Raw genomic sequence first — 72089 nt, forward strand, 5'->3', positions numbered from 1 at the left:
ACTAGCCGTAGCTTAGTACAGAAGGAGTGTTGGTTAAGGATCAACAAAATCATTCATCTTCTCCTGTCTTTCCTGGTATGGCTCTGCAGCTGGCACAATAGTTTGACAGGTTCTGCTAAGCTTTCTGCATGTAGGGAGATTAAAAGTATTCATCTTCAATGCACTCCAAAGTGATACAATTTAGCATACATACAAAGCACTTTACATATATTTCACTTATTTAGTACTAGCTACTGTCTTATAGTAGTTACACAAACACCATATTCAATTATGTTTGTAGTTACAGAAATAAAGCAAAGTACACTTTTTATGCATCTGCTAGTGAGAACTGATTTTGCAGTCTTTTAGCATAATTTAATTCCTTATATGGAAATTGTCATTGTAACATTGCTTTTTCAGACAGTATTTTCCCCCTAGGAAAGGCCAAAGCATTCTGGGACTCTGGTTCCATTATCATCAACACTGGTGTAACTCTCAGCGTGGCCAGGCCACTCTGATTCTGGACTAAGTGCCTTTGCAGCCCAGTGTGTAGCTGAGGTCCCTTCCCCTTGTTATTTGTTTTCTGCAATCAATCAGTCAATCAATAACGACAATAACAGGGGGTTTTGTTTTATTTGCAAATTTATGAATTTTCACCAAACCGACCCCTAGTGTTTGCTGGGCTTATTCCAATGGGGGAGGAGGGAAAGAGGGAGGGGAAAGAAAGAGAAATGCCCCCACCCCAATATTTTTATTTCACATTTTTGTTTTCAGTGATCAGCTGGCCCAGTTGCATCAGCGGGGGGCCCCTCTTTGCTGAACAGTTTCCAATTCCTTGCAAAAGCCTCTTCACTGCTTGCAACCCAACCCCCTCCCCCGCCATAAACTTTGGCTCAGCAGCTCCCCCCCACCGCGGCTGCGGGACTCGGAGCGGCCGCAGGGCAGCCTTGGGGCCAGACGGCAGCCCCTCCCCACCTCGCTCGGCTTGGGGGAAGCAGCGCGCGGGTGCCTGCCGCTGGGCTCTGCTCGCAAGGTGCGGGTGGGGGCGGTTGGCATGCGAAGGACGCTAGGACCGCGCGAGACACAGTTTTCCTGCCGCCGCCGGCTCCTCTGGGGCCAGCGCTCCTGGGGGCGGGTCCAGGCGGACGGGGCGGGTCCGGCCAGTTTGCGAGTCAGACCGGGAGCCGGTTGGAAGGCGGCGCGCGAGCAGAGCCGAGGCCGCGTCTCGCGCTCCTGGGGGCGGGTCCAGGCGGACGGGGCGGGGGCGGGCAGTTTGCGGGTCAGTCCGGGACCCGCTTGGAACGCGGCGCTCGGGCAGCGTCTCGCGCTCTCTGGGGACCAAGAACGGTTCCCGCGCCCCCCTCCGGCCCAACAACTCCATTGGCCGCGCCTCCTTCCAGCTCCCGCCGCCGGCTGCGCTTCACGGGGACCGTCAGTCCCGCCCGCCTCCCCGAGCCCGCTACATGCTCAGGTACCTGCGCGGCCGGCTGGGGAGCGCGCGGGAGAGGTGGCGGCGGCGGCCGGGCTCCGGGGCACTTGGGCCAGAGGAACCCCCCCCCCCCCCCCGCAGCCCCGGCTCGCTGAACGGAGGGGGGCGTAACAGCCTCGCTGCCCCGGTGGGGTGGGTGGAGGGGGGGGGCGTCGCTGCTCCTCCGAGAGGGGTGGGAGCTGCGGGTCATCAGCCTGCGCCGCTGTCTGCGGCTCCAGGGGCCCCCCTAGTGGGGGGAAGGGTGAGCGGCCCCAGGGAGCCGGGGGCGGGGAGCTGCCTCCGCCCAACGCTTCGCAGCCGGGAGTGTTTGCCGCCGGCCTCGTGGCTTCCTGTGAGCCGCCGATCCGAACGGGGGCTGGTTCTCAGCGGCTGGGCTGGGGGCTTTGTCTCCGCTCCTCGGAAGGGAGCGGCGCCTCCCGGCTTTCCTTGTAGCCGGTGCCGAGGGAAAGAGCCTGGGGCCCAGGCGTGTCCCCAGGTTAATGCCTGCTCCAGGCCGTGTTGCGTTGCTGGTACTCAAACGGGCTCCCTGGGATCGCACAAAGGATATAAATTTCCCAGAGGTTAGCCTCCTGGGTGCGCGATGCTCCGCAGTTATTCATTACGGTTTTCAGGGGGTATGTGTAGGGAAACGCAGTGATCAGTTGTAACTCAAAATACACACGCACAGTTTATTGTCCATGTACTAAGGAAATAATGACACTTTGGTGTTCCTGTTATTCAAACCTGTTCGGAGTTTACACAGAACTTAATGCATATCTATTTGGATGGTACTAGTTCAGATAGTGTAAATGGAATGATTCAGTGGTTTTGTACACAGCATTCAGATGTCAGTAGCCCACAGAGACATCTGCATTAACTGCCTAGCACCCAGTTCATATTTGGCAAACAGCAACACAACTTGCATCTTGCTTTTGACCTATTCTGCATATAAAAAGAACAGGTTAGGACAACTGAACTACTAGTTGGATTCCACAATAAAGGTTAGCATGACTACAAAGTAATTCAGTTCACTAACCGTTTTGTTTGATAATTTCACATACACAATTAAAAGTTTTCTATTTAGTGGGCATAGTATCTTTAGAATAGATGGTGTTGAGATTTCCACTATTTCTAAAACTTGAGTTCCATGTTTTGTCTTGGAGATATCACTTCAGTTTTACTCTTCTAACACTCCTTCAACTGTTTTATACACATTTGAACAGCTTCAACCAGAGACACTAGAAAGACCTGCCATAGCCCAGGGCACTCACCTGGAAGGGGGCAGATCCTTCAGATTCCTGTTCTGGTCAGACTGTGCTCAGATATAAAGGTGGTGACCCTGACATAAGAACCATTATAGACTAGTGCAGATTAGAATTCTTTTGAACACAAAGGAAAATATAGTTTCCAAAGATGTTTTCATGTTCAATTCAACATGGTAACTTCGGCAATGTAAGTAAAAATCCCCCAGTCATCCGTTTTTGTGACATGCTGATCTCCATATATCCCTCAATACCATGGTGTGTCCATTCAGGACTTGCATTTATGATTCAGCCTGGAACCGTTAATGCACATTTAAGGTTATTTTGTGAGGATATAGAAAAGGAGTACTTGTGGCACCTTAGAGACTAGCCAGTTTATTTGAGCATGAGCTTTGCATCCGATGAAGTGAGCTGTAGCTCACGAAAGCTCATGCTCAAATAAATTGGTTAGTCTCTAAGGTGCCACAAGTACTCCTTTTCTTTTTGCGAATACAGACTAACACAGCTTTTACTCTGAAACCTGTGAGGATATAAAACTCTGGCTTGGCTAGAAGCGACACCCAGAAGCTGAGTGGTGTGACTGAACTACCAAACCCATCTGTAGAGCTAAAGAAGAAGAGAACTTTCATCATAAGGGATATAAGTTGTTAGCATCACAGATGTGATGAACTGGAATTCTCTGAAGTGCACTGAAAACATAGTTTATGCTATTTCCAAGGCCAAAGCATGTAGCGGAAAAAGGAAATACAAGAACAGAATCACTAAAAATTGCTCCATAAACTCACTCTCATGCCAATGGAAGGTTCTCTCTACAAATAAACGCTGAGGAGGCTTGGTCTGTGCTCAGAAAGCTATTGGAATGCTGAAGATTGTGAGTCTTAAGAACCAAGTTGTACTGCCCTCTCAACCTTTGTTTCTTTGACCATTGAGCTAATAACAGGCTTCCTTACTCTAGCTAGCCTCACAGGATGACTTTAAAAAAAATAACCTCACCATAGTAACTTATGACTACGCTTTGATTCTTGTAGGTGAGCCAGAGTCCCACGATGCCTTGTGTTTATAATTCTTTGTATTTAAGCTTAACTTTATCTGCCCTATTGTGTTATCAATAAGCTGAATTTTGCTTGACCATAGCATATTGTTAGTGATAGATTGTGTGTCCTCTGACCCAGTGACTATTAGGAAATGTGTCCAGATGGCCAGAAATGGGCTACTTGTGATTGAGGGAAGGGGGTAGCTGTTTTCTGTAATTGATGAAGTAATGATCTTTTGAGAAATGCATTTAGTTTATCAGGAAGCACTCTGACAGATGTTTTGTCATAATGATATGGCTACAGATATCTTTTATGGTTGAACAATACATTATTTTATCAAGAAGGATATTGATAAATTGAAGAGGGTTCAGAGAAGAGCACTCAGAATAATAAAAGAATTAGGAAGCATGCCTGATAGTGATAGACTCTAAGAACCTGGGTCAGGCCAATGGTTGATCTAGCCTAGTATCCTCTCTCTATCAGTGGCCAATACCAGAGCTTCAGGGAGAGTGTGCAGAACAGGGCAGTTGGAATGATCTTCCCCAGTTTTTCACCTCCTGGCTTCTGGCAGTCAGAGATTTCGGACCACCTCAAGGTTGGGGTTGTATCCCTGACTCTCTTGGCTAATAGCTGTTGATTCTTCTTAACCAAGAGAAAGTTATGGGGTGACTTGATTACAGTCTATATGAATCTACAGGGGGAACAAATGTTTAATAATGGGATCTTCAGTCTAGTAGAGGCAGATATAACATGATTCAATGGCTGGAAGTTGAAGCTAGACAAATTAGACTTGAAATAAGGGGTAAATTTTTAATGGTGAGAGTAACTAATCATTGGAACAGTTTACCAAGGGTTGTGGTGGATTCTCCATGACTCACAATTTTTAGATTAAGTTTGGATCTTCTTATTAAAAGATATAACCTAGGAATTGTTTTGAGGACATTCTTGGCCTACATTATACAGGAGGTCAGACTAGATGACCACAATGGTTTCTGCTGACCTTATCTCTGAAACAGGTGTCTTCAGCTTACCAATTATGTAAACCAGTGCTAGTAAATATTAATCTTTTATGATTGCTTACGTGTATTAAGATCACGATTCTTTGGCCAAAAATTCCAGAATTCTTGCTGTGTTGGCCGAAGTGTTGTGGTGGAAAATTAACCACGCGCTGTGTTTGGTTCAGAACAAGCCTGAGGCCAGCTTTATTCAAGCATGCGCATACAGGGACAGTCAGCCGGAGCTGCTCTGGCGTAAACAGAAATACAGGAGCTTATATTGCTGAAAACCACAGTTTGCCAAACCCACTTCCTTCAGCAGCATTTTCCTTATTTGGCATATAGTGCAAGCTTCAACAGTAGCTTTGCCTTACTTGGAGTTTAGCAAAAAACAAGCTTTTTGTTGCATCCGATGAAGTGAGCTGTAGCTCACGAAAGCTTATGCTCAAATAAATTGGTTAGTCTCTAAGGTGCCACAAGTACTCCTTTTCTTTAAGCTTTTCCTGTTATTGACAGGTGTTCCCTTTGTGGTTAACTTTTTTCTAACTTCTAGTGGTTATGGTTACATTTCTTAAGCTGTGCTTTTGCAATTTGCCCCTCAGTGGAATTTTCCTCACTCTCTTCTTATGCTTTATATCTACAGTTAGCTTGACCAAAGTTTTAGGCCTATTAGTTTGGGCCTACTAGATTTTTCCTTCACAGTGTGTCTAAAATAGTGCTTTATTTTAAATTGAGCTACTGTGAGACTAACATCTGTTATCATTAGTAGGACTGTACTGTAATATCCACTCGCCTTATCCTGACCTTGCTGACATAGTCCAGAGGCGGAGAAAGGACTAATTATCAAAAGTTGGTGGTTGTCATAAATGGGCAATGTAATTGACCAGATGGGCAGGGCACATTTATTATAACAGATGTGTTCTATAATCAATGTAACAGCAAGCCATTGAATAATGACTTGATTAATATCCAAGTCATTAAGTCATTAAGAGATAATTATGGCCACAGATGGTCTCAGTATACTCCTTGGGAAATTCTGCGCCATTGCACGTGCGCATAATTAATGAGCTGCACATATTTTTAATTTTTTGCACAGAAAAAGCTTCTGCTGAAAAGTTGCTGCAGTTCCATCTTTTGTCCACCAGAGGGTGATAGAACACAGCAGCTGCTGCCAGCCAGCTAGGGAAGAGAGAGAGCCTGCAGAGCCTTCTTCACAGCACCTGTAGGGCCAGGTCAAGAGGCAGGGGCTGGGGAGACGGACAGTGTGGGGCTGCTGGGGAGTCACAGGGGCTCATAAGGGCTAATGGGGGAGGACGGACTGGGGCAGGGACTGAATGGGAATGGAGGCACGGGGGGAAGGAGGTGCAGGGGCACATGGGCAGAGGGGCAGGGCCACATAGGGATGGGGGAGTGGGCTAAGTGGGGGCACGGAGACACATGGGGAAAGAGGGAGGGGGTGCAGGGCCACATGGGGATGGGGGGAGGGGGTGTCTTGAGTGGGGGTGGAAGGACACGTGCCTGACTGATTGGGAGAGGCTAGGGGTCAGCCAGGGTCTGCATGGGGGAAGCTCCCTAACAGTGTCTCTCCCTCCCCCTCCCCCTGAAACCTGTTCCAGATTTTTAATTTTTTGGTGCAGAATTCCCCCAGGAGTATAAGTAGTGATTAAATAGTTACTGCTGTCATTAGCTTATTGATTAGCTAAGTTAAATAAGGTTAAAACATGAGAGAGAAAACTTCAGTAAAGCCATTCTGGTATTGGAGAAATTCCTCAGACTCCATTTCGTGTCCCTAGCTTCCATTTGGAATAAGCAAAAGTCACTCTTCTGTTAGAAGTTGCATGTCACATACCATTGGATGCTGCAAGTCACATGGTCACTGAAAATAGGTCAAGGGCAGAAGGTAGGTTAAAGTAGTTTAAAAAAAAAAAGATGGGTCACCACAGGTCACAAGATATTTTCTGAGCTTGACACTTGATTGATTGCTTGAACTTCAAACTAAGTAAACAGCATAAAATTGGCAGAAAGCCAAAATGCATTGGCAGAAAGCCAAGTGAGTGAAAGTTCAGCAGGTCATAACTTTGAAGTAAACAGCTGTCAGTGACCATGTGCAGTGAGGAACTGATAGCTGACAGGACAGTATAAAAGTAGACACTCAGGAGCAGCAAGAGCAGTAGGGAGAAGATTGGGATGGAGAGGACAGGAGCTTCCAGAGGAGTTGAAGCGATTGGGATGGAGCAGAGCCAAGCTGATAGCTTCCTGAAGCTGACGGCAACCAAGTGGCTGCAGCAGAAATCAACGGACAGTAAGCTTGCTTGTGATAATTATAGTGTAGCGTAGTATAGCATAAAGTATTATAGTGTGTGTGTAGGTTAATAAAGATGTATATGTGTCAGCGATCTGTAACAGACTTGCCATCTGTTAAAGAGCACACTCACTTAAAATCATTTGAACTGTATACGTTACTGCGGTTTAAAATGCTTTTTAGCTTAGAATAAGGGGTTTGTATTTTATTTAGGTTTTTAGGTTATTACTGTATTAGAAATTATTAGTTGCATTAATAAAAAGGTGCCTTGTTTTGGAAGGAATATTGCCTGTCAATCATTTTTTGGAAGGCTGTATCTCTGTCCTTCAAGCGTTTCCTTAACTAACCTGGAAACCTGTACTTTAGGAAGGACAGATTAAGAGAGCAATAGGTAGGCTATTCTAGGGGCTCCCAAAACCTGTTTTTGGGTAACACTTCCTGGGGGAAAAAAGGTTTTAAATTTTTTTAAAATTCTAAACTAGTATATATAGGAGAGGCTGTGGAATGTCTATCATTGGAGATTTTTAAGAGCAGGTTAGACAAACATCTGTCAGGGATGGTCTAAATCAGTGGTGGGCAACCTGCGGCACATGCCCCGCATGCAGCCCATCAGGGTAATCCGCTGGCAGGCTGCCAGGCAGTTTTTTTACATTTGCATGGCACTGTACACTTTGTATTCTGTGTTGTAATTGAAATCAATATATTTGAAAATGTAGAAAACATTCAGAAATATTTAAATAAATGGTATTCTCTTGTTGTTTAACAGTGCGATTAATCGTGATTAATTTTTTTAATTGCTTGACAGTCCTAGTTTAAATACATGTGTATAGCTACGGTGTACCCTCCTAGATATAAAAAAAAGATGTACCAAATCTAGTGTAAAGATTCTATGTAGTTGTAAGTCATCATGTTTTAATGGTTATATCAACCAGTGAGAATGTACCTGTAGAAAATAACTGAAATACAAATGGAAAAGTTGATTAAAATTAATTTCAGTTGAGGCATTTAAATATTGCTTTGATTTAATCAATCCACCCTGCAAAATAAGGAATTAAAGAAGTGGTGCTTATAGTGATGTATAGGACATCATTACCTACAGCTACAACTGTAAGCAGGTTTGCTTAATAACAAGGTCACTAAGGCAACATTGCCCTCATGTTAAGCAAACTAGGCTAAAGCCAGCATTGCTTGTCTAAGTGTCATTTCTATATGTCCAAATTTATGCATTAGAAATGACCCTTAAAATGATTCTCAATACAGTTTACATGATTGATAAGCTTCAGGGATTTTTAACACAGTCATTATTATTATTAAGTGCAACTGTAGTAGCAAGCAAGTTTTTGTAAGTTAAAAAATTTGTCAGTGGGTGATTACTTCATAAATAAGATCTCTTAACCATCACTGAACATAGTTTGATCATAACTCCATATCAGTCACATGCTTTGTTCATTACGTCACTCATTTGTAGTAACGGACATCCTATGTTACTTTGCTAAGGGTCCCTTTTTGGGCATCTGGATTAAATCAGCAAGATTAAGGTAAAGAGTATATAGAGTACGCACTATAGAGTACGCACATTCCTAACCACTAGTCACACACTAGCTCAGTCTAAAACAAAGTGCTGCACAATAAGGATTCTGTTCTTTGACCAAGAATCATGACAGTTTAGTGTACGCTTTGCACATTGGCTTTGGCGCTGTTCCTCAGTGGAATACTGTGCCCCTGTGTGGTGTCATTCACCTCACAGTAAATTGGTCGACATTGAATTGAACTTGACCATGTGCATCATCACAGGCATCCTGCGCCCCACTCCTATTCATGGCTACCAGTTCTGAGCAACGTAGCTCCTCCACACGTTCATCATGGAGAGTCTACAGGTGGACTGGTGGAAAAGCTATGTTCCAGTCCTGATCTCCCACTGTATATGGACATCTTCAGTCACCCCAAAGCACAATTTATGTCGAGGCATCCACTATGGTCTCAACTGCCAGATCGGAAGCTGTCAGCAGCTACCCTATGGCACAATGAGTGGTTAGCTAAAGATGTTTGAAATATTTTTGCTTGTCGGTGATCCAACCATTTGACCACTGGTATTTGACCTTCCATGTCAGCTTTGGACTCTGCTGAACAGGTTCCAAACTGGCCAAGGAATACGCGCAGCCAGCCTCTACGCTTGGGTCTGCACGATGGCCCACGTTGTCAATGTCGCTGCCGTCAGTCAATAGCTCATGTTGTCAACGAATGTCAACTAACTAGACTTCATGGTAGGCTTGGGGCCCTTCATTCTGCTGATGAAACTGCTGTTGGGTGGCTTGGCAAGCACTGCAAATGCTAGAAGAAGTGTACAAAAGAATCATAACATTAATATTTACTAATAAAGCTCAAGTGATGTTGATGCTTGAGCTACTATCGCAGAGAGAATGCAACAACTCAAGTTTGGACAACTCTTCAGCTGTTAATCCAGTCAATGTATGCTGCTAACCAAATCACTCTGTGTAGCTCCAGTGTTTTGAAGTGTGGTTGCTCACGCTTGAGCTAGGCTAACTGTTGCAGTGAAGACAATCCCTTAAACTGTAAGCTCTTTGGAATAGGGACTGTCTTGTTGTGATGTTTGTACAGCGCTGGAAAGAGAGGGGTTCTGGTCCATGACTAGGGCTTCTAGGTGCTATGATAATACAAATAATAATTAGTAATGTTTTGTTGAGCAAAGATTATATTATAACTCAAATATTTAGCTGAACCTGTTAATCCATCCTGTTCATGCATTGTATCTGTATATTCGTTATTGAAGTGGACCTGACATGGATACTGTACCTACAATGTTTTTTTAATAAAATCAGTTGACAGAATTTTTATAGCCTGGCCAACTCAGCAATTCAAATCTCAGTTCACTACTTTTGGTATCTTTAGAGAAAAGCTCTTTCCAGAATCCAAAGAATATTGCATATCAAATATGGTTAAACAGAAAAGGGGAAAAACAAAACAGTGACTGAGATCAGAACAGTCTCTAATTCATCTGTTCACTGGGTTTATAGAAGAAATTTGTATTTTTCTTCGAGTGCTGTCCCTGTGGGTGCTCCACTTCAAGTGTCGGTGCATCCTGGCACTGCTGATCGGAGATTTTCAGTAGCAGTGCCTTGTTGGGATGCGTGTGCGCAGTAGCTGTCTTGCGGTGCTGTTGGCGATTCAACCAGCGCTCGCCCAACCCCCTCAGTTTCTTCTCAGCCATCCTCTGCTGCAGACAGAGCTCCAATGGCAGTGTCACAAAATCATCTAGGAAACAGTTAGAAATACTTAAGTTTAATCCTCAATAGTTAGTTCATTGTTGATCTAGGTTACTGTTTTTAATCAGTTAAATTCCCCTTTTAAAAAAAACAATCCCTCCCTAAGGGAGTTACCCCTCTGTTTCTTTTAGTTCCACAATTGAAGTTGGATTCTGAAAATGTCAGGCTCTCCTGGGTTTAAAAGATGTGCTTCTTGTAAGGACGTGATGTCTGTCTCCGATGGACACTCACAGTGTGTCCACTGCTTAGGGGAGGAGCACATTCCCCAGAAATGATCCCATTGTAGCAATCTTAAAGCCAGAATGAGGAGGGACAGGGATCTCTTAGTCAAAATTATTCTTATGGATAAATCCCTCATACCACTGTTTGCTTCGGGAACAACCCCATCAGGTGATTCTCCAGGTGCCTCCTCCCTGGACAGATCGAGTACCCTCTCCTCCAGAAAGTTGAAGAACAGGGAGACATCTCCTGCTCATGGAGAACCATTGAAGAGAAAACAATCTCTACCAAGATCACTAACTGCGGTGCCGACGACCAGCAGGGTGAACGTGTTTGATGCTCCGGGTGCCTCCAGCACCATCCGTACCGGGACCTCCGCTGACAGAGATAAGGATTGCAGGCATAAGTCAACCTCCGAGGAAGGACATGGTGCTGACAGCGCCTCAGCTGGCTATGCCACCTCCAGCGGTGCCGCACACTACGGAGCCGATACCTGACTGCACTAAGTTGGCACTGGTCAAGGCTATGCACAAGCGGACAGGATCGATCTCCCAGGCTTCTATACATAAGAGCATGGAATTGTGCTCCCTCAGCCGATATCAGAATTTCATCCACACCGGGATCACCAATACTCAGAACCAACAGTTCTCCGTTGCCAATGGCACCGGTACAGCCGCACTCACCAAATGCCTCCAGATTCTCCAGTGACGAGGAAGCTGATGTTGATGAGGCAGACTTCTACTCTGGACATTCCTCTTCCTCAGGCAGGGAACGTCTACACAGGAACATGCCCCCATGGCTGACTAACCTGTGGATGTGCCCCCCCCCCATGCCATTCTCAATGCAATGGGCACAGTGGGAACCATGGGCAGTCTACTGAGCACAGAGATGCATGAGGATTCTGTAGAGGAATTGGATGATTCGAATAACCAAGAACAATCACCAACTCACAACTCATTTTCATCTCTGGATTAGGCAGTCATGCCACCCCCCCACCCACCATTGCAGATGACTCAAAACAATTCAAGAGTTACTCAAAATGGGTGGCACAAAGCCAGAACATCCAGCTGGAAGAGGTGACTGAAAACCAACATCAGCTCCTCAAAATCCTACACTCAGCATCCTCAACTAAGATTGCACTACCTATTAATAGCACACTGATGGAAACACAATTATTGTAGCAAACACCAGCAACCATACCTCCGACATGCAAAAGGGTGGATAGAAATTATGTGCCCAGCAAGGGTATGGACTTCCTATTTTCACACCCTCAGCCAAACTCCTTGATGGTGGAGGCGGCGAACCAATGAGGGAAACAACCCCATTATAAAGCCACTCCACGTGACAAAGACTTGGAGATTCGATTTGTTTGGCCAAAAAATCTACTCATCGGCAACACTTCAGTTTCGCATGGCCAACTACAGAGCAGTACTAGCGAAATACGACCATGATAATTACCAAAAACTCAACAAATTTGTGGCAGACATCCCAGAAGACAGAAGGGAGCAATTCCAATCCACCATAACTGACGGTCAACTTGTGTCAAGGACAACTTTACAAGCGTCCCTTTACGTCGTGGACATAGCTGTTTGCACAACAGCTACAGCAGTAGTCATGAGGAGGGCTTCCTGGCTACAATCCTCTGGAATTCCAAAGGACCTCCAGACTAAAGTTGAGGATCTCCTTTGATAGGGAAAAACTATTCTCAGCAAAAACAGATGAAGTCCTACACTCAATGAAGGACTGTTGAACGAGGCTCCGAACCCTGGGCATCTATACCCCACCCCCACAACAGATGTAGGAGATAGCAACCTCACCAGCGCAATAGAGACACAACCAGAGAGCGACAACAGAGGTCTTTTGATAACCAAAGGCACAGACCATAGAGACGTCACCCTATCCAATCCCAGGCTGCGATGTCCCAAGCACCTTCAAACGATGCAATTTTGAAGCGTTGTTCGAGGGTCTGACTGACTTCCCCTGACCACCAGCGTCAATAGAACCAGTAACCCAAGTTTTTGGTTATGACTCCGACCATTCTACGATATGTGGGCCACTATCACCATGGACCACTGGGTTTTGGAGATCATTCAAATGGGTTATGCCATCCCTTTTACCTACCCCCCTTCCCTGTCCATCTTCAGGGACGCTTCTCAGAAGCACCTTTTGAGAGAAGAGGTAGACCACCTTCTACAATTAGGGGCCATGGAACAAGTTCTAACACAACACAGAGGGAAAGAGTTTTACTCCCACTATTTCCTGACTCAGAAGAAAAACAGAGGTTAGAGACCCATACTAGATCTCAGAAAACTCAACAAATTTGTCCGCAACCACAGATTCAAAACAGTCACAGTTAACTCAGTCATCCCAGTGCTGGAAGAGGGAGACTGGTTCTCAGCCCTTGACCTACAACGATACTTACTTTCACATTACTATCTGTCCTGCTCACAGATGATTCCTACGATTCACAGTGGGACAAGATCACTTCCAATACAGAGTACTGCCATTTGGACTGTCAGTGACTCCATGAGTCTTTACCAAAACCCTAGCGGTGGTAGCTGCTCATCTGCGCAGACAGGGAATACTGATATTCCCATACTTAGACAATTGCCTACTAAAAGATCCTACCAGGACGGAACCCTTACACACCGCTCGACAAATAATCTCTCTCTTTCACACCTTAGGGCTTCCAATGCCCCAATTCACAGTGCTGACCTCCTTCATATCGGTGATATCAGACAGCACATGGGTGTCTGCATGCAACTGCCTACAACTCCTGGGATCTATGGCGGCCACCACTTTTGTTGTAAAACACGCCAGACTACACATGCACTGCTTTCAAGGATGGCTGAACTCGGTGTATATTCCATGAAAGCACAGCCTACACAAAAGACTCATGCTGACCCCAGAGGTCCTACATTCACTACGATGGTGGAGAAACCAATAAACGTTTGCTCAGGCATCCCGTTTCAACAGGATCTGCCATCCATACAAATCACAACAGATGTCTCACCTATTGGATGGGGAGTCTACCTAAACCAACGTACAACCCAAGGCAAGTGGTCCCCCACGGAAACACTCTTACACATTAACCTGCTCGACTTATGCGTGTTCCGCAATGCGTGCCTACATTTCCTCCCTATCATACGAGGCAAGATGATAAAGATCCTGACGGACAATGTCATGTGTATGTTCTACATAAACTAGAGGTGCCACGTGATTAAAAAAATTAATTGCAATTAATCGCATGATTAATCTCGCTGTTAAACAATAGAATACTATTTAAATATTTCTAAATGTTTTCTACATTTTTAAATATATTGATTTCAATTACAACACAATACAAAGTGTAGAGTGCTCACTTCATATTTACTTTTGATTACAAGTGTTTGCACTGTAAAAAGACAAAAGAAATAGTATTTTTCAACTCCCTTAATACAAGTTCTGCAATGCAATGTCTTTATCATGATAGTTGAACTTACAAATATACAATTATGTACAAAAATACTTCATTCAAAAATAAAAGAATGTAAAATTTGAGTTTGTAAGTCCACTCAGTCCTACTTCTTGTTCAGCCAATCACTCAGACAAACAAGTTTGTTTACATTTCCAGGAGATAATGCTGCCCGCTTCTTGTTTATAATGTCACCTGAAAGTGAGAACAGGTGTTCTCATGGCACTGTTGTAGCCAGCGTCGCAAGATATTTACGTGCCAGATGCTCATGCTTCAACCACCATTCCAGGGGACATGCGTCCATGTTGATGACGGGTTCTGCTCAATACCATCCAAAGCAGTGTGGACCGACACATATTCATTTTCATTATCTGAGTCAGATGTCACCAGCAGAAGGTTGATTTTTCTTTTTTGGTGGTTCCGGTTCTGTAGTTTCTGCACTGGAGTGTTGCTCTTTTAAGACTTCTGAAAGCATGCTCCCTATCTCGTCCCTCTCAGATTTTGGAAGACACTTCAGATTCTTAAATCTTGGGTTGATTGCTGTAGCTATCTTTAGAAATCTCATATTGGTACCTTTTCTACATTTTGTCAAATTTGGTGTGAAAGTGTTCTTAAAACAAACATGCTGGGTCATCATCGGAGACTGCTATAACGTGAAATATATGGTAGAATGTGGGTAAAACAGAGCAGAGGACATACAATTCTCCCCCAATGAGTTCAGTCAGAAATTTAACACATTATTTTTTTAACGAGCGTCACCAGCATGGAATCATGTCCTCTGGAATGGTGGCCAAATCATGAAGGGGCATAAAAATATGCCCCTCTGGCCGACACCCTGAGAGCGAAGGGCTACGAGGTGCAGATGGATGCCCTGATCGTTGAAGCCCTGGGCACTTGGGACTCCTGCAACGAGCGTGTGCTGCGAACCTGTGGGATTGGTTGACGCTACGTATAGCTCATGCGGCGCCTCATGGTCTCCGACACCATCCGATGGTCCAGGGACATCTACATTGAACACATCACCGGCCACCGACAGTACCAGGAGGTGTGAGCCAGTACGACATCGTGCATCAACTATTGGAGAGGGATTGAGAGACTTTTTCCAGTGGACCATATGAACTGGAACCATAAAGTCACTGAACACTAAATCCCACCAAGTGAGGGTAGATCCATCCCCATCATCGTATCCACTCATTATACTCCACACCTGAACATAGCCATTACATGGACAACATACCCCCATATCTCAATGTCTGTACTTTGACCGGTTAAACTTTTACCCCCAATCGGGGAGATTGCAGATTATGTATTCCTTACGCCACCCGTTCCTAAACCGATTTTCGCACCACTTGATAATCTGTACCTTATTTCCTGATAACCAGAAACTTCTATGCTTGAACTCAGTACCGTTTTCTTTTTACTTCAACATTATCTTAATAAAATTATTATATCTGGCACGTAAATACCTTGCAATGCCGACTACAAAAGAGCCATGCAAATGCGTGTTCTCACTTTCTGGTGACATTGCAAATAAGCAGAGGGCAGCATTATCTCCTGTAAATGTAAACAAAAGTGTTTGTCTTAGCGATTGGTTGAACAAGATGTAGGACTGTGTGAACTTGTAGCCTCTAAAGTTTTACATTGTTTTGTTTTTGAGTGCAGGTATGTAACAAAAAATCTATATTTGTAAGTTGCACTTTCAGGACAAAGATTGCACTGCAGTACTTGTATGAGGTGAATTGAAAAATACTATTTCTTCTGTTTATCATTTTTAAAGTGCAATTATTTGTAATCAAAATATACACTTTGATTTCAGTTACACAGAATACAAGATATATGAAAATGTATTAAAACATCCAAAATATTTAATACATTTCAGTTGGTAGTCTCTTGCTTAACAGTGCAATTAAGAAACAAGAAATGCCCAAAGTCCTGCTCATAAGCAGGACTAAGAGCATGATCCCTGGGGATGCTTTCCTCATCAAATGGAATGGTCCTTTCCTATACGCATTCCCACCAATACCTCTGATCTCCAGAGTTATACACAAAATACAAATGGACAAAGCCAAAATAATATTCATAGTACCCGCATGGCCCTGACATGCTTGGTGATCTGCAAACCATTCACTCTCCCTCGTCTATGGAATCTTCTCTCTCAGGACGATGGTCAAGTCCTCCACCCGGACCCAGAGAGACTTCACCTGAAGGCATTGCTCTGCCCCGACAAACTAACTTGCTCAGAACAGGTAAAACAAGCGTTAATAAAAAGCAAGAAACACAGCACACACACTATCTCCAAAAATGGAAAAGATTCTTCCTATGGTGCCAAAACAAACAAATATCTGCAAGCCAGGCACCACTTACGCTAAGCATGGATTATTTATTATCCCTGAAGAACTCGGGGCTCGCTACAAGCTCTCTTAGAGTTCACCTTGCGGCCACCCCAGCATTCCATCAACGGGTAGACGGGATGTTGGTATGTGCCCACCCGATTACTAAGCGTTTCCTAATGGGCATACAGAATATATACCCAGACATCCGAGAACCCATGCCTGCAGTTAACCTAAATCTGGTTCTCAGAAGTCTTAACCAGAGCTCCCTTTTAACCCTGAGTCACGTGCTCATTACTTCACTTATCTATGAAAGTGGCATTCCTGGTCGCCATTACACAGGCACAAAGAATTACTGAAATAGGGGCTCTCATGGCTCACTCACCATATACAATATTCTTCAACCCTTAGAACACATCTTAAGTTTATGCCCTAAATATTCTCATCATTCCATCTCAACCAACAAATCCATTTACCTACATTCCACCCAAAACTACACACTAACATTCAAGAGGCAATCCTGCACACATTGGATGTGCACTGTGCCATAGCTTTTTACCTAGACAGAACGAAGCCCTTCCATAAATCTCCTAGACTCTGTGTCAACCACAGAACAATCAAAGGGCTCTGCCATATCGACACAAAGATTATCCAAATGGACATCCAGCTGTATCCATACATGTTGTTCACTACACAACAGTGGAGCCCCTCTGGGCATCAGAGCCCATTCGACAAGAGCTTTAGCTATCTCCATAGCATTTGTGTACAATGTTCCCATTCTAGGCATCTGCAGGACGGGCACCTGGGCCTCTAAAGACACATTTGCGAACCACTGTGCAATCACTTTCGGTTCAAGCTTGGACACACGACTGGGTCTCAGTATACCAGCCTCAGCTACGAACTCCACTCCAAAGTCCCTTCCATCCTCATGAGGGCACTGCTCTACATTCACTTGAAGTGGAGCATCTACAGGGGCAGCACTCGAAGAAGAGAAGGTTACTCACCTTGTGCAGTAACTGAGGTTCTTAGAGACGTGTGTCCCTGTGCGTGCTCCACTACCCACCTTCCTCACCTCTACTTCAGAGTTTGCAGTAAGGACTCTACAGTAGAGAAGGAACTGAGGGGATTGGGATGCATGAGCCCTGGTGGAATCACGAATGGCACAGCCAGACAGCTGCTGTGCACGCACATCCCAACCTGGCACTGCTACCGAAAATCTCCGATCAGCAGTGCTAGGACGCATTGACACCTCAAGTGGAGCACTCGCAGGGGGACGCATCTCAGAGATCTTCAGTTACTGCATGAGGCGAGTAACATTCTCTTTGCCACTTTGTTGGGGCCAAGATGCTACTTATGTGTAAGCTGGCTAGTTTCGGCCTAGTCTTTGTTTGGCATGCGTGTTGCCTCACTGACTTGTGCTTATGTAAACTTGCTTGATGCTTGCAGCTGTGGCGTAGGACCAAAGTGATGTTTTGACCACAGAACGTATCCAAGTTGGAGGATATTTTATAGATAAGAGGAAGTTATCAGTACAATGGATGTACAGAATGTATTGCCAAAGGGCTATTATGCAAAAAACAGAAAGTCCTTACTTTAAGTCACTGTAGGTAAATGGCTTGGTCAGCTTGCATGATCAGTGGAAATAAATTAGAAAAGCGATACATTATGAAAATACAGTAGAACCTCAGAGTTACGAGCACCAGAGTTATGAACTGACTGGTCAACCACACATCTCATTTGGAACTGGAAATACGCAATCAGGCAACAGCAGAGACAGTAAAAACAAGTACAGAACTGTGTTAAATATAAACTACTAAAAAAAAAGGAAAGTTTAAAAAAATTGACAAGGTAAGGGGACTGTTTCTGTGCTTGTTTCATTTAAATTAAGATGGTTAAAAGCTGCATTTTTCTTCTGTGTAGTAAAATTTCAAAGCTGTTGTGACATTATTGACTTGAACTGGGACCATATAGAACATTGTTGCAACCATGGTCCTGTAGTGGCATCAAATCTTGTATAAAGGGGGTCAAATAAGGTGTCTAAGATGAGGTTATGGTTTGCTGGTTATGATTATGCTATCTGTTTGTATGTATCAAATTTGTATTTAAAGATATAAGTATTGGCTCTATATTGTCTGTATTTCAAACTTATGCCATGCTTCTGGGCGACACCCCAGACAAGTTGGTGTCATCTCTGCCTAGCTTGCTTGATGGCCCATTAAGGACCATCAGCTATACAACTGACCCATTGAGAGAAGGCAGACACACTTTGTGACTCAGCAAGGTATGCAGGGACATGCCTATGGACAGAATTCTGAGATTTTTTTCCATGCCATGTGATGGAATGCTTGTCTTTGGAACAAAGAAAGAAAGACCACATGGCGAAAGAATATAAAAAGCTGCTGCAGCTCCTCCATCTTGTCTTCAATCCTACTTCATACCTCTGGAGGGACTTTGCTACAAACGGAAGCTCTAAACAAAGGAATGATGACCCATCCCAGCTGTTGATGTACTCTAGAGACTTGATTTGAACCTGCAGTTTCTATCACTGCTGCAAGCCTGAACCAAGAACTTTACCATTACTGTATGTAATTGATTCCATTTAACCGATTCTAGCTCTCATCTATATCTTTTTCCTTTTATGAATAAACCTTTAGATTTTAGATTCTAAAGGATTGGTAAGATCTGATTTGTATATTGACCTGCGTCTGGGGCTTGGCCTTTTGGGATCGAGAGAACCTTTTTTTCTTTTACTGGGGTATTGGTTTTCATAACCATTCATCCCCATAAAGAGTGGCACTGGCGGAGATACTGGGAAACTGGAGTGTCTAAGGGAATTGTGACTTGTGGTTAGCCAGTGGGGTGAGACCAAAGACTTCTCTGTTTGGTTTGCCTTGGTATGCATAGAAACCCCAGCCTTGGGCTGTAACTGTCCTGCTTTAAGCAATTTGTCCTGAATTGGCACTCTGTTGGGTCCCACCAGAACCAGCATCGTTACAGTGGCGTACTCGTGCAAGGATCCACAGAACTAGGTCAATTAAACTTTGGGTTAGAACTCCACGCTATCCAAATTTGAATTTTGGTATTGAGAGTTTGGTTGGTTAAAAAGCAGTTGCAATGGGTGAGCGAAGAGCATATGAGGGCCTTGGCATAAAAGCCCTGGAAGATTTGTGTTCAGAAAAGGGGATAAGCTTTAGAAAGAAAGCTACAAATCAAGAACTGAGAAATCTGTTAATGGCCAGTGATCAGAAGGCAGGAGCACAGCCCTTACCTGATGCTACAGAAGCTGCAAAAGTAATTGGAATGCAAAAGGCAGCAGGTAAACTGCAACTCGAACATGAGCAAAGACTGGCAGAAATTAGATTCCAGGAACTAGAAGCTAAGGCAAAAGTGGAAATACTTCAGCTCCAAGTCAAAAAAGCAATGGAAGAACAGCAGAAATCGTATCCTCTTGAAAGTCCAGTATATAACAATGTTGGTGTGTTGTATAACTCTGAGCAGTTGTCTGGGTGTAACCAAATGTAACCCAACACTGCCACCTTTTATGTAAATGCTGTTACTGTGAGTTCAGCAGAGGGTGACTCCATAAATTGTGCCAATGCTATGTCTGGGAATGGTAATGAAAAATTCAGAGTGTAAAAGTCAGTGGTAAAAGCTGTTTAGGGCAAATTATGGCTTCTAACATCACTTTTGTTAAAGCAGATCTAGTCAAAGAGGAAGACTACTTACCAAATCAGAGTGTGAAAGTTGTTGTTCTCTGTGAGTTTACTGTAAGTGTGCCTTTAGCTAGAATCCACCTTGAATGGAATGGTACTAAGCATGAAGTTATAGCTGGTGTAAGGAAGTTATTGCCTAAGGGTCTTTTGATTGGGGGAAAATATTCAAGTTTTGTTCAGTCCATGTAGCCAGTCACAGGAAAGAAATGATCTTAAATCTGTGTCTGTTATGGGCAATGATTTGCCTGGGGAGGGTTTCTCCAAATGTTTGTCTGAGGAGAAGAGTTGTTTGTCTGTGAATGAAGTTTCTGAATGTCTGTCTAATATCTCAGAAGTGAATCTGGAATTAGATCAAGCACAGAAAGAACTCGTTGGTCAGGAAAATGTTTCTCAGGAGCAGATTAAAGTGGATGGTCAGGTTAAAACCCTAAATGAGAAAGGAAAGGGTAGATTTTTGATGGGTGATGGATTGTTGACTAGTATAGCTTGTAAAAGTGAACCTGAAAAGGGTAATTGTGATTTGCTGGAAGTAGTGAGAAGAGCAGCAGTTTATCTGTGGGAAGTGGCAATGTGCCTGATAAGGAAAGTTTGGATGAGCCTAGGCAGCCTTGTGAGCTGATAGCCTTGTCTAGTCAGCAGTTTGGGAAGGCAAGGATAGTGGAAGATGAGTGTCCCCCCTGTACCTTACCTGTTACCTGTGTGGAGAATTGTGACAGCGAAGGAAATGTACCTGTGTCTGTCAGGGGTATTGACTTGCCTATGGAGGGAGCTACCCTGGTCTCCAACCAGTTGTCTATGAACAGCCCTGTGTGCTGGGACAAGGGAAATGAGATTCCAAGCTGTGTGTCTGGTAAAGGAGAATGTGTCTTCGGCTCTTCTTTGTCTGTGGAGCAGACAGAAGGTGCCTTTCAGCCTGTGATGGTTGAGAATTGTGCAGTTGTCTCAGAGTTGGTTCTGGATTCAACTAAAGCCTAGGAAGGGAATGGTCCTAAGTTTGTGTCTGCTAGGGAGAATGGCACTGTAACTAGGTTGCATCCAGTTAGTGTCCTAGCAAAATCCCAGAGACCAGACAGTTCTGGTGCTTGTATTTTACCTGTTGCTAATGTGTTGTTGGGAAAGAGTATAGCAACTCTGTCTAATCAGGGCGATATCCTAGCCAGGGCACAAGGAGAGCATAAAGGTGATTTGATTGTGTTACCTGCTGATGGTGTGGAAACTTGTAGCAAGAAGGAAAAGATTCCTGAACTTGTGGGTGGCAAAGGGAAGGAAAATGCTTCTAACCTTTTATCTAGGAAGTTTATACATTTGCCCAAAAGGGGATTGTGTAGGAATCCGCCTGATGGGCCAGAGGTAATTCTGGATGTAAGTGAGACCCAGAAAGAATCTATTGGTGCTCAGAAAAGTGTTCCTTTAGAGGAAGCTGTAGGTGAAGAGGGTAAAGGCAAAATTTCTGTGAGGGGTGAATTGTCGCTTAAAGAAGTTCCTGGGGAAAGGAATCCTCATGGTAGTCTTTGCAAGCAGTTTGCTGTAGCTGAAGGGTGTGAAAGTGAGTTAATCAAGGAAGTTTCAGTTCCAAACAGCCAGAAATTTTCTGTGGTGAATGGATCCACTGACTTTCCTTTCGAAAGATCCAGTGTGGATAGCTTTGAGAAGGTCTCAGATGGAGTAAAGGCTGTTAAGGAATTTAAACAGCCCTATGACCAAGTGGCTGTTTGTGGCCAGTTTGTTGGGAAGACAGTGGTGTTGGGACAGGACTGTCTGCATGCTAATTCTTTAAGTGAGCAGTCTGTGCTTCAGGGTCTGCAGTTGGTGAACACACCTAGCCAGCAAAGGAATTCCTGTGAGCAGGAAGTTTCAGTTTTCAACCTTCTAAGAAAAAGGTGTGGGGGGGAAAGAACCCCATCCTGTTGAAGGGAAGAATGAGTGTCCAGTCTTGAAATTGGTAGCAGCTAGGAATATAAAAGCTAGTGTCTGTGGTAATGCAAATTACCTGACTGACTTGGAGAGGAAAGACTTGCTAATAGTTGTTAACATAGAGAGCACACTCAATCAGCCAGTGAATTCTATTAAGCAAGAGAGATCAAGATTTGATCCTACAGGACAAAAAGGAAAAAAAAAATCTTATTTTTTCAAATGGAAGCCACAGGGTGACCCTAAAAGGTCCAAACCCCAATGGTATTGAGCCAGAGGTGTGGCAAGACAGACATGATCGTAGACGGACACTGGCAATAAATATGTTAATGGTGATTTTTGTAACTAATGTGTTGCTATTACCAAGAATTGTAAAAGTATGCAATGTGCCTAATTTTTTGGAAAATCCCTTGGACATGTTAAGCGTGATATATAAGAACACACTTTATGTTAAAAGGCCTTGTATTGCTACTGTTGCACAGTTAATGCCTGTAAAAGTCTTGGAACTTTTCACAGGGGAAAAGACATTCCAAACCTGGTGTGCTGTATGAAAGGGGAAACTGAGGCACTCTACCATATTGCTTTCATGGTTAAATGCCAAGATTTCTGTACTATGGACAACATTAATTTCTACATTGACTTGACGTTAATTGGGTTTCAAACGTTTGCCAGAGCTTGTATGGATAAAGTAGCTATGTTCTTTAGCTCTTGGCAAGATCACATGAGACCTGCAGGAACCATGCTTCAAAAGCAGATTCAATCCGCTATTGTTCTAACCAAGTTTTATCTTGCGTTTGTAAAGAGATTCAATCATGTTATTGAACATGACTTTGATAAACCATTTCTGTTATACGCTGGTATGGCTTCTAACCCAATACTAGCTGTAATAAGACAAAACCAAGGATGGGGAGCTCTTGGAATACAGTCAGTGATGTTTGTATCATCCCTTCCTGCATTAATTTTGCATTGGGGGTGTGACGTTATTGACTTGAACTGGGACTGTATAGAACATTGTTGCAACCACAGTCCTGTAGTGGCATCAAATCTTGTATAAAAGGGGTCAAATGAGGTGTCTAAGATGAGGTTATGGTTTGCTAGTTATGATTATGCTATCTGTTTGTATGTATCATTTTTATATTTAAAGATATAAGTATTGGCTCTATATTGTCTGTATTTCAAACTTATGCCATGCTTCTGGGCGACACCCCAGACAAGTTGGTGTCATCTCTGCCTAGCCTGCTTGATGGCCCATTAAGGACCATCAGCTATACAACTGACCCATTGAGAGAAGGCAGACACACCTTGTGACTCAGCAAGGTATGCAGGGACATGCCTATGGACAGAACTCTGAGATTTTTTCCATGCCATGTGATGGAATGCTTGTCTTTGGAACAAAGAAAGAAAGACCATATGGCGAAAGAATATAAAAAGCTGCTGCAGCTTCTCCATCTTGTCTTCAATCCTGCTTCATACCTCTGCAGGGACTTATGTGTAAGTAGTTACTGCTTTTATGTTGAAATAAAGATTTCAATGACTAAACCTAAGTGTTTTGGCCTATGTTAAATCTCGCCTATCAACTTGGGTTTTGTTAATTACTTGAAATGTGGAGACTTAGCTTTTCCCTTTCACTTGGTTTTTCATACTTGAAGCAATGATCGGAAATCAAGAAAATACTCCACTATGGCTGCAGAAGAGGATACTGTAATTTAAAAATGGTGTCTACAATTAGGTGATTGAGAAGCCAGCTTCATTAGGTCATCTTATTTTGACTATGGTATCTTAAGGAGACACTGTTCTTTTCTCTGGAAGGGAACAAAGGACCAGAGCAGCCTACAGACATTGCCCGTTTTACTGTAAGGCTGGAGACAATTGTATTGCCATGTCTGAGGTACAAAAAAAACCCCTGGACAGATGGCATCTCTAGGAGCAGACCTTGAAGGTGGGGTGACTGAAGGGGTTGATGTGAGGGAAAGTGAATGAAAGTGAGAAGTGGGAGAATGAAGCTTTGTCCTCTAGAGCAGGGGTTCTCGACCTTTTTCTTCTGGAGGCCTCCCAACATGCTATAAAAAAAATCCACAGCCCAACTGTGCCACAACAATTGTTTTCCTGCATATAAAAGGCAGAGCCAGCGTTAGGGGTAGCAAGCAGGGCAATTGCCTGGGGCCCCACGCCACAGGGTGCCCTGTGAAGCTAAGTTGCTCTGGCTTCAGCTCTGGGTGGCAGGGCTTGGAACGCCAGGCTTCAGCCCCATGCGGCGGGGCTTTGGCTTTCTGCCCTTGGCCACAGCATGTCTAATGCCAGCCTTGCTTGGCGGACTCCCTGAAACCTGCTTGGGGCCCCCTAGTTGAGAACCACTGCTCTAGGAAAGGTACAGCTATACCAGCACAATCTCATAGTGGAGGCACAGCTAACACTGGCGGGTGGGGTTGTGTTTTTTGTTTTGTTATTTTTTAATACCATTTACCCAAACTAAATAAGCTATAGTGGCAAAAAGACTTTTTGGTGGTTTAACTGCATCTTTTCTAGGACTTTTTGTTGGCATACAGTTGTAAATAATCACATACGTAACCAACATTTTTATACTGTCAAAAGGTGAGTGAGGCTTGGTGATAAAGGGAGGAGGAGAAATATAAGTGAAGAGGTAAAGAACACTACTGATAGGGAGAATGTGAGAGAAAAGGGAAGAGCTGTAAATAATGCAGAAAAAGATACATTATGATCAATGACAGGAAGTGGAGTGAAGCCAGGTTGGTGGGAGAGGAGGGTGGGGAGAAGAATGTGTGTGTGTGTGAGAGAGAGAACACAAGCATGGCAGAGAAAAGACCAGATACTCAGTCTTCATTTCATCACCTTTGTACCTTGAAAGCTGCCTTAACAGGGCAACTGGAAATTGGCCTTGTGTAGGGAAATCCATGGGGATATGAGGCCAGTGTGTTCTGTGCTCTGGTGATGAATCACCCACCCCCACCGAAATAACGACCTTGGCACTGCTCTCTAACTTAAACTGTGGCTCAGACAGTTACTAGGTTACCCCACAAGGTCAGGACCATCTCCTGCTACAGACAGAGCTTGTTCCTTCCTGACATTCTTAACTAATATGCCAAGTGACATGTCAGTGTTTGAGAATGATGTGGCTTTCTCCAATCCCAGTTACCAGGAAGCTCCAGTGTCTTTACATCTGTCACCACCAGACAGTTACAGGCAATTTCAACAACTGTTATGTTGTCTTGTTTAGTAGATACAAAACATAGAATCTTACTTTTTTAAAAAAAGGTTTTTTTTCTTGAACACTTTTGAATGAAAGGGAAAGTAACCCACAAGACATCTAGCTAATATCAGTGTTGGTTGCAGCTGACTCTATTGTGTCTCAGCAGAATTTTGTTGGTTTTAAAATGTATTTTGTATTCTGGTAACATTTAAAGATCGCAACTGAAATCATGGCCCAGTTGCATGACGCACTGTGTAAACACATAGTGAGAGACCATCCCTGCCTCCAAAAGAGCTTTTCATTCTAAATAAAGACAGACAATGCATGGAGGAGGAAACGAAGGCACAGAGAGGTGAAATGACTTGTTAGAGGGCACATGGCCGGTCAATTATCAAGCCATTTTAATCCACCTGAGCTTCTAACTCTTCAGTCGTGTCTGCTATCAAGGACAAAAATAGTATCTAGCGCCAGTAATGATGACTTGACAGAGAGGGATCAGGAACATAGGAATCCAGGTTATCTTCTGCTGTTTGGTCAGATGATCCAGTAACTGGCAGAGGATGATGTTGCCGAAAGTCCTCCTTATTAATGCATCTGACCCAGTGTAGAACTGTGGCATCTGTGATTGTTCTTGACACTCTTGGCTGATGTCATCATCTGTCTGTGAAAACACAGTCCAGTGTGGAGGACCTGCTTTACCGTGCATTATGAAGACTGCACCTGTGATGGTGAGGTTTGAATGAAAGTTTAGATTTGATGAAGCCTCATCAGAAGAAGCAACAAGTGTTGCCACTTGTCCTGTCCTCTTTGTAAGCAGCAACAAAAGAAGCAATGTAAAGGGGGAAAGAGTTGCTAGACAGAAGATGACCTCTAGGTTGTTCAGTCATCATTGCTGTTAGCAGTTGAATCAGGTTCCCATGATCCTTTATGCATAAACCAAAGTCATAATGCTCATATCTATAATTCTTTGTACTTTAGCTGAACCTTAGTTTGTCAATTGATGGTATTAGTACCTGTTAGTAAATATTAATCCTTTTAGTCCTCTTTTTTCCTTTTTGTATTTTAAATTCCCATATTATTCATTCTCCCAAAATCTTCATGGTATTAGCAAAGAGTGTGTATAAATTGTAAGGCCAAAGTGTTGGTTTATAATCTGTGAACGACCTATATTTAGGAATTTCATATTGAATATTGGACTGTACTTCATTATGGCTGGCCCAAGTCTATGGGAAAACAGATGTCTAGGAAGGAGGCCACTCAAACTGCTACAGGTGTCTACAGAAATATGAGCAGGGCTGGTTCCTTTTCAATCGCCAATTGTTATTGCAGATGTTTTCTGAAATGAAGAAATGGGGATCCATTAAAAAATGTTAACTCAGTGAGAACTGTCTGTTGTCCCAGTTGTACTAGTGAAATATGAGAGGGAAGGGTCATAGATCAATAGAGTTGTTTGACAGCTAGAAGATTCAAGATTCACAGAAGTTGGGGACTTTTTTTTAAGCCTATAACAAGTTCAGCTGTCTCCAAAGTGCACTCTTATGGCCAGTGGTGGCTCTGAGGCACCATGCCTCTATTTCCCCTCTTCAGGGCCCTTTAAGAACTCCAAACAGCCTCATGACTACCACCATCCCTGCCTGGAGCTGGTTTAATAACAAAAAAAATCAAGTACAATCCTCAAGATCCCAAAATAAAGTCCACCCCACACACAAAGTTCATACTCGGCTCTGGAATCTTCCATCACACCCAGAGCTATTCTTCTGTCACAGTCTGTTCTTTGTGAAGCTGCCACTCCCTGCTCTTCCTAGCTGGAGCTCAACCTTCTGGCTCTGACTTCCAGACCCCAACCTTTCTCTCAATGAGGGTTTCCTGCAGCAGGCTATAATACTGATAAAATTTGTTATAACTTATTAACTTGGAACATGCACAGGGCAAGTAAGTAATGCTCACAGAGGGATTTAGGCTTTGCTGTACTGAGATAGGATAATATTAGCAGTGCAAAGCTTTACAGGCAGTAGTTTGTGATCAGCATAACTGACTAAAACTAGGACTGATGCCAGTGAAAGTCCCCAGATTCTGTTTTGTGTCCCTGGCTTCCATTTTCAGTAAGTAATAGTCACTCCATTAGATGGAAACTGCAGATCACGTTGGGCTAAATAGAGAATTGGCAGTAAAAGGGTGCTAAACAATGACTTAAGATCATAACACTGAGGTAAATAACAGTTGCAAGTCTAAAAATAGAACTGACAGTTAGCAAAAGAAGGTAAATAAGTAGGATGCTGTCGTGTCTAAAAATAGAATTGAAAAACGATATAAAGGTCAGTCTGGCAGTTGAGAGAGAGGGACAGTTGAAGAGAGAGATGAACAAAGATTCTGAGCACGTGTGGGAGAGATAATGCAGCATAGTCACTGGCGTAAGTCTGTCAGACGAACTTACAGTTACCGCTATGGTCACAGCTATAGTAGAGTGTTTTGTGTATATATGTGTGCGGAGAGGTTAATAAAGATGAATGGGTGTTTTTGTGTTGATTGTAAAAGGCCTCATATATATATATAAAGGCCTCTTACAATCAACACACACGCACCCATTATCTTTATTACCCCCCCTCCACATATACAACACTAATATATATATATATATATATAAAAATAAAAAATATGTAAGACCTAAAGAACATCTAAGAACTGCTGTCAGCAACCAGTGGAAGACTGGCAATCTGAAGCGGGACGTGTCACTTAGCGTCACTTCTGTAAGGCAACATGATTTGGAGTACTCTTTAACTTATAAGGGATTTGTATTTTATATTGTTGTGTTGGATTGTTGTTTGCACCAATAAAAGGGTGCCTTATTTTTGAAAAGAACTCTGCTTGTGTCAATCATTTGTTGGAGGGCTGTGTGTGTGTGTCCACTGGGGGTCACAGGTCCAAGCTATTCTGGAGAGCTTCTAAATGGGGAACCCCTGGCAAACCCAAGATACTTGCTGGCCACCCTGGAGACCCATACTTCAGGATAACTGACTGGTGAACAGGTGGGCTGTTTTGAGGGAACCCTTGGTAAACTCGGGAGGGGACAATAGCTGAGCTATTCCGGGGGTACCTGAATTCTGTTTTGGGGGTAACAGGACCGAGGTGGTGACCCTGGGTAACCTATTTTTGCCTTCCAATGATAAGAGAACAAACAACTGATTACAATTTAAGACACATTGTAGGCTTTTAACACTTGTTCTTGTTCGAGTGCTTGCACATGTCTATTCCAGTGTAGGTGTGTGTGCGCCCAGACAACAGTTTCGAGAATTTTTTTCCCAGTGGTATCTGTCGAGTTGGCTCCAGTGTTCTCTGGTGCCACACACTCATAGTGCTCATATAAAGGACCCTGCTGACCCCACTCCCCTTCAGTTTCTTCTTACCGCCTGTGATGGTTGCTGGAACCCCTCTTTGCTCAGACAGTCCTCCTAGTGGTTTTTTCTCAGTGTAATTGTAATTCTTAGTTAATGGTTATTGTAGTTTGTTAGGAATTAGTTGAGTAAATTTAATAGTTTTGGACTCCTCCGTGCTTAGCTAGTGGGGTAATTTGCATCCCCAGTTCCAGGGCATACCTTAGTCGCCGTGTTTCAAGCCCTGCGCCTTCTGTGGTAAGTCTGTTCCTTTGAGTGACCTGTCAAGGTTCCTTCCCCACTCTGAACTCCAGGGTACAAATGTGGGGACCTGCATGAAAAACCCCCTAAGCTTATTTTTACCAGCTTAGGTTAAAACTTCCCCAAGGTACAAACTATTTTTCCTTTCGCCCCTGGACTTTATTGCTGCCACCACCAAGCGTCTAACAAATATATAACAGGGAAAGAGCCTGCTTGGAAACGTCTTTCCCCCCCAAAAATGCTCCCAAACCCTACACCCCCTTTCCTCGGGAAGGCTTGATAAAAACCTCACCAATTTACATAGGTGAATACAGACCCAAACCCTTGGATTTTAAGAATAATGAAAAAGCAATCGGGTTCTTAGAAGAAGAATTTTAATAGAAGAAAAAGTAAAAGAATCACCTCTGTAAAATCAGGATGGTAAATACCTTACAGGGTAATCAGATTCAAAACGTAGAGAATCCCTTTAGGCAAAACATTAAGTTACAAAAAGACACAAAAACAAGACTATACATTCCATTCAGCACAACTTATTTTATCAGCCATTTAAACAAAACAGAATCTAACGTATATCTAACTAGATTACTTACTAAGTTCTAAGAGTCCATTCCTTTTCTGTTCCTGGCAAAAGCCTCACACAGACCGAGAGAACCTTTGTTTCTCCCCCCCCTCCAGCTTTGAAAGTATCTTGTCTCCTCATTGGTCATTTTGGTCAGGTGCCAGCGAGGTTATCCTAGCTTCTTAACCCTTTACAGGTGAAAGACTTTTTCCTCTGGCCAGGAGGGATTTAAAGGTGTTTACCCTTCCATTTATATTTATGACAGACCCGCACTCGAGCTGTTTCAAGTGCTTGGAGGAATCTCATAGGAAGGACCGCTGCCAAATCTGCAGGGATTTCAGACCGCAAACTGAAAAGGACTGAGCAGCAAGACTGAAGGTCCTCCTCATGGAGGCAGCCTTAAGACCTGCCTTGGAGCCACGCTTGAACTCCACACCGAGCAGCTCTCCCAATCTCTGGATTCACAGCACTGATTGTCTTCCCCCGGTGCCTAAGAAGAAGCACCGTAAGCACCAAGAGAAGAGTCAGTCCCCGGTGCCAAAGGCAAAAAGACCGTGAGAGTGAGACCTGCTCTTCTCCCCCGGAACTGCAACTCGGGTCGCCGCAACTCCAGTGCTGCCGCAAGCTCCACTGGCACAGGAGCAGCTTCCTCAGGGCAGACAGCATACTGCACAGTTCATAGTATTGTCGACTCCTGAGGCATTCGCAGCAGCCAGGGACCTTCTTACCCTACTGGTACCGGCGTCCCCAGAGGGGCAAGACTTGGCACCACTGGGTGCCCTCAAGCATCGCGGAGTTGTTGCCAGGACTTCACCTGGTGCCACGGCAGCTGTCTGGGAATTGGATGGTGTAACCCAGTTCTGCTGTGCTGAGAACCCAGCAATTTGAAGTAATCTGAGTCCAGGCATCCAGGAAGCAGGAGAGGCAGTTGGAGAACAAGGGTGTAGCTTTCAGAGTAACAGCCGTGTTAGTCTGTATTCGCAAAAAGAAAAGGAGTACTTGTGGCACCTCAGAGACTAACCAATTTATTTGAGCATAAGCTTTCGTGAGCTAGCTGGATCCAATGCAGATGGGATAGCAATGCCAACATCAGGCATCTCATCAAAACAAGTGTTTTGAGGATCTCAAGTTTCTGGGGTTGGACTGCGCAGAGTGTGGTGTGAGATTTAGCATATGATCTGAGATTTGTGTGTCACAAAACACTGAAATGTTCTTGGTCCCTAATTCTGAAATGTTTTGAGGAGAATAGCATGTGTGGATATACAAACCTCAGCTAAAATATTAATTTAAGTCTTCTGTGTTTCAAATGAGTTTCATTCTAAGCTTAAAAGGATTTTTTTCTATCAAGATGTTGATTTCAAAAGATAAGCTGTTTGATCTATAACGCAGCATAAGAAGCTTACTGCATAAATGCCTTGCTGATAGGATCAATTGTCTGGTTCTAAATTAGTGGAGGAGAAACTGTAGATGATGGAACTGATCATAAGTTTGAACTTTTGAATTTTGCTGATGAATGGAGAGTATATTTTGTTGCTAGTTTTTCCCAATCAGCAATTTTTATACCGTTTTATATATTTTTTGTGTCCTTAAACTGGTGATACAATGTCATCTTATGACTTTTCATTCAGATGAGACCATGCTAGCTTCCTTAAAAGTGGTCACATGTTGCTTTTTGTTAATGTTTTTTGGAGGTCACAAACCTATAGTCTTTGAGATACAAATAACACCAAATTTTTTTGCATCACTGATTTAAGTGGGGCTCTTACAAATTGATGCTTGTGTTAATACCTGCCTGTTAGTAAATATTAACCCTTTTAGTCCTTTCCTTTCTGCATATTTCATTAACATATAAATAAATTATTCTTTAGAATCTTTGATATTAGCAGAGTGTGTGTTTGAATGCTAAAGCCCAGAATACTAGCTCTTGACCTGTAAATAACCCTACTCAGGAATTGTATGTATTAGGCTGTATCTAAGAATCCTTGGCATCTCCATGTCTGTAAAACTCCAGATAGTCTTAGAAACCATTCCCTTAAAATAAATAAATTTATATAATCCTTACATAAGCATATATAAACCTGGGAAACTGATGACGGATGATTTGTTAAACAGATGTTTCCTATTAGGGAATCATTATGATTATGAGGGAAGAAAGACGCACTGAAAGATATTATCTTGGTGAATTGTTAGTCCTCTCAGCTGTAAACAATTATGCCTTCACACATAAATCAGGTAAACTGAGAATGTATAAGAAATGAAATCAGAACATATGTTTCTTTTGGCAAAGAATTATATAGGGTTTTTGTTTTAAAAACCTGATATAATGACCGTGTTTTTGGAACTTCGGGAATGAAACTGTGCTTCCCACCAGTTGCAGTGAAGAAGAGAGACAGAGCCAGCTCTTTATCACATCAAGGGTGATAATGCATCTCTTCTTGCTGTATTCTGTATAGTGCTGTACTAATCTCTGATTGATAATCTTTGGTTAAATAATTTGTTGAGCCTGTTGTTCAAAAATCAAGTAGTCATTAACTCAGACACAACTCTTACTAAGGATAACCTAATTTTGATTGGACCAAGTTGCACAGTATGTTTCACACCTGATTTGTCTAAAGAGAGAGGCAATGCAAGGTGGAGGAAGCAAAGTTCACAAACTATTAAGAATCAAGGGTGAGTTTGAGAAACCTGACTTTACAGGTCAACAAGCCATCTGAAGGAAGACTAACATTTCAGATATCCTAAGAGCTTGGGGAGAAGTTATGATGTCAACAAACAAGCCACTGCAGGCTTTTAACCAAATTCTTTCTCTGCACCCAAAGAACTGCTAGCAAGAAGCACTGTGCCAGGAGAACATCACCATCTGGATCCTTGTCTGCAGTTCTAGCTCTTACTCTGAGAGACCAGAAGACTCAGAGCTGAATGAAGAGTTGGCAAACCTCCTTTTGTCTTTTTTCCTTTTTTTTTTTTTTTTTAAATTGCAGATGTCCAAGTCTTCTTTCGTGGTGGGTTTTTTTAGGGTAGGATGTAAAAGTGTGGCTTTGTGCATGATAACACCCACAAAGTCCACCTGGCGAAGGCCTCAAACGTTTTGCAGGATTAAACAGCTTTAAATACTTTCTCACAAAATTATTCATTAAAGTGTGTTCTGTGTTTTATGTTCTAAAGTCTTGAGAAATTCAGATTGTCATTTGTAATTTATGATAAATAAGAGTTGTCAAACTTCTGTTTATCAAAAGTGTTCTGATCAATATCTCTAGGGGAAATATGGGGAGTAGAAAGGGTTAGCTGCCACATAAGAACTGATGTCTTAAGCTTTATAATTGGCTCTGAGATAGTGATTCAGACATTAGGTAATTTGATTTCATATTAAGATGTTTAACCATTCAAATTGTAGATTTAATTGAGCCTGGTAAATCTTTAGTTGGGATTTATAAGCAAATAGGTAGACATCTTCTTGGAATCCTTAATCCTTGGAGTGATTAACTAATTTTTGTATTAATTTGATTTGATTTAACCTCCAATCCAATATTGAGACTTACTTGTTTGGTTTGATAGTTGCAATGCTTTTTTTTTTTTTAGTTTAATGTTAATAGTAGATTTCCTTTGTAAATACCTTTTCTTAAATTGAGTTTAGTTAGTTTAGTTTGTGGCTCGTGGGCTGGCTTAAAATGGCTTGCAGGCTGGATCCACCCCTAGAGTACAGAGTATATTAGAGTGAAGATTACTGAAATCATTGTAATTGTAGTGGAAAGGACAAAAAATACTAAAAATTCCAATAACAGTATTTTATTACTCCCAATCTAAAGAATTATGAACATTTTGATATTTGAGGCAAAGATAAGGCTGCTGGTAGCTTGAAAAATCAGTCGTGGCTGGGCTCTGCCAAAATAGGAAGTCAGTTTCCTTTTGCTTGAAAAAACTGTTCGTTTTCAGTGAGTAGCAAATTGAAGGGAAACCACTAGTAAAGCTCCTAAAATTTGGAAATGGTTTGACAAAAGGAATGTAAGAGGGTTTGATTTAGATAACTCAATATGGAAAGCGTTAAAACTTTGACCATTCCAGGGAAAGGTTCGCAGCTTCACTGTGTTCCAAAAATCACTCACTCACATAGCTATATTTATATCCTACATGTTTACAACAATTCTGATTGTAGACGGAGAGAAATGTGACAGTTTTACATGTTGCAGATACACACTTTCCCATTCTGATCACTGTTTTCTGCTTTTCCACCCTTCTCCCCAAAAAGTTGCAACAATTAAAAAATACAACTGCTTGGTAAACATAGACTCTAGACTGTATTTTCATCATGAACCAGTCTCTCTTCTTCCCTTTCCCTGAAGTATGGGAAATAAATCTTAGGAGTTATGCATCATTAATGACCTTCCTTTAACTTTTATAGTGTGGTCAGGCCAATAAGGATGATTCTGGAGAAATGATTTGGAGTTTTTTTAGTTGAATTTACAGGTTCAAGACATTTTCCTGGTTTGATCTCAAGGCAGTTTGTTGTTGTAGCACCATGCTGTGATCTATATGAGCCACATGACATATGGATGAGGCTCTGTTAATATAAAGCCCTTGGATAGAGTGCCTGAAGTTTCTGATGAGAAACTCTAAAAACAAGACACCCAGGAGATGTAGAAACTTCCAAATGCATTAATTCAGTATTAGATCTGCACTTGCAGGTGGCTAACCATAGGCCTTATGGAGGAAGATAAGTTCCTTGAGCTCTCTAACAAATCAATCTGCTACCTGAAGAAGCAGAACTCTATGTAGGCCAAGGGTGACATGTATAAGGGGACAAAATTCCCTTTCCTTCCCCACTCGCTCTCAAAAGAGAGAAGCTTTTAGGTTTAGATGTTTTAAAGGAGAAAAGGCAAATACAAAATGGGGTTAATAAGTACCAATGATGGTGATGAAATAAAGTGGTAATCTTCCAAGAAGATAACCATATTTTCTAAAGCACTATTAAACTAAATAAATCAAAGCCCAGTTAAGCTATATGGTCTGTTTTTTTGACAGTATCTTGAAGAGCCACAGCCTGATAACTTAACTGCAATTTAGAGAATACTACCTGTCTATATGCATGAAGTAGTAAACTATGGAAGGGGATGGACAAATAAAACTCCACTGGTCTAAATGTTGCATTTATTAAAAAAACAAAAACAAACCATAAACAGAAGCTCTCAAATTAGCTTGAGGTAAGCACAGGTAATAAAGTTAAAATTCCTTTTGACTAGGGGCTGCTATTCTCAACTTCTGTTGGCTTCTAGTGTCTAATAATTTGTTATATTGCAGATTGTATGAAGAGGGGAAGCCTCCTGTCCGAAATACCATCAGAGTAAGTGGTTTTCATTGTTACACAAACTTAATAATGAATTTGATCAATGAGTTTGTTTGTCATGGTTTCAGTAAGTGTGAAATTATTTTCTAACTCACAAAACATAACCTAATTTGGAGGAAGAATAAGGTTCATGTATGTAAAACGTGCTTGTTCAAATCTGGCATTTAGGTTTCCTCACATACATTCAGGGTTTGGGGTTTTTTTTGTTTTTACTCTTTCTGCAGAATCTTATTTTGGCTTTTGTATTCCTTTGATTATCACTGTCCTTTTGCATCTCTCTGTATATGTAGGTCTGTAATACTTGCCTAAATAAGTGTCTGCAAGTGACTGTCCTTGAACCTAGCAGATGCTAAAAAGGTACAGAAAGTTAATAAAGGATCACAAAATGGCTTTACAAACACTGACTTCAGCCTCTTACTACTCCAGGAACTTAAACAGTATTTCCACTTTATAGGGTAGAGTGTGTTGTGGGAAACGAGTCACACCATCTGTTTGGCTCAAACAATCTGAGGCCTTTTATTGAATACAAGCATGCAGGGAGAGGGAGACAGAGATGGTCACACGCAGGTGCCACCCTGGTCTCTCTCTACTCTGCCCCTATAATACCAGTCTTATATAGGTCCAAATCCAAGCCAAATGATACATTTCCTTATTAGTTATTTTTCACCACTCAAGCATTATTAATAAAGCCTTATGAGGAGATAATGGAAAGACCGTTTCACAATTAGCACTGTGCTGACGCACCTTGTTATTATCAAGATCTGTGGTTTGCTGTGGCAGCGTTTTGACTAGGGACTTTTGCAGGGTGGAGGGTGCATATAATGGACAGCTAGGGACTCTTCTGGAGGCCCTTTGGCTCTTTTCTAGTTAGAGATTGGCCTAGTCCATTATCTGGGTCAAGTGCCACAGCCCAGCATACGTAAATGCTTTTAGCTTAAGCCAAGTCTTACAGTATACAGGCCTGTAGGCGTCTTGCGTTACAGCTCTTGCATATGTTGCATATAGTGCATAGATTGTGCCGCAGAATGGGAAGGGGTTAGGTCAACAGTAATTTCCCCCACAGTTGTAAGTGTCTTGCTCAGAATTGGGAGCAAATCCAGATCTCTTGGTTCCCTGTCCTGAGCCTCAACCACAAGACTATCCTTCCTTCTATAATTGCGAAAAGCATCCTATTGAATATTCTTACTGTATGATCCAGTTCAGGCTAGCGCTCTTGCAGTTTATCAACTTCAGGCCTTATTTCTGCTAGACTTGAACTAAATGTTCTCGAGATCTAAACCACAACTCTGGGTGCCAGGGGACTTGCCCTTGGTTGTTATGGGCAAGCCACTCTGTCTCAGATTCCCCTTTTGTAAAATGAAGATATCAAACTACCTCATAAAGATTATGGGAATTTTCATTCTAGATGGATCAGGTAGCACTGCCTGTTACTAAGGTTTCCCAGTCTGAATGTTTTTGGAAGACTTCAACCAAAACAGTTCAACTGTTTCTGAGAGTGGAGCTAGAGAGAATGGAGCTTGTTTTTCACTGTTGAAAAAATCCCTGATTACCTTTTCTTAGGAAAGCTTTAGTGCTCCCCTGGCTTGGAGCAGGGACTTGAAACTTGGTAGGGAGGTGGCTTTGTATTAGTGATACATCTTTTGTTGTTCCCATGAAAATGCACTCAAATTTGGTCAAGTTATAAGCCGTTAAAAAATTGTTGTTCACACATGCTCAGTGGAAACTCGTTAGAGCGTAACAGCTAAAATCTCTGAAGATTCTGCCCATACTGAGTATGCACCATCTCCTCACAGCTCCTAATGCTGAACAGGCTCCTAATGCTCCTAATGCTGACCAGGCTATAGATTTGACAATAGAGCAGCTGAACATGCTTTTTCCTCTCGCAGCTTCTATTTGTGACCAGACTACATGTGCTGTCTCCAGAGTGAGTGAGCATGCTTCAGTCTAAGGCTACAGGAGTGAAGACAGTCTTTCCCTGTAATGGTTGCTCTAGGCTGAGGTAGGGCCAGGCACTGGAAATGAGAGCAGGGAGCCTGTTTCTTCAGTGTTCTCAATGACACATGCTCCCCACTGCGGGCACTGCAGCATTGTGGAGAAGAAGGCTGACTCAAATGCAGAGGGGATAAGAGCCAGATGTAGGACATGTTGGGGAGGACCAGAGGAATAGACAAGAATCCTGGGATGGAGACTGGAGCTGGAGGCTGGTAGGGGGTGGAGACTGGGATAGACTGAGTAAAAAGACAAGGTCTGGGAGCCAGCAAGGCAAACTATGAGCTGGGAGGTGAAGGAAACTGAGACTCCCAGTATGAGAAGACTGGGACTGGGAACCAGGGTGGGCGGCCTGGACATGGAGGAGAAACACAGCTGCCAAGGGTGCACAGGTAATTCTGACATTTCCTAATGTTTGAGTTCTTCACTTTGCAACTTTAATAGGATCCTGGGACCAACATCCAGAGGCGATGCCTTTTTCATCCTATGGAACACTCGTCTCCTGTATACCTTCCTTTCTACCCTGTTACTGTCTGTGGTCATACAAGGACCAGCTAAGCCAAAGTCATCCTGATAGCCGCTGCATGGCCAAGCAAACCTGGTATTCATACCTACAATGGATGTCAGCATGCCCTCCACATGTCCTCCCACTTCTTCCAAATCTCCTTTCACAGGATATAGGTCAGACCTTGCACCTGAACCTGGAGATACTGCACTTGAGAGCTTGTCTCCTCAGTGGTTCCAAGGCAAGGAGGTGATCTGCTATGAGGAAATCAGACATTTTGTTAAACAGTAGACAGTCAACTACACGCTCAACATACCTCCACAAATGGAAGAGATTTCAAACATGGTACCTAAACAAACAAATCGAAGCCTCCACGTCTACCCTGCCATTAGTCCTGGACTACATACTTCATCTTAAGAAGTCTGGTCTCTCAGTGAGTTCACTCCAAGTACACCTGGCAGCAGTCACAACCTTCCACCATAAGGTGGATGAGGTTTCAGTATTTGGTCATCCAATTACCAAAGATTTCTACAGGGCGTACGCAATCTCTACCTACAACCCAGAGCCCCAACTCCTCCATGGGACCTCACTTTAGTGTTTCGATCTCTCACAAGCGTCCCATTTGAACCTTTGGCTTCATGCTCACTACTATACCTTTCCATGAAAGTAGCCTTTCTCATTGCCATCGTGTCCGCAAGGCATGTAGGACATCTTGGGGCCCTTACGGTGTACCCACCATATATGATCTTTCTCAAGAATAAAGTCACCCTAAGACCGCATCCTACATATTTACCTAAAGTCCTTCTTCTTTCTACCTCAACCAAGCCATTCATTGTCCCACATTCTTCCCTAAACCTCACAGGAACAGACGAGGCGGCATTCCAGACCCTGGACATCAGAAGGACACTAACCGTTTATCTCAAACAGATCAAACCATTCAGAAAAACTCCTAAATTGTTTCTCTCCACTACAGAGGGGGTTAAAGGCAAACCTGTATCTAAGCAGAGACTTTCCAAAAGGATTTCAAGTTGTATCCAGCTTTGCTTCTGTCAACATGAGCTACAACTCCCATCATGAGTCAGAACACACTCCACAAGATCAGTTGAAACATTGATAGCCTTCTTGAATGACGTGCCTATTACTGACATATGTAAAGCAGCCACTTGGACATCATCTCACACATTCCTACAACACTGTCATTGACCAGGATTCACCATCTGACACTCGGCTGAGAGAGACAATCTTATCATCCATTCAGACCTAACTCCGAAGCTCCTCCATCCCTCTGAGGGGTGCTGCTCTACTGTCACCTAAAGTGGAGTACCCACAGGGACAACACTTGAAGAAAGAAGAGGGGGTTACTCACTTTTTGCAGTAACTGATGTTCTTCAAGGTGTGTCCTTCTGTGGGTGCTTCACTACCCACTCTCCTCCCCTTTACTTGGGAGTTCTAACTGAAGTCCTCTGCAGTAGAGAAGGGACTGAGGGAGGGAGGGAAAGGGGCGCAGCTGCACAGCACTAGTTAACTGCCACTGCAGGTGTGAGATGGGGAGAGTGCATGTGCAGCCCAGCCAGGTACTTCTGTCAAAATTCTCTGACTAGAGGCGCAGGGCCCACTCTCACAACAGCATCCTCACTTTAGTGGTGGACTCCCTACTACAAAGAGGGGCAATAGAGCAGGTTTCTCCAGAATATCAAGGGACTGGTTTCTATTCAACTTATTTCCTGATTCCCCCCCAAAAAGATGCATGGAGACCAATTTTGGACCTCCCACCATCTCAATCACTTCATCCGCAAACTCAGGTTTCCTATGGTCACATTAGCAATAATCACCCCATCATTAGACTGTCTTGTTGTTTATGGCTCTCACTATGCCAGATGCTTATTTTCACGTAGGCATTCATCTTATCCACAGATTGTTCCTGAGGTTCATAGTTGGTCCACCACATTTTCAATACAAGGTCTTGCCATTTGGACTCACTGCTGCTCCCAGGATCTTCACCAAGGATTTTCTCCATTGTGGTACCCTACCTCAGGCATTATGTGGTGCTTGTATCCCCCTGTCTAGATGACTAGCTCCTAGTGGCGTGATCCAGGGAGGAAGATCAGCTTTCAACCTCCATGTTGCTCGGACTCCTTTCTTCCCTCAGAGTCTGCATCAACATAGAAAAATCAACAATGAATCCCCACGCAATCCCAAGACTTTATAGAGGGATTCATCAACACAAACTTATCTTCTAAGGGACGAGTTCCAGACTCTGCAGGAAATCATAGCCCAAGTAGTCAACAGTCCTTCTGCCCCAGCCAGGACTTGCCTTATGCCTCCTTGGCAACCTGGCCTCATGCACATACGCCTCTGCCTTCAGAGCTCCTGAGAGTTTACTCACCCATGTAGCACACCGTGGACCTTATGCTGACAGTTGCCCCCACGGTACTCTCTTTCGTGCAGTGGTGGATGGATCCCTGGCGGATTTGCCTGGGAGTCCCCTTTCTCCTCTCCTCCCTGGACAGGACAGTCGTCACTGACACGTCCCACATAGTATGGGGAGCACACATGGGAGACCACATGACACTGGACATATGGATTCCTTAGGAATCGAGGAGGCATATCAACATCCTGGAACTCCAGGTGGTAAGGAGGGCATGCCAAGCATATCTCTCATCCATCCAGTCCCATCATATTCTTAGTATGTTGGGCAGCACCACTACTGTTTCATTACATCCACAAATGGGGGCACAAAATCCATCACTCTGTGTATAGAGGCAGTCAACCTCTGGAAATGGGGCATTGCCTACTGGATCCTGTTCTCTGCAGCTTACCTTCTGGACACTCAGAACGTGATCAGACTCACTCAGCAAATGGTTTGTGATCAACCATGAGTGGGAACTCTCAACACCGTGGTTCGCGACATCTTCGACCAATGGGGAACTCCGGCCATGGACCTCTTCGCCTCCCCATCAACAACAGATGCAGCACATACTGCTCTGCGGTGGTATTGATTGCCATTCTTAGAATGATGCTCTCATACTCTGCTGGTTAGACAGATCAACTATGTCTTCCCTCCTCTTCGCCTTCTGCCATGAGTACTCCACAAGATCAGATGGGACAGATGACAGTCATCCTTATCACCCTCTGCTGGCCCAGACATTTCCTGTTTCCCAACCTCCTCCTCATGTCCACTCGTCCCCCAGTTCCCATCCCCATTATCCCTGAGCTACTGACACAGCACAATGGCAGAATCAGACATCCCAATCCTCAGATGCTTTACCTCAGAGTGTGGTATGTGGATGGGCATCTTCTCTAGAACAGGCGTGTTCATCAAAAGTGTGAAACATCCTATTGAGCAGCAGGAAAGCCATTCTCTTACTATTTTCTTCCAGAAACTGCATGCAACTACAGAGGAATGTCTATCCAGTCCCACGACATCCAGCAAACTCTGGCGTTCTACTTGCAGAGAATGAAACCAATTAGGAAGTCGTCTAGACTATTTGTTGCAATAGCAGAGATACACTGGGCAAACCATCTCCACGAAGAGAATCTCGAAGTGGATTTTGATTTGCATTAAACTCTTCTACCAGTTGTCAGGCCTACCTCTCCTGACGGTTGCAGGCTCACTCCACAAGAGCTCAGGCTTCAACCATGGCCTCCCTTCAGGATGTGCTTCTTGTAGACATATGTAGAGTAACCAGGCGGAGTTCTTTGCACATCTTTGCTGCACATTTCACCTTAGTGCAGGACTCTGCAGTCAATGCTTCCTTCATCATGGCAGTTCTCCACATGACCACTTCATCCTCAATCTTGCACCTTCCTCCAACTTAGGTACTGCTTGTTAATTACCCTCAGTGGAATACAATAGGGACCATCACTCGAAGAAGAAGCAGAGGATTCTTACCTGTAAGTGGAGGTTCTTCAAGATGTGTGGTTCTTATCTGTATTCCACTTCCTGCCCACCTTTCCCTCTGCTGCAGATTGGTCAGTTCACAGTGGAGAAGGAACTAAAGGTGTGGTCTATCCGCTCCCCCTTTATTGCCTCTGATGGAAGCATGAGGCGAGCCAGGGCACGTGTGTGGACCAGTGGACACTACTTTCAAATTCTCTGACTTCTGATGCATGATGTTCATGCATAACCCTTAGTGGAATTCAGATATGGGCCAGACATCTTGAAGAACCTTCAGTTACAGGTAAGTAACCTCCTCTTTTCCTTTTTAAGTCTTTTATATTGTGCCTATGACAGTTTAATAATGTGTTGATGGGCTGTGAAAGTGGTAGGGAGTGAATGTAGTTACTTTCAGTTTTTGTGGCTGCTTGGGAACAAAGTAGGACAGAAAGAACTAGAAGGAGGAGAGACTAATGTGCCTCTAAAAATTATGGAACAGACATCAGATGTTTGCTTTGTTAGTAAATATTAATCTTATGATTCTTTTGTATATTAAACTCTCTTGATTCCTTGGCCCAAAATCCCAGAATCTTGTATGTGATTTTAGATAAATGGATGTCTGTAATCAGGTTGGACTGTACTTAATGATCTAATCTGTTTTTTCCCCTCACCTTGCTAATTTAGTTCAGATGTCCAGGAACGGACCCCTGGCAACTAATAGATGTGTGTTGTAATGGACAGGATTGTGTAATAAGGGATGCTTATAAATGCACACTGTTATTAATAAGTTACTAGTAATTAACAACATGGAGAGGGAACATTTGTTATAACAGATGTGTTCTAGAATCAGTATAATAGCAAACCACTGAGTAATGCATTGATTAATGTCCATTCATTAAGAGTTAATTGTGGCCACTGATGGTCCTGGTAGTGCTAAATTAGTTACAAATGTTATTTGGCTTATTGATTCAAAATAAAATTCAAAGCATGAGAGGATTTTGTTTGACCTACTGCTATATAAAGGGATGAATTTTGGGGAGTTGGTCAGAAGTGAAGTGAGCCACCAAACTTCTGCAGTCAGAGACTGGTATATATGTTTTTTCCTTTCTGTATAGTGCTGTATTAAGTATTGATTTTGTCTACATGTAACAGCACTCAATCCTTAAAATTAGTACTCAAGTATATAGTTCAGCTATTTTAAAATATTCAGAAATCAAAGGCCAACTTCAGGAAGACCCTCAAATACATTTCTACTTTTAATTTTACCAGGTACTGCGAGTGGATGACCCTTAGGAATTGAAATATAAATTGGATTCCCTTTGCCTGTCACTAAATAACACAGTTACTTCAAATCAGGTAAGAGAGTGAAGGACAGTCCCTACAGTGCAACTGACATGTCACAAATGTAATTGCTGCGTGGTTGGTAGGTTTTTTTGTTTGTTTGTTTTTTGGCACTTCAGTTTGAACTTGCTTACGATTCTACCAATGCACACAAAGGGAATATAGGATAAATATTTTATAATATTTGTACTCCCACTTTCAGAAATGGCCTATGCAGCTGGGCACCTAAATCCCATGGATTTTTAATGAGACTTAGACCAGATCTGCACTACAGATTTTTGCCAGCATACCTAGGTCTGTGTGTGTGGGGGGGGGATGACATGTAATTTGTGACAGAAATAGTTGTGCCAGCAGAATCTCCTTGTGTGGGTGCAATTATACCGGCAATAGTGTAGCTGCACCCATGCTTTGAGCACATTGGCAGTATAGCTATATCATCAAAGCCTTCCAAGTGTAGACCTAGCTTAGGCACTTAGGAACCTGTGATTTTTGAAAATGGCACTTAGGCTCATGAGTCACTTGGGCAAAATTTTCAGAAGTGACTATGCTTCTCTCTTTTGACTGTATTGATGCTGTAATACTAATAAGGAAAAAGTACTAAATGTTTGTTTTTGACACTACAGTAAGAAGATATGACTTTGAACAAACACAGGGACTAAATGTGAGTTTGAAGGTGCTGTCTGATGCAATCAGTTTTCACAGTAGAATGGCATGCACAATAGTTCTTGGATGGACTTAAGATAGTGTGACAAAGTTCCTCCTCTACCTTGGTAGGTCCTGCAATGATTGGCGGATTTGCTCACCTCAGAGTTTCATGGCAGCCCTCAGTTTGGCCACTTTCGTGGCTCAAATCTGCCGTTCGCTCAGTTAGCCTCATCACTGGCCAGCATGGGGAAAAGGAAGAACAATAATCCCTGCAGTCTCTGCTGATCCACCTAGTGGATTGGGAAACAGGCCAGAGACCTTCCCCTCTGGTGGAACCCGCAGTCCAGGTCAACTCCTCCGGTATCAAGTATGGAGTTGAGGGTATGGAGGGAACCCAGGCCCGCCCTCTACTCCGGGTTCCAGCCCAAGGCACTGTGGATTGCAGCTGTCTACAGTGGCTCCTGTAATAGCTGTGTGACAGCTACAACTCCCTGGGCTACTTCCCCATGACCTCCTCCCAACACCTTTTTTATCCTCACCACAGGACCTTCCTCCTGATGCCAGATAGTGTTTGTACTCCTCAGATTTCCAGCAGCACGCCCTCTCACACTCAGCTCCTTGCGCCTCTTGCTCCCACCTCCTCGCACGCACACTACAAACTGAAGTGAGCTCCTTTTTAAACCCAGGTGCCCTGATTAGCCTGCCTGTCTTAATTGATTCTGGCAGCTTCTTGATTGGCTGCAGGTGTTCTAATCAGCCTGTCTGTCTTAATTGTTTCCAGAAAGTTCCTGATTGTTCTGGAACCTTCCCTGTTACCTTACCCAGGGAAAAGGGACCTACTTAACCTGGGGCTAATATATCTGCCTTCTATCACTCTCCTGTAGCCATCTGGCCTGACCCTGTCACAATAGACAATTCTTTTTATACTAGATGTTGAATTATGAATTGGCAGTGATCAGTTTATTCATTCCAACTGACCTTTTCTTATAAGTGCTCTCCTCCCTCCAAAAAAGAGGAATTCCATTGTCACAGGGTTGCACTGGCCCTTTAAGAGGGAAGAGGCCAGTGCCTTTTTTTAGCTGCCTCCTGATTAGACTTAAAGAGGGCAAATGGGCCCTAGAGGGGAGGGGAGACCTAGTGAGTCAAGGCTGACTGAGAGTATGTCTACACAGCAACTAGACACCCCTTTTGGCCTGTGTCAGCTGACTCTGGCTTATTGGGCTCAGGCTGCATTGCTGTGTAGACTTCTGGACTCGGGCTGGAGCTCGAACTCTGGGACCCTCCCACCGCACAGGGTCCCAGAGGTCAGGCTGGAGCTTAAGCCTGGAAGTCGACAACAACATTGAAACAGCCTGAGTCCCGTGAGCCCAAGTCGGCTGGCACAGGCCAGCTGCGGGTGTCTAGTTCCTGATTAGACATTCACTGAGAGCATAGGCTGGCAGGTGTGAGAGCTGCCTGGGAGAAAGTCTCCAGAGAATGGAAAGGTCTTCCCAGGAATAGGGAGGAACTGGCGAGGAGACCAGTGGAGGGGCTAGCTTATTGACCTTCCTGAGCAAGAGAGGCTGAATGGGGCTGAATCGTTGGGGCTGTGTTCCTTTTTATGGCTGGGCCAAGGGGAAACTATGGCAGTATCACTTGCCATCCTGCGCCCTCCCAGAGGAGGGTGTGCCAGGAGGAGTTGCTTTGACACATTTCTTTTCCCTGATGAACTGAGAAATTAACCTTCAAAATTGGTAGGTTATGTCTTGACTCGGTGTGAATTCCTATTTGTCTTAAAATTAAAAATGAGAGGGGCTTAAAAATGAGAGGGGTTCTGTAGAGGCAAAAATATCTCAAACTTCTGGTCACTTTTAAAGAGTGGTGGGGGGGGGGAGTCTAAAATTTAATTTATTAGATTCATTCAGTGGAGATGATTGCCTGATTCTGCATTCACTGAAGTCAATGGGAGCTTTACCAATGACTTTAATGAGCATACAGACTGGTCAATTAAATACTAATTTGGTAAGTTAAGATTTTAAATAGTAATATCAGAATGGCTTGTCTGCTCCAATAGATTTAAAATAAGATATCAAAAGATGATAGGTCTGCTGGAAAACTGTCTTCCTTTAATTTTTTTTAAGTTCATCTCTGTAGCTCTTTGTGAGAGGCCTCTTAGAGTAAGCAATTAAACTAATTGTATTCATCTAGCCGGGGATTTACCTAGTTATGACTTTTCTGCCTGTTCCAAGCTCGCTGGGCTTCCCTTCGTCTTTATGGCTCTAAATGGCCAGCAAGTGGTCCACTTTAGCAGGTTTTGGTGGTGATTGGGCGGCGGAGTGGGCAGGATGAGTATGCAGCTATAGGAGGGAGTAGTGGAGAAAGAAGGCCCAGGAATTATTTCACTCCTCTTACTGATTTATGGAGGCTTTTCAGGATATTTGTAAACCCCCTTCATGCAGTGCTTTTTAGGAGTTTAATTGGAGCAGTTGCCCCCTTAAACTCGTCTGGAACTGAAGAAACTTTATAGGCTTGTTGGGGTACAAACAACCTCACCATCTGGGAGTCACTTTGGGATTGGTAGATCTGAAACAGCCAAAAAAGATACCAGCCCCAGATGGGCTCTTGAATGACTGTCCTGTTCTAGTTTAGAAAGGGAAATAAGCTGTCTTGGGCTTGCATGGAAGAGGAGGGATTGATTGGCATCCCTAAAGAACATCCTGAGATTCACAGAATGGGATTATTGGAGCTCCTCAGTGACCTTCCTAAAGGCTTGTTACAAAGGATTGAGGGAAGGAGGAAACCATGAACTGTGGAAGGTTTCCCAGAGAGTTGATGCTCTGGGGAAGCTCCTTTTATTGTATGCTTTCTAACATCTGCACGAAATTGGCTCCTCTCCTGCAAACTTCAGAAAGTCAGGAAAATAATGCTTTCTCCTAAATAAGAACATAAGTGCCCTTTGTTTGGAGACTAGTATAATTTGCTTCATTTTAAAAAAAAAATAAAAAATGTAGACAAAATTTTAAGGTTGAGAGTACAGTTTACAAACAGCCTTAATTCTACCCCATAGTCATTTGAGAGATTCATACTACCGTTTTAATTCATAAATTTCTTCTTACTAGTACCAACGACTATAGTTTGCTCTTATCTCATTTGTTAGGAATTTTTTGAATACAATCTCTGTAGCTGCTTAGTTTTTATTAGTTTGTATAGTCTATCAATTGTCTTGCAACTTGCTATATTAATTTGTATTTTAGTCTTTAAAATTATTTAGTCATCTTTCTTGAAATGGATACAAATGCTTGAGCAGTCCAGTAGTTATTTAATTCAGATCTTGAAAGCAAATACGTTTTTTTCTCTGATTTTCAGGAAACTTTATGGCGTGATATAGATATTTCAGATACCCAATATTAAACAGAAATTTTGGACACCAAAGCCCATTATCAAATGTAAATTTTACAAATTACTGTTTTCTCTTGATGTCATATATGTGCTTGACTCCATTCCTTCTGGCTATTGAATAAGTTAATGTTGACAAACCATATTAAGAAAGGAAGAGGTGTATTTATACTTTGTAGTTAAGAGTGTCAAACTGATGATACTGAATTTTACAACTTTGCATACAGAAATTAGTGGCTGCCCCTAACTGCAAGGAGGGTAAAATTACATCTCCAATAGAACTGGAGAAAAATAAGACACACATCTGAGGGGAAATCTTTTAACTACAAATGATTTTCTTTTCCATTTTTTTTCATATTTGGAAGTCTGCTTCTCTGTATATCACGGACTTTTCAAAGGGAAGCCTTGTTTTTATAAAATGTCTTATGTTTTATTAGTCCTTGAGTTGACATGATGCTTTGTAAGTGTTTGAGTTCAACTGTTTTTACTTGTTGCTTATTTTAGCCTATTATTGCATACATTTCCCTGTTTAAGCAAAAAGAGTGAAAATAAATATAAAAATCCAAATTCATATGCTGTGACCGTTTTTTATAACATATTTATATTCTGGGAAAGAACTTTAACATACTTTTTAGCATTTGGGATTTTTGATGTCAGTATTATGTCTCATAAGTGAAGTTTTATCTAGCAACTTCATTTCATTCAAACAATTCTGTTAGTGCATGTTTGAAAGTTAGAATAAAAACATTTATTGGCATAAATATAATTAATATTTTGACTTCTTTTTAGAATTCTGAATTTAAACTCAACAGAAATAAAAGCAACACCAAGAAAGGATGGACTGGAATGTAAGACCACCCCAAAACGCTGCTAATCAGAATAACTTGCAGTGTCAAAATAGTTTGCAAAGTCAAGGAATTCATTTTTCTCACATGTTTTCTAATGCATGTGCTTTCCCTCAGACAAGCACGTACTCTACTCAGAATGCTTGTACTTATCCTGGAAGTAACCAGACAGTATTTCTGCAGTCTAACAACATGAACATGGTTACAAATAGATTGCCTTTTCAAAATACTGAGGGATACAAAACATTGCAGCAAACATTTCCAAAAGAATCTGTCGCTGGTGGAGCTTTTGTTACCTCACAACGTTCATTTGAGAGGCATCCACCTTCACGTGTACAAATCAGGCAGCATGTCCCTAAACAGGCTACACATGTGCCAGTAGAGACTACTCTAAATCTTTGGCCAAACTCTGTGTCCAACATGCATGTTTTTTCCCAATCAAGAATAGCTCCTGCATCAACACAAACAAACCCTGCAAACAATGTACAGAGTATACCTCAGAAGCCACAGAATCAGTATGTGACCACAAATGCCTATCCTATACAGCCTCAAATAGCACAACCTGATTTTACAAGAACTGTGATGTTTTATAAAGGTAACCAAGCATGCAATACTTCTTCACAGGAACAGCCAGTAGAATGGGTACTACAATATAACTTGAATGGGCCTGCATCTTCTCAACAATGTACTACAGTACCTATTAATCAGTCATCAAATGAGTGTGTAAATTCTCAACAGAACTCTTTGGCTTTTGCTTTGCCTACACAACATCTCCAGCAACAAGTACACTGTTCAAGCACTACATTTCAGGATACACATTCATCAAGTCCAAACACTGCAATAGGTGTCCAATCGCAACAGTATGCATCGGCACAAATTGGCTCTGAAGATCATAATGGAAATCCTCCACACTATCCTTCTAGTTATGATTATAGAGCTACAGCACAATCTTTGACAGGTCTTCAGCAGGTAGTTCCAAGTATATCTAATGAACATATCCAAAACCAGCAGAAACCTATGTCAGATCAAAGTAATGTTTCTTACATTAAAGATGTACAACAGCACTGGCAGAAAATAGAGTCTGGAGAAACCAGTCAGGGAACTGGAAATGTATATAATTTAAGTGGAAATATGACAGCAAATCAGTCTTTTAATGAGCCCGCTAAGCCTTCAACATACATTTTAGAAAGGTATTTTAACAGCATGCAAGAAGTTGTGACAGTTCCTTCTGAGCCACCGAATAAAATAGCTTCAGTACAAGAAAGCCCAATGAGTGGTTCAACAGATTTGCCCGATAATTCTAAAACTATTTCATCAACAGATGGTAGATTGAAAGTGACAAAAGAGAGTCTGGCTGTGGAAGCTCAGAAACTGTTGGACATTAAAAAAAAATATGCAATACTTGAAAGGGTTTTTTTAATAAAACAAAAACTCTTGGCATCTTCAGAACATAATAAAATGACATGTGACCTTCCTCCACATAATCGAAACACTAACCTTAAACTTTTTCCACATGTGGCCAATCAGACTGAAACATTTTCACACTCTGGTACAGTGGGAATGAAGAGTCAACAACTGCCATTTCGTCAGTCTTCACTTGAAGAAAGAAACGACAAAAACGTTACCAATGCTGGCAGTGAAGGATTAGGTAAGACTCAGAATAGTCGTTGGATTAACCAAGGAAATTCTGCTTCAAGCTCTGTTTTGATTGCCTATCAGGATAAACTCCCAGTTCATTTAAATAATCTTGAGAAAAATTCAGTATTAGGCCCAAAGAATGCACCAGCTGCAGGTCCTACTCAAGAGACCATGAAATGCACTGAAAACACTTCGGGTTTTACCAAACTTAGTAGCTCAGACAGAGTCCTACCAAAAAATATATCGGTTAGCACTGGGGAAGCCTCGCTTCTCCACTCTGTTCTAAGCAGCATGAGTATTTTGCAAGAAAAAAAGTCTGATGCTCTTGCTAATAAAATGCCTAGCCTCCTTCAGAATGAAAAAATAACTTCAAATTTAACACTCTCAGGAGGAAGTTCACTGGCCAGCAAAAGAGAAGCAAAAGGTGCTGTAGAAACCGTGCAGTGTTCCACATCTGCATGTCCTAAATTGGATCAGCACTCTAAAGGCATTTGTTCTCAGCCAACGGAGAACACCAAAACTTTGAACAATGAGAAGATACTCAGTACTTCTCACATAAATCCTCTTGCTTCAGAAACAGCTAAACTATGTGTAACTAATGGTTTACCTGAGAATACACCACCACCAGTTGTTACTGGAAACTCATTTTCTAAAATTAACAGCTGTACTACTTCTATGGAAGAGATAGCAGCATGTCTTGCTTTGTGGAGAAAGTGTCCTTCAGAATCTGTGGATGTTCAATATAGTCAGTCAAATAAAAGCATAGAGTCAAATCTGATTTCATCACCTTATGTAGGATTTCATGATCAGAGTACATGTCATATCTTGGAAAACAACCAAACTGCAGTAGCTAAAGGCGACCTAAATAAAGTTACAGTAAGTACAAATGAAACAACTCTGTCTTCTACAACTCCTTCTGCTGGGCAAAAACATGATACGCTGGGTTCCAACTTGATCAAGGGTTCTGAACCCCAAGTTGCTGTAGTTTCTCCTTTGATACTTTCTAAAGAGAGAACTTCAAGTGAACATCAAGAAAAAAATTCAATATTTTCTGCTGAAATAATTTATCCAGTGATTGAAGGAGGTAGTGTGTGTAGTCTACAAGAAGATAAACAAAAAGATGTTTCTGTAGTGGTAAATACCAATAAAGAGATAGTAGAAACTACTTACTTACTATCAGACAAATGTATTCCAATACAGAAAGTGGATTCAGATATGCAGTGCACCAAATCAGCTAATGGAAACAAAATAGTAAAAGATGCTGTAAATTCAAACTGCTCATATGATGTAAACAAAAGGAAAGCTGATCAGTTTGCACAAGAAGTGAAAAAAGCTAATATGCAGCTCAGTTTACAAAACAAAACTTCTCTGCCCAAAACAAGCACAAATGGTTCTAGTCTAGTGTCTCAAGAAGATCTAACAAAGAATAAAGATTGTGAGGACTTTGTAGAACCAAGGGGCACTACCACGATTGTATCAGAGGATGACATGTTACAGATTTCCAGTGTCTGTTCACTTGTTGAAAGTGATGCATCTTATAATTCACAAATAGCCAGTATGTTCAGTTCTGTCCCTTTCATGCATTTAGCGAAAAATGGTGCCTTGTTAGAAGAAAATATCTCTAATACAAAGCATAAAGAACAACAATTGGACACATGTAAAGGAGAATCTGAAATGAAAACCAATGTGTTTGAGGGGGAGAGTTTTCTGCCATTGCAAAAAACTCTGTCTAAATCAGTTTCCACAACAAAGCCATTAGGAGTACCAAGTTTAGAGACGTTTTCATGTGATACAAAGCAGTGTAATAAAAGGATTTTGGATGATGTAAATGTAAGCAGTTTGGAGGAAGAAAAAAATGAAGACACTTCTAAAGCTATTTGTAGCTCGGAACAAAAAATGGTACAAAATATAGTTTCCAGGAATGGAGAAAACACTGTTGATGTTAACCAGGAGTTGATCAGAAACAAACAAGACCTATCATTTAATGTAATCTGTGAAACAGATGTCTATTCTACCGCAAAGGAAGAAAATACACAAGAACATATATCCAGGGAAGGTGAAAATACAGTGGATGATGGGATTAGTGGTAATAGAGCAGTACCTGTAACCTTTCTAAATGATCAGCTGACTGAACTTTTAAAAGAGTTTCCTTATGGGATTGAAGGTGCAGATGTACTGATGAAAGAGCTGACTAAAAATGAAGATTCTGTGATTGAGCCAACAGAGAATCAAGTTGAAAAAGGAACTCAAGCTAATAGCAAAAGCTGTGATCCTACAGACCCAATAGACCAAATAAAAATCACAATACTAAATTCGGAGCAAATGAAAGAACTGTTCCCTGAACATAGTCACCAATCCTGTAACAAAGTCATGGTGGAAAACACTGAAAATCAACAACTGGAAATCAGTTCATCAAAAAGAGAGACTTTAGAAAGCCATATCCAGCCAGATCGGAATCTAGGCATGGAGAAGGAAAAGAATACACAGGAAATCACAACCCCAAAACGAGAGAAAAAATATACATATTGTTGTTTAATGGGTTGGTTAGCTGCAGTTTATGCAGTGCCAGGGTGCTCATGCAAATCTCGAGAGGATGTTACTTCAGAGAAACAGGATGGTGAGAATCAGTGTTTAGAATCTGAAAACACTGGCTTTAAAGGGAGACAGGAAATGACTAGTAGAACTGGTCGTATAACAAAGACTAACTGTACAGTGGAAAACAACCTGCAGCTTCCTGTCAAATTACATGATACAAGCAAAAATCTTCCCACAGTAGACAAAGAGAGAAAATATGCCCCAAACTCTACAACAAACAAAGATATTAAGCTAAAAGTAAGTAACGAATCAGCTAAAGCACACCAAGAAATAATCAGATCTTTTCATCCTTCTGAGGAAAGAGAAATTGATAAATTCAAAAGAATAAATGGCCAGTGGAGGGGAGAGTTGCAACTCCATGTATTAACTCCCTCTTCAGGGAAAGAAGTTTGGACTACTGAAACAGATTCTCAGAAATGCACAAGGGAGGAATTTGCTTCAGGAAAGGTCCATCATACAAATGTAGAACACTCGATAATATCAACTAAAAAAAAAGAAAAAGTTTGTAAGATGGAATCTTTTGAAAAAGATCAAACAGAAGGCTTGGCCATGAAATCCAAGACACATGTCCACAATTCAAAAATTTCAGAGACCATTGAGGTCAAACAAACTAAAATATATGAAGAACATAAATATAAAAAGCTTGAACAGAGTGCAGGTGAAGCACACAGAGTTAAAAGACATAATTACACTTTTAGCAAGAACATACAAATTAAAGAGAAGACAAAATTGTCAACAGAAATAAAACATAAGTCGGATAATCATGGAGCCACAAGAAAATCCCCAAATGCAAGCTCAAGAAAGTATGAATATTCTCAGCATAAGTCTATAAATGTCCTACCTTCACAGGAACGTTTGTACAGACGAAAACGGAAAGAAAATATGATTGGGAAGAGAGACTCAAAAAAACCAAAATTGGAAAGTGAAAGAATCAAATATGAAACAAACACTTTTGAACATACGGGATATAATAAACAAACGACTGATGTGGCATATTTTGAGAAGTCTGCGACATCGAAAGAAGAAAATGTCTGGAAATATAAGAACTTCTTAGCAAATCATAATTATATCCCCAAACCACAAGACAAAAAAGGGCGCCCTTCTAAAAAGTCTAAAACCTACTTTTCTGGCAGAGAGAAAGACCTGGATGTTCAGAACAGAGAGAAACATTCTGAAAAAAATCCACAGTATTTAAATAGAAAAACTAGTAGACTGAAAATTTTTCTTCAAAGAGAACAACAAAAAACCTATCTGAATAGAGTTGCGTTTATACGTACTGCCCAAGAAAGCATTTGTCTGACAAAACTAGACACATCACCTGCCAAACCTGTATGGCATATAAAATCGTCAAATAAAGTTCCAGAGCCCCGCCAGGACTGGAAAACTGATAGCTCACCTTCAGAAGAGGATAAATTACACAGACCACAAATGCTTGAGTTTAAATTGTGTCCAGAGATACTGTTCAGAAATACAGCTACTGATGGAGAGAGTTTGGATATTGCACACTCTTCTGAAAGAGACACATCCCTTGTGGCAGGTGCAGTATAAATTAAAGTTTTCTCCTTTTCTGTGAAACCATATAAACAATAACGTGGGGTCTTGCGTATGAAATGAGGCAAAAATTAGGTTGAATGTTGTGATGCAAAGCCAAGAGCAGTTTGTTGCTGGTATTGGGCTTAAAACCACATACCCTCGGTATTTTTATTGACGGTGGGGAAAGAGAATTAATATAATCTTAGGATTTATTGTTCTCCTGTGAAGTTAAGTAAAACATTAGAAATTCCAGTCTTTTAGATTTCATATTATACAAAACTATAAATCAGGGTGGCCGAACTTACTGTCCCTCTGAGCCGCATACAATAATCTTCAAAAGTTCTAGAGCCAGGTGTGCCAGCTGGGGCTCAGAGTTTCAGCCCCACTCCTGCTGAAGCCCTGACAGACGCATCTTGCAGGGCTGAAGTCCTGAGACACCCTCCCTCCTCACCCCTCCCCAGGGAAAAGTCCCTCACCCAGTCACCCTGCTGCAGGGCACAAGCCCTGAGCTCTCCCGCCTCCCAGTCTGGTAGGTGAAGAATGGAGTGGGGATTTGGGGGGATCTGCAAGCCCCACTCTAACCGTAAAAGAGCTACATGTGGCTCGCGAGCTGCGCCCACCCCTGCTATAAATAGCCAATAAGCTATGTAGAACAATTTGAGACTAAACACTTACTGGCTCTCCTGTTATGCCTGGCTGTGTGCTTATAACGTGAGAGGTAAGAATTAGTGGTGATTGTACGATTTATCCCTCCCTTCAATTTTTTATCTTTTTTAATTTTCAGGGGTCAAAAGCAAAAAGGAAGATTGGTTAAATTACATCCCAATGAAGCAAAGAAAAACTGAAGGAACAGCTCAAGGTGAAATGACTTGGTTATTCATTTTGGAATAAATATCAAATACCGTTTGCTTGGCTTCAAAAACTGTTAACGTACGCTAAGACATTTTAGCAAAATATTATCTCTGGTGCTGCCACTAGTTCAGCTGCACTAATGGGAGCCTGAATGCAGATGTGGCTCTGGTGCTTTCTGGAGATTTACTGCCCTAATAATGTGGTAATGTCTTGTGAAGCTTCATCTACGTTTCAGCTCCAGCTGGATGCAGCTGAACCCACGGTAGCGTCGGTGGGAATATTTTGTTATAATTCCATAGTGTAGATAAGGCCTAAACCTTTTCGTCCACACTTCTTCTTGCAGTTACAATTCAGTATTAAAAATGGTTGTGGGGAATGGAATTAAATGCTAGATTGTTTAGTAAATCAGGTTATGTAATTGTTGTTTGCACAGTGGGTGGTCTTAAATACCACACAGGTTAAATGCTCATAAATATTTGCATTTGTATGTCACTTTATTTTAAAAGGTAAAACGTAGCTTGCTGAAATTTATAAGTAAGTGATGAATGTTCAGTATTCAGGTTTCAGAGTAGCAACCATGTTAGTCTGTATCCGCAAAAAGAACAGCAGTGACTTTCAGTGTAACTGACTTCATATCTGTCTTTCAGTTGATGATAATATTCCACTTGATGCAGCAATAGAAATCCTGGAAGGAAATGAGGCTCTTCATGTTCCAGTCAGAGACTCGAAAGCAATGTTTCAGACCTACAGGAAAATGTATCTGGCAAAAAGAAGCAGAAGCCTAGATGATAGCTGTTCAAAATAGGTCGTCTTTAGTCATAAACCAACAAAAATGCATTTGTGCGAACTAAATTTGTGTGTTGCTGATCTTCACTATACATTTGTTTTTTGTTAAGCAAATAAGATCTTATGCTGAAAATGTCGGTGTTAAAAATGTTATCCCTTTTCAAATATATTTGATATTTTTTTCTTTTTCAAACTACAGGCTTTAATTGAAGCTAGCAAAATCTCAAGAGCATTTAAACCATCGAGATTGTTGTTTTATCAATAGATCAACTGCTTTACTTTCTGGTTCTGGAAAATCTCCTCTCCTCAGAGACTTTCCATTGCTGGCAATGGAAATAATATGACCAGTGCAAAGGGATCAATGGTAGATTCCTAAGCATTACATAATATCTTCTATTTATGCTGTTCTGATTAGTTCTGTTTTTAACAAGGCTTTCTTATTTGAGGCCAGGTAGGGGGGAAGGGTGAGATGTTAGTATTTTTTTACATGGCAGACAGAACAATGTAACAAAGTAACTGAACCTGAGCATACTGATCAAGGGATACCATGAAGTATTTATGCTGCTACTCAGTTTTACTAAACTGAACTTTATAAAACTTGTTAGAAAATATAAGGGCTTGTCTACACTACAGTTTAAGTCAATGTAACTTACATCACTCGGGGTGTGAAAAAGCCACCCCCTAAGTGACACAAGTTACAGCGACCTAAGCGCTGTCCAGGCTAGTGCTGTATTGGCGGGAGATGCACTCCTGGCAACATATATCTTCCACCTCTTACTGAGGTGGAGTAATTATGCTGACGGGAGAGCACTCTTCTGTCACCGTAGCGCGTCTTCACCAGAATGTAGTGCAGTAGTGTAGATTAGCCCTTAATCACTAATTCCTGATCTTAACTTTGTACTGCAAGTTGATGACCAGCTGATGCTTTTCATCCTTAATTTAGCGTAATTTTCTCCTACTTTCTTTATATTTGAAAGAAAAGGAGCAGTAGTTGAATTCTAGGAAGTTTGAATTCATGTTGTCTAAGCTATTACAGTCACTGGTTAAAGTGAATAAAGTGGATTTCTATGTTTCTAAGCTACATTAGCTAATGTTTAAAACTACACACACACTGATGGATTATATTCATTATTGTTTTTTGTTCCTTTTGCTTACAATGTTCAGAATTTTGAATTTAATTGTATTTTTTCAGAATTTTTGGCATTTGATTTTTTACATGTTTAAACCTTTATACTGAAAATATAGCCAGTGTGGATAATTAACTGAACCTTTTTCATATATTAAATAAACTTATTTTGAGCATTATGTTTTGGTATTTCCCCGCCAGGTTATTTTTCTCATTTACTGATTGCCGTTAATTGTAGCTGTTTGAATTTTTTTAACAAGCTGAACGGATACTGAAGGAAACGAAAAATTGTATGAAAATTTATTTCTTAAAATTGCTCAAAAACACTATTTTAAAGGCAACGCAAAATTAAGTACCAGAGAATGCCCTTAGTTAGTGTTCAACTCTGATTTCCTTAAAGGTTGCATAGATGTAACTGAGGGTGGGATTTGGTCCTGAGCTTCTGCATCTGAACAACAGATTGGTGCTTATAGACATTCAGGATCACCTTCCTTGTTTGGCATTTTTTTCTCTTTCTTTGCCTGGGGAAGAAGCCCATAGATGAGTTGGTAATGAATTGGCACCAACACTCAGAAGACCTGCCCATGGTTGTGTTGGACTTTGGATGTGAACAACCTACGAGTTATCCAACAGACCAATCCCACTACCATTTAAAACCTGTGGTTCTCTTCTTTCAAAATAGAAAAGGGGCTTTGCAAGTGTTTGAATTTGAAGGGTAGAGGGCAGGAGAGAGTGTACTATCCTAAGAACATGTTAAGTTCTCCATATTAAGATGCACAACCTCTGGTGGCTTACAGGAAGTGTTGTCCCTGGATGATTTTTAATACTATTGGGAATTATTGGTGTGTTCGCTTTTTTTTTTTAACCTTGAAGCTTACCATCGCCTTTCTGACTCCCACCCCATGAAGAAAAAGTTCCTCTCTAGTCTCACATGTATTAGTTACCAAATTGCTAATGGTACCCATTTCATGTCCAGACCTTCATTGGGTAGATTTGTTCTGCTTCAGAAAATCTGAAGGTGTTCATCTGAGTTAGATGAATAATAAAAAATGAATGAATGGTATTTTTTTGTTTTAGTTTGAGAGGGCCCTCCAATAAGATACCATTTGAGCAATCAGCCTATGGCTGTTGTGTATATAGGCCTTTAAAAATATTTAAGATACATGGATTAGTTGCACACGGTCATCAATAGTAGGCTTCCACCAGACTGGACTCGTGCTCTATATTTGGGATGTTCTTGGCCCCATTTTGTAGTATTATGATGGTCCTCCAGAAGGTATCCCTATGATTCTCTCTATCTGGATGACTGACCTAGTGAGGCTAACAGCTTACTATATGACAATAAAATGTATATTACACACAAGAAATACATGAAAGGAACAATAAGGTTGCAGAATCTAGGAAATGCCAGAATTGAGGTTGCTTGTGCAACTTTAATTTGGGCTCCCTGCATTTTTTTTTTCTCTACATGGTTGCATATTACTTTTTCCACAAATCCCCTGCCTCATTCAGTGTGCAGGATGGACCATGCTCACCAAATAAGCAGATATACAATATTCTGTCTTACTTTCATTTTTCAGTGTGTGGCCTTGTATTTACCATCCGCTATTACATCTCTATTATGAAGGTAGAATTATTTCCTGATGGGCTTTTCTATGGTGCTCATCACTGTAGTAACTGAGTACTTCACAATCGTTAATGATTTCATTTTCACAACACATCTGTGAGGTATCCCAATTTTACAGATGAAGTACAAAAATTAAGGTCAAAAGTGTCCATGAATTTTGGATGCCCAATTTGAGGCACCTAGACCTGATTTTTCAGAGTACTTAACATTTTATATGTCCAAAGCGACATCTCCTGGTAGGCTGCAGCTGTAAATGCTCAGCACTTCTACAAAATCAGACCCAAAGGTCGCATGTTGGGCATGCTGAAAAACAGTTACTGGCCACCTGTGAGAAGTCTGGTTTACAGACATGCCTAGTATCTCACAGGTAATCTGCAGCAGTGGCATGGATAGAATCCAGTTGTCCAGGGTAGCATACAACTGCCTGACCTATATTAGCATCCGTTCTCTTCCTGTAACCCCTTGCCTCTTTCACAACATTGGACAGAAGTGAAACTGCTCTAATTTATTAATACTGTATGTCGAGCTGGTTTTTGCGATGGTTACTGTATGAATATATTGGTTTAGTTCTACAGGGCTGTAAGGGAAATAAGTGGAAAAGACAAATAATGGCTCAGGATAAATCATCCCTCAAATACTTGTTAAAGAACAATGCGTGATCTGTTGGCTTTGCAGATTTTACCTCCTCCCCAGCCAACCGGAAAAAATAGGGAGGTGGTGTTTATTATTTTCCAGAAAGCCCAAAGCCTGAGAACGCTGAACAAAATTACTAGGTTTGGCTGTTTTAAAAAGGAATCCTCTTGCAAGAGAGGGAGAAGTTGTTTGTGGGTACCAGCCTAAGATGCAAGCATTCAGTGGGATGTTGGAAGAAGCTAGGCCTGCCTTTTTGGCCATCAGAGGATGCCTCACAGGGTGGACTGAAACCTTTAAGAGGAAACCGGTCTAGCCCAACTGTGCCTCATTAACATCCTCTTTGATGGAGTCTGAGCGAGAACATCTGGTTTTTAGAGAGAGCCAGAGGGGAACAGGAAACAAGGAGAAGAAGCTGAGGCAGGTGCTGAAGAGATCAGGAGGTTCCTGCGGGGGGAGGGGGAGAGCATGTTTGACCCTGGAGAGTATCTTGGTCACTCCGTGCCTTTGGAAGACTAGGTCGAGAAGCTAGGGTGTGGCTGCTCAGAAGATTGCAGAGTCACGCAAAATTGCTCTGAGCTGGCTGAGGGGAGAGACTAAGCAGAGACTGGGAAGAGTGGAAAAGCTGTGTCCCGCTTGGAAACAGTCCTCAGGAAAGAGGGGCTGTGCCCAGCTTGAATCTGGGATAGAAGACTTGTGTGTTTGTTTTGAATTTTATGTTAACAAACCAGACCCCGAGAAGGGGTGTTACTGGACACAAGCCTTTGTGCAGTTATTGAGGGGGGAACTGGGGCAGGGCCTCCCCAGTCTGAGAGGGGGCACTCCAGGAGGCAGCCACCTCGTCGAGAGGTTGGTGGTAAGATAGGCATGCATGTAGACTGTTTTGAAATCCTTTTCCCTAAATGCTTTGTTCCCACTGTTAAAATAAAAAATCCAGTGGTTTTAAGAAAGTTCTTTTGTCACTGAATGCTGCTGGTGACGGACTCCTGAAGGGAAGATGTACTGTGTTCACAGACATTTCTGATCCTGTCCCCTTTAGTCTATCACTGACGCAGCCCTGTGTCTTCCCCTCCTCCTTCACCCTACTAGCTCCTTGTGCCAGTCCTAGTTTCTTCACCTGTCCCGTCTCAGTATCGATCACGCTCTGGTCTTCCCGGCAGTCCACCCACCCTCTCTCCAGTATTCTTCTAGAGGCTCTTCATAGTCCTCCCCCCTCTCCACAGTTTCTCATCTAATCTCAGTAGTCTCCACTCCCTCAGCTTCCTTGTCCCAGTTTCCTTGTGCTCAGCCAATCCCCCTCTTTCTTCACTTCTGCCCCTGGACGTTGCAGGATCTGCCTTCCCCTGCGCACTGGCTCCTAGCCTGTCTACTTGACTAGTCAGTCAGAGGTCCCTCCTGTCTGGTAAAAAGCTCAGTTTACACCAATTGGTAAACTTAACTAGTTTTAAACTTGAAGAATTTTAGGACATTCTATTGCCACCTTAATTAAGCATAGAGCATAGGTAAAGCAGATTGAGCAGGATAGCTAATTAGACTAATGATTAATGACCCAATCTTAAAGTGCAAGTAGGCTGTTTTGGTCATTATTTAATTTTGCACTGGTTCTATTTGGTGTGAGTTTCATGTTGCTTCACTGTCTTTTTGTTAAGCATATATTTTTAAACTTTGTTTTGTAATATTGGCCAGGTGCCGATTATTAAAACTAAATTCTATTTCAAAAAGAAAATGTATAAATATTTTTGTATACTCCCAGTTTTTTAATTGATAACCTTTTTTACTTATTTTGCTAAAATTTTATTTTTTAACCTATTTTTTACTTATTTTAGCTATTTTCTGTAGCTTTTTTTTTTTTGGTATAACTTTTATTTTTACTTATTTGCTTTTTATAGCCTTGGCGTTACTGTTTGGCTAGTGTTGTTTATTTAATGAGGGGAGGGGTTAGGTTTTTTTCCCTTGGGAGATGTACTGGCTAGTAAATTGCACATTTGTTTTGTTTGATTTGCCATGTTATTTGCACAGACCAAAAATTCACTTCAGATAAAACACAAACCAACTATTTTAATCTTGTTTTTACAGCTGTTGAAAGCTGTCAACAAAACAGAGCAGAAAATATTTTTTTACATTTTTATAAAACTATTAAATATCTATTTTAAACATTATTTAATATATATATACCCTAATTTATACTTTTTTTTATCGACCTCACCTTTGGGTTTTATTTTTTTGACAAGGGCTTTACTTCATTTAGAACAGTGCAGTGGGGCTGTGTGACTTAATATTTGTGTTTGTTGTTTGTTTTGTTTAAAGCATATATTTTATTTTACAGCACAACGCAAGCATTATTACAATGAGTATTATTGGCACCAGCAGCAAAGCAATACCTGGATCTTTTTTTAAGATTATTTGTTTTTACCAGTTGACTGGTGGTAACACTTGTTTTATTTACCTAATTTATTTTTTTATACAGTAGGAGAGATTTTAAATATAAATTTATTTTAGCAATGGTGTAAAGTTAAGGAGCCACCAAAGTAACTTTATTACAAAAATTTGGCTGATTTTTGATTACTATTGGATTAATAAATTTAGGTATGGGATTTATTCAGTTACAGTTTTAAATGTAAGCGTAAAACACGAATTAGGTTGATAAGTTAGACCCCTTTTTTGTATAATTGTATTTTACTTGCTGTGTAACTACACAGTGCTTTTTATTTTTTCATCGACGTGGTTCTGGTTTTATGTCCATTTCAGCCACTTAGCCATATTGGGCACACAAGATGGGCCCTTTCCAAGGGTCCTATCTCATTGTTACTATGATTCATGCTACAAGTTGATTGCATGGCCCCAAGGGCATCACACTGGCAAACCCACCTCATGAGCACTTACTGTCCTACACATTACTTTTTTAGCCATAGCATGGATTTCAGCCTTGTTGTTATGACTAATTAAGTGGTTAACCTTATTTTGTTTTTTTTAAGTGATGTGGTAATGTGATGTGTGTTTCTTTATTCATAGGCTTTTACAATCAATTGATTTTTAACTTTAGCGAGGGGATTGAGCATCTTATTTTGAGTCATTACTTTATTTATCTGGCTTTGTTCTTTTGTATATTACCTTGGTTTATTAAGGACATTTTTTATTTAAACAATGAACTGAAAGCCCATATTATTTTACTAATTTATTATTATTTTTAGTTTTTTAGGGCTGTTTTATCATTGCTGTATGAATTTTTGTACACAAATTTTTAGTTGGCTACCTGTACAAACATTGACCTTTTAAAGATTCCATTGAGTGATATTAAGAATTACCGGGACATAGAACCGATGCATATTATTGTATAATATGCTATTTTTATTTTTGATGGGGAACTGATTTAAATCACTTTTTGGTTCTGGAATTATTTTAGGGCAGCCCTCGGAACACCTCAGGTTTAAAACACCAGTTTACAGAGAGATTAAATTGGTATATATACTGGTAGCCAGTTGCATTGGTTCCTCCTAACTATTTTTGTTTTCATGGTTGTATCAAAGTACTTTTGCCAATTTATGAATGCCCCAACATGCTACTTGTTCAGATGGAGCAGACCAAGTCCTAGTAAACCCAGATGGTACCCACTTCCATTGCTGTTTTGCCAAATGACTCAACACACAACTTCTGAACGATCCAGATTCCATAAGTAAAAATTTGGGAGGATTTGTCTTTTAACTTTTTTTTTTATATACATCCTATATATATAACTTAAAATGTTCCTGATTTTCCAATACACATTCCTGTTAAGTTATATGTGTTAAAGTTGGTTTCTAGCAAGTTAATTTTTTGGCTTTACTTTTTTTATTTATTTATGGACAATATACGTTTTTATTTGGACTGCCTTTTCAGACGTTTTTAGTGGGATTGTGCCCATTACATTCTAGGTAGTACATTGGCTCTAAAACTGCACTGTAATTTTACAACGTTGAGGAGTTGTGCCCCCATTTTGTATCTTCATGTTATAGAAATCTGACATCCCTTCTTCACATTGAGAATATGGTACTGTTAAGTCTCTTTTACCAGTGTTTTTAGTGTAGTTTTAATGAAATGTTACTATGCAACCTTTTGACTACATTTATTTTTTAGTACCCAGTTTATTTGTGACAGGCATTGAAATTTCTGTTGTCCTTGGCGCTGTCCAATTGCCCACTTGTAGTTGTAGTTTGTGATGAGTTTGCAAAGTTTGTTGGTCGGAAGGTCTGGATTATTTGATTTGTTCGGTTAATTTGTATAGTTCAAGTTCATAGTTCAACAAAATATTCCAGTACACGTCTATTCTGTAAAATATTAATAGCAGTATTATGCTTTTCTTAAAAAAAAAATAATTAAAAATTAACAGGTTAATATGAACCCATTTGTTCCACTTTCACTTTTCTTTATTAATGCCTATCAGGGGGACAAGAGGGCTGTTTCTTTTCACTATAAATACCTTTCCTTTGCTAGGTTGCAAGGTTGGTTTTTGTTTTTTTGTGTTTTTAGTATTATACAGTTTTACCATTACCCTATTTCCTACTTGCCACTTTTTTACAGTGACTGAATTATTGAGCTTCTTTTTGCTGTCATACCCCTACATTTTTAGCTGCCCAACTTCTTTAAGTTGTCATTTTAACTGTGACAGCCATTGATTCATTAGTGTCCCCTGCTGTACAAGCTCTGGGCTAACAGAGTGTTTTGGAAGTGTTGTTTTACACCCAGTTATCATTTTAAAGAGATCTAAAGGTAGCTCACAAGTCCATTAGTATTCGTGGCAACTTAACATCTCAATTCTTTTTAATTTTATAGGTCTTTAGTGAGTATTAGCTTTAGGGTACGATTTTTTTAAACTATTTTAAAAGACTGAGGATGATAGACCATGATATTTTTGCTGTGTACTCAGTAAAACCATTGATGTGATTCCCAAGTAAAGTGTGTCCTTTGATTTGAGTTTATTACCCGTGAGAGCCCCATTTGGTAAAGACCTGCTGTAGCAGAATTTTAGCAGTTGCAGCTGCTCTGTTACATTTCATGGGAATAGCATCAACCCATTTAGAAAAAGCTTTAACAATTACCAAGGCAAATATATTTTCTTGAACAGTCTTAGATAAGGGACTAGTGTAATTCATTTTAACTGGACCCAAGGTCCCTTTTTTGTTATTGTTGTTGTCCTTATTTGGCCTTCCGGTTTGTAGGACCTCGGTTAGTTCAAGCCCATACCAGGCAGTTTTTAACATAACGTTTAACATTTTACTTTATTTGTGGCCACCAACCAACTTGTTATATGTGGGCCACTCTCTTTTCAACGTCCTGATGCTCCCCAGTGGGCAAGTCATGGCACGTGTATATCAGTGCAAATTGTAGTGGTTTAGGAACAACTACCCCCTCTGATTTGAGGGTTGAGCCATTCATAAATTTTCTCCTGAGGGGGCTAGGATTACCTTTAGCGGGGTCCCCTTATTTCAATTCCTGCCTGGAACACGTTTTTGTATAGTGGTATCCTGGTTTTGCAGGGCCAACAAATTAAAATTCTTCCACTGTGCCTTACCAGTGTTAACAGGAGTTGTGCTGAATTGTAATTTCCGTTCTGGAGGCTTTACAGCTGCTTCTTTCGCTGCCATGTCAGCTTTGTTTATTCCACTTTGCATCCAGGGTTGCTAGCATTTGTTTTTTACATCACGAATATTTTTGTTTCATAAAGGTTAGAACCCTGGATGCATAAGCAGTTGGCCTTAACTTCGAGTTTTTATGTTGACCCAGGGTGGCTGCTAATGCCATCACAGCAGCAGCTAATTCCAACACAAATGGTTGTGAATAATTAGGTTGAATTAACATAGGCACTGAGGCCAGAGCCTGCTGCAGTTAATTGTGGATTCCACTCCTAACTGCTGCATTTTTTTAAGCAAAGCATATAATGGAGCTTCTATTTCTGCATATCCTGGTATAAAATCCCAGGAAAACTCCGACATTCCCAAAAATTGTTTTTAGTAGTTTCAGAAGTGGGCAGTGGCAAAGATAGAATTACTTTTACCTTTTGCTGATCCACAGATCTTTCCTTATGCTGCAGCGTTAGTCTCAAGACGTTTGCCTTCTGCTTTACCAATTGTGCCCGCAGTGGATTTAATTTTCAATCTCCTTGTATTAATTTGGTTAACAAAGCCTGAGTGAATATTACAGTGAGTATTGACAAACCATCCAGATATACTATGAGATTCTGCTGGTATTTAAAATCAGCCGGAAAGCTGCTTCTTCGAGTAGTGTCCTATGGGTGCTCCACTGTAGGTTTATCTGCACCCTTGCATCTCTGATAGGAGATTTTGATAGCAGTGTCCGTTCAGCCCGCACATGTGCTCTCCCTCCTTTGCGCTCTGCTCAGAGCAAATGGTCCCCCACGGAACTGACTATCCAAATCAACCTCTTAGATCTAAGACCAGTCAGAAATGCTTGCGCACACTTTCTTCTGCTAATCAAGGACACTCTCACAAAAATCGTGACAGACAATGTAAGGGGCACATTCTATATAAATCAACAATGGGGCGCCAGATCATCCTCCCTGTGCACGGAAGTACTAAAACTATGGAATTTGTGCATTTGCCACAATGTTCTCATATCAGCTGCTTACCTGCCAGGAGTACAGAATATGACAGCAGACAGTCGCAAGATCTCGCACGACCACAATTGGGACATGAACCCAACAGTGTTCCACTGCATATTCTCTCACTGGGGAACCCCAACAATAGACTTGTTTGCCACTTACCTGAACAGAAAATACCCACTCTATTGCTCCAGAGCCAGTCTCAGGCAACACTCCTTAGGAGACTCTCTCCTTCTCCCATGGGAAAAAAGGCCTTATATATGCCTTTCCTCCATTCCCTCTGCTGACAAAGGTCAGGATAAAAATAAAGAGAGAAAAAGTGTGATTGATTGCTCCCACCTGGCTGAGACAGATGTGGTACCTCTACCTGGCACAGCTAGTGATGTGTCCACCAATCCATCTCCAGCTCATTCTAAACCTCCTTTCCCAAAACGATGGGCAAACCCACCGTCCCAACCTACGGATCCTCCAGCTCAAGGCTTGGCTCCTTCATGGTTCCAATACATAGAGAGCTGCTGTTCTGAGGAGGTGAAAGAAGTGTTATTACATGGTAGAAAATCAGCTACCCACTGCACTTATCTGCAAAAATGGAAAAGATTCCAGGTCTGGTGTAATTCCAAGCAAATTGCCTCGATATCTTCCTCCTTCCCCTTTGTGCTGGACTACATGCTTGGCCTCAAGAGAGTGGGGCTATCTCTTAGCTCTTTCAAGGTACATCTTATGGCCATCATGGCCTTCTGCCAACAGATAGATGGACACTCAGTTTTTGCCCATCCAACAACAAAGAGATTCATCAAGGAGATTGAAAAATCTCTTCTCACAAACCAGACACCCCACTCCAACGTGGGATCTGAATTTAGTTCTAAAGAGCCTAATTAGACTGTCCTTTGAGCCTATGGCCTCTTGTTCTCTTATGTATCTGTCCATGAAGACAGCATTCCTAGTAGCCATCACCTTGGCACGTCAAATAGGGGAAATAGTGGCATTAATGGCACACACATCCCTTCACAATTTTCTTTAAAGACAAAGTCACCCTGAGGCCACACACAAAGTTCCTCCCTAAGATCTTTCCACATGAACCAGCTTATTCACCTTCCCACCTGCTACCCAAAACCTCGCTGTGACAATAGGGAGACTATGCTTCATACGCTTGACATTAGGAGAGCCTTGGCTTTTTATTTGAACAGGACAAAGCTGTTCCTCTCAATTGCGGACAGGTCGAAAGGCGCTGCAATACCAGCTCAGACACTTTCCAAATGGGTCTCAAACTATATTAACTATTGTTATCATACCTGTAATTTGCTCCCTCCATCGTGAATGCATACATATGCACGAGATCAGTTTCCACCTCAGTTGTCTTCCTTAAAGATGTTTCCATCTCAGAAATCTACAGGGCAGTGCCTTGGGCATCTGCTCATGCTTTTGCAGAACACTACGTAATCTTTAGCAACTCAGCTTCCAATGCTGTCTTTGGCTCCACAGCATTGTCATCCAAAACAGATTCGAATCTGAAACCTCAGCCCTGCATCAGGGATACCGCTCGGGAGTCACCTCCAGTAGAGCCACTCATAAGGACACTACGCCTTGAAGAAGTTGTTACTCACCTTGTGCAGTAATGATGGTTCTTCGAGATGAGTGTCCCTATGGGTGCTTCGCAACTCACCCTCCTCCCCTCTGCTTCAGAGTTCTCAATAATGGCTCTGTGATAAAGAAGGAATTGAGGGTGGTTCACTCGCGCAGTTCTAATTAGCCTTAAGACAGAGCATGAGAGAGACAGTGCATGGGCAGCTCAAATGAATACTGCTATCTAAAATATCCGATCCAAGGCAGAGAGACACAGATACACCTACAGTGGCGCACCCATGGAGAAATACCATAGAAGCTTGTATCCTCCCGCATTCATGCTTGGAGGAGGTAAATGCTTGCTGTTGCCTTTACATGTCTGCATCACACTCTTCAGTCCCTATTCTAAAGTGAGGTCATTGTACTGCTGAGGGAGCACACCCCTTCACAATATACACTGGGTGAGCAACTGGTATAACCCACTGTCTGTCCACTCTTAGCAGCAGGGATAATCTGGAGGCACAGGGATAATCTGGAGCAGATCCACCATGAGCCCATGTTTGACCATGATATCAGACCTCACAATTGACTGTCTTGTGGGCAAATTCGCTGAAGGAAATGTGGCTTGTGCTTTCCACGAGCCAATTTTAATGGAGGTTGGCATTGAAATACATGCCATTGAATCACTACCATCAAATATTTGCGATGTCATTTGTTCAGAGTCCTGTTCTTGATTGTTTCTCATAATAAATCAGAAGTGATGCCCCAATATCCATTAAAACTGTTTGTCAAACATCTCCTATCCAAGCCTCGCTGAGGGAGTGTCCCCACTTCTCAAGATGGAGAGAAACGCTCCATCATGAGAAGGAGATTTGGATTTCCTACTCTTTTCACCATGCCTGGTGGGGCACCCATCACGGCTGCCACAGGACAGTCATGTGGGAGGAATTGTCCCATTTGTTCCCTTCACTTCCAATTTTTCCTTCAATTCTTGGTGGCGTGGACCTGAGTGTGTATTCCTGCATTTTAGGGCAGTATATAATTGCCTTAGTTAAACATAGTGCATAAGTAAAGTAAAACAGGATAGCGTAATGATTAATTACACAATCCTGGGGCACAGGTAGGCTGTTTCTGTCATTATGAGATTTATGGTGGTCCAATCAGGGGCGAGTCCTCCATTGCTTCATCCCCATTTGTGAAACACATTCTTTATACCTTGTTTCATAACATTACGCAGGCACATCTTATTAAAACCACCTCATCTATAAAACTTCTATTCTAAATATATTTTCATAATAGTATCCCAAAATCCTTTTAATTGATACCAATTAGAGTTTTAACAGGATAAATAAAAATGCATCTCCTTATCTTTCCCTTTGACTTTTAGCCATTGCTATTTCCCTTCTTACTCAATCCAGCTATCTTTTCATTGCTTTCAGGTATCTGTTGGTTTTTTTTAGAACAGTTGTTTTAGTCATACTTATTTTCATTTTGTGACCTTGAAGTTACTGCCTGGGTTATCTATTTCTGTTCAGTCAGTACCCATTCTTCCTAGTCTCTTAGTAGGGACAACTGCACCTGGCTAGTAAATTACACTTTTGTTTGGTTTGCTTTGACATGTTGTTTACACAGACCAAGAATTCAGTGTAGATAAGACACAGGCAAACTTTCTGATTTTTTTTACAACCTTTGAAAGCTGTGTTAACAAGAAAGCAGAAGTTTCCTTTTACATTTTCTTAAAATGCTATTAACTATATAATAGATACTTCTCTAACATTATTTAATATTTATCTGTTTAACAGTTCATTATGTGTTTCCTTACATTCCCCCCAGTGCCCTGCCCTTCTCCCATACTCCTTGTCCCACTTTACTTTCTCTGCTGCCCCCCCCCCCCATAGAATCATAGAATATCAGGGATGGAAGGGACCTCAGGAGGTCATCTAGTCCAACCCCCTGCTTGAAATAGGACCAATCCCCAATTTTTGCCCCCAGATCCCTAAATGGCCCCCTCAAAGATTGAACTCACAACCCTGGGTTTAGCAGGCCAATGCTCAAACCACTGAGCTATCCATCCCCTGTTCCCTCACCCCAGTCTGACTCTTGCGCCCTCTACATTCAAATCAGGAAACTTCCTCTTCTTTGCTGCCAGGGTGCCAGCATTGAGAATACAGGAAAAACCATTTCCTCACTCTCAGTTCCTGTGCCCAGTGAAGCAATTAGAGGGAAAGTCCCTTCTCAGTCCCTGCAGTCCTGGGCTGGAGCATGCTCAGCACTGATGGAATCTTTGGAGAATTTAGCTGCCAAACTCTAACAAGTCTCTACTGAGCATGTGGTAAGTGATATTTTTAGAGGCTTTTAATTTAGCCAGAATTGAGTGTTTTTTCATTGGAAGAGCAAATTCAGCCTGCGGCAGACAGCTGGCATGGAAAAATTTCAGACGGAACAGTTAAAGTTTGGCAGTATTATAAACAACTGAAATGAAATATAACATCCTGGGACCAACATGGCTACAACAACACTGCATACTATAATGACAAGTGTCAGACAACCTTAACAATGGTCAGTGCCACCATCTCTGCTTATGGTACCAAAGTACAGCCCAGTATTCTGCTCTTTACTCTGGATCTCTGTTTCCTATCAAGTTGAAGTCAAGCTTTCAGTTTTAATCTTCAAGACTCTTCATGGGATAGACCAAAGCTCTTTGATAATCATGGCTGGTCCTCTGCAATGATATCAGCCCTTATGCTGAGACTTTGAGGGAGATGAAACCGTCTCATCAGCTGGTATGTAATTGTGGAAGTCTGTCTAATGAAATCAAATGAGTTTGACACTGGCCATTCCAAACTTAAATGTAATATGCACTTCAGCTTAGCTTTTCCGTAAAATGAACAGAAAGAGAAAATATTATCCTTATGGTGCATATATTATAGGAGAAATTGTAAGGCATTTGCCTACTGTAGCGATGGGCATGGAGTACAAACTTCTATAGAATAGAATTCCACATGAACAAGGTCTCTGCTTTCTTCAGCACTCTGGCACTGAACTCTGCGGCTAAATTCAAAAATTGATGTTTTATTCATTTAAAATATAAAGGTGTACTCAATACAATCTTATTACCTAATTCAAAAGGTGCCACTGGATCTTTAATGATCAAGTGGTCAGGAACCCATGGATTTGCCTGAAGAGAAAACGGGCGGCTAAGTTTGTGAAGTCATTCTCTATATGGAAACAAACTGCTATGGAAGAAAGCAAAGAGATAGGAGTGGGAGAAGGCATAGAATTGTTTCATCACTGGCATTGTTCCTGGTATGAAGAAGATGAGCTGTGGGACATGAAAAGCAGCAAGGTCTGAGAGATCGGACATGGTTGGAGGTATGTGATCATTGCAGCTGAAAACAAGTATTTTAAACTTAAAATTGGATGACAGCAATAAATAATGAGCAGATGAGATAATAAAAGATCAGAGCCAGTAAAGCTAAGGCAGAGTTGCGACTGTCTAAATGATGAACAAGTTGCTATTTAAAACAACAAAGCAGCCAATTTGTCTGACATGATTTACATTTCATTAATCCATGCTGATTAATTGCAGTTTGTTACATTATAATTTTTTTAATGTATCTTCAAGTTTTCCATAAGAGTAACTCAAACTTTTCTTAACAGAGGCTGTGATCCTGCAGTCTGATCCACCTGCACAGTTCTCAGGATGGTGCCGTACATGTTACACTGAGACCTGCCTTTTCAAGCCTCTTTCCTAGAACCCTGCTTTTCCTACCAGAATTGTGTGGTATTTTCCAGTCACTTTGTAAAGAGTTAATAATAACTGTTGGCATTTCAAGTCAACATGTCAAAGATATCTTTCAACTGCAGAAAGACGTGACATCCTCCTAACTCCAGCTTTACTGATCTTATTTGTATTTACAATAGTTAGCACTTCTTAATAATATCTGGTTTAACATCGTAATTCTGTCTTTAATCATTCATACGAGTAATTCTGTCTTAAAATTACTGAGGTTTGTACGGCGTCCTGTTTTGTTTGTAGGCAGTCATTATTGTTAGGTTCCTATGGTATTAACAGTTCATAACATGTTCCTTCCACCTGGAACAACCTTCCTGTATTTCTCCACTGTCTATTTTTAAATCTCATCTGAAAATCTTTTCTCTCTGGCCCATACCAATATCTCCCTCCCTCAGTCTATTATATGTAACTGAATTCTTAACTCAAGTGCTTTGGGATACAATTTGTAGTAAACACACAATGCAGAATAACATGGTGCTGTGTAATTGCTTGAGGTTTATTCTTTTAAAAATCATAGTGAGTACAGTTCAATTATTAGAAAAATAAACTTGAAATTTACAAAATTATAATTATTATTGATATAGGTTCTTATATCACCCTCAACCCCATAGTATCTTAATTTCTTCCTGTACTGCATTAAGCTACTGCTATGTGTGGTTCATTCTCTCTCTCATCCTCTCCCCAGGGGAATTATGGTGGGCATCCATATTGCATGATTCATAATCGCTTAACCAGAGAATCTTAGTTGTGTCTGACTAGCTGTCTTGTCTGGCATATTCCTATAACATGTTAGGTTTGAGGTTATTTTGCTGTGCTGATGGCCACTTCTAACTGTGCCCTATAACTGGTAAAATTAGGCCCACCTCCAGCTCTTTGTGACTAAACAACGTATGGTGCCTTTGCTGTGTGATGAAGATACCATTCCATGTGCATGGCATCTCAAGACTATTGCCCATGTGTATAAGCTATCCCAGAGGGCTTTCCTGGCTGTGTTAACCAGAGGACACCGGCCAGCTTAAAATTTCCAGCACTTTCTTTTGCTGGACACGGTGCTCACAATGTTGTTGAGATATCTGACTAGTCTGGGCTACAGAGCAACTACATCTCCTTCCCATAATCTTAAATGGAAAGGTTGGAAGGTGAGGGTAATTCTATAAAAACCAAAACCACCACACCTCACTTGGTCCTTGGCTGCATGCAGGCAGTTGCTTCTGAGATATAATGGCCCAAATGCACTCATCTAGAAAACAAAAACCCAACCAAAGGAAAACCCCACAACCCACCCCACAGTTACTGCTTGGTATGAATGCCAAACGTGACTGTGATGGAAGAAAGCTATTGTGTGCATACAAACCAAACCTTGTTATTTGCAAACCATGAAGATGCAAGTCCTTCTAACCAGTTAAATAATCACAACTGCAACTGTAATCTGAATGAGCTTTTACTCCCCACTGTGGCCTTTCACAAGTCACCTAGCCTTTTTCCTCAGTTACTCTAACTTTAAAATGGAGATCATCTTTCCTTCGCAGATCACCTTTCCTTCCTTGTTATAAGACCTGGATAAATGACTGAAGATCTGTAGGAAGGTTGTTGTTTGGCAGGGACCATGCTTGGTGCTGTGTTTGTAAAGTGCCTAGCAAAATGGCATCCTGGTCTATGACTGGGGCGCATAGTCACTACAATAATATAAATAATAATACTATAACATTTCTTATGTATTTCCGTGCCACTGATTGACTAGATGGGGTGTGTTGACAAAAAACAAGCAGATTCCAGAAATTTCTCAGAGTATGAGACTCCAGGCAGTCTGAGCCAAAAGGTGCTTTGTAGAAAGAGTAGAGGCCATCTTGGAAAAAAGGAATGAAGATGCACCATCGCCATACACCAGCCAGTATGCTCAGACTCATAGCAGCCAGCTTTGGAGAAGACTGGAAGTGAGCCAGAAGGGAACCTGGAGTCACCTGTGGTACATAAATGCACAGGGACATTAACTCTATGCAGACAAGAAACTTCTATCTTCTTGATCTTAAAGGGAAGATCCAACTATCCAAGAGGAGAAGAGAGGTGGCAACCTGCAATC

At 41.6% G+C, this 72089-nt stretch overlaps 1 protein-coding gene across 8 annotated transcripts; it reads left to right on the forward strand.

Annotated features, from left to right (window-relative positions):
* Positions 1–1099: 1099 nt before the first annotated feature.
* On the forward strand, positions 1100–55977 carry RESF1 (retroelement silencing factor 1). 8 transcript variants are annotated; one of them, XM_043540917.1, is made up of 7 exons: positions 1147–1450; positions 34646–34688; positions 42332–42418; positions 43027–43173; positions 47213–53038; positions 53819–53893; positions 54534–55977. In XM_043540917.1, exons 5-7 carry the CDS (start codon positions 47260–47262, stop codon positions 54689–54691), a joined length of 6012 nt encoding a protein of 2003 aa, XP_043396852.1. In that variant the 5' UTR covers positions 1147–1450; positions 34646–34688; positions 42332–42418; positions 43027–43173; positions 47213–47259; the 3' UTR covers positions 54692–55977. The 8 variants fall into 8 exon arrangements, with proteins under 8 accessions (XP_043396833.1, XP_043396852.1, XP_043396839.1 ...); XM_043540904.1 differs by having other exon boundaries at positions 43027–43064; XM_043540901.1 differs by lacking the exon at positions 43027–43173 and adding an exon at positions 34370–34548 and having other exon boundaries at positions 1167–1450.
* The last annotated feature ends 16112 nt before the right edge of the window (positions 55978–72089 follow it).

This window comes from Chelonia mydas, chromosome 1, assembly GCF_015237465.2.
Source record: "Chelonia mydas isolate rCheMyd1 chromosome 1, rCheMyd1.pri.v2, whole genome shotgun sequence".
NCBI lineage: Eukaryota > Metazoa > Chordata > Testudines > Cheloniidae > Chelonia > Chelonia mydas.

Bases quoted from the DNA above. Each gene is read 5' to 3' on its own strand.
- RESF1 (XM_043540898.1), top strand. From the start codon at position 47,260: ATGGACTGGAATGTAAGACCACCCCAAAACGCTGCTAATCAGAATAAC. The intron at 53,039-53,818 runs GTGCAGTATAAA...TTTAATTTTCAG, and splicing joins AGACACATCCCTTGTGGCAG to GGGTCAAAAGCAAAAAGGAA. The intron at 53,894-54,533 runs GTGAAATGACTT...TCTGTCTTTCAG, and splicing joins AACTGAAGGAACAGCTCAAG to TTGATGATAATATTCCACTT.